This window comes from Amblyomma maculatum, chromosome 1, assembly GCF_055883805.1.
Source record: "Amblyomma maculatum isolate TAMU_Amacu chromosome 1, ASM5588380v1, whole genome shotgun sequence".
Taxonomy (NCBI): Eukaryota; Metazoa; Arthropoda; class Arachnida; order Ixodida; family Ixodidae; genus Amblyomma; species Amblyomma maculatum.
The window spans coordinates 98816293-98888381 of record NC_139344.1 but is presented as its reverse complement, the minus strand read 5'-3'; the positions used below and the strand labels follow the sequence as shown (position 1 = coordinate 98888381).

Below are 72089 nucleotides of genomic sequence, written 5' to 3'. Positions count from 1 at the left end.
AAAGGTCGTTCTCTGGTCTATGTGAAGCCACTGGAAGAAAAAAAAAGAAGTTTGGAGACGTAATAGAATCTTCAATAACCGCCATTTTATTTTATTAAAAAAAGGGTTCCTAATTACCGCTGTTTACGTTCACGCAAATTCCTTAAATAATATGCAGTTTTGCTAGAGGCGTTAGGCGAGTTAGATTCACTGATACATTTTGCATATGCGGAAGATCACCTAAAACCGAAGTTCTGCGGAAAAACTTAGTAGTTCGTGCGATTAGTCATGCCAAAAATGATTCCTCTCATTGAAGCCGCATATGCAGGATTGGTAGGTGGTGTACCTAGCAGTTGTCATATATTTACTTATAACGCTTATCAACGGCTCTAGAATCAGTGCTGTCAACATCTGCCCTTCTGGGGTTACATTCGCGCGGCTTCTATTCGTTTTTTTTTATACGTGTGAATGAGTTTATGTCTACAATTTCCATCCGGAGCTGTATACTTTCCCAATACATCAGTAAGTTAATATCGCTAGCTGTCATTAAAGAGTGCCCTGCTCCTTCTTTTAGTTACCTTCTTATTTTCCACTTGACTGGGAGCGTTGCATGATTGGACGATCACAAGAGGAAAAGCGAAGGCCAGTTGGTCGTCGCAGAAAAGAATGAATGAGTGTGGACAGCGATAAAGCATGCTTACTCGAATAGCATTTGGAAATCACGCCTCTGGGCGCTGCTGGTTTAAACTTCGACAAATTGAATCGCATTGGAAATGTCAGTAAAACGGCCCACAGTGAGCGAACCCTGGAGGGTAAAACTTCTTACCAATGATGTGGAGCTCCACGTCATAGCTCCTGCGGGCTCCGTGCTTGTACTCGACGTTGCAGACATAGAGGCCGTGATCCTCGTAGCGCAGGTTCGAGATGGACAGGAGCGCGGGCCTGCGCACCGCCGAGAAGTGCGCGCGGCCCCGCAGGGGCTCCGCCACTGAGTGGCGCGCCTGCATCAAGTTGCCCCTTCGTCCGGGCGGCGGGTCCAGCGTGTACAGCGGCGTGATGGGGTCGTCGGCGCGGTGCCACCAGACTTTGACCGCTGGGTCCGAGCGCGGCCCGAGATCGCAGGGAAGGTCAGCGCTTGCGCCGTCCGTCAGCACCACCGTCACTGCGAAACCAGCGGGAGCGCAACTGTGAGCGTTACGAAGATATCATCGGTGTTGTTGCTATGGTAGAGTAATACACTCTGAAGGGCTAGTTGATTCACACTAATTGAACGGGTAAAATTGCGCCAAAAAGACGAGACGTAAGACGGGACGCCTTGTTTGTGCCTGTGTGTTTCTTACGTCCCGTCTTTTTCGCGCAGTTTTACCCGTTGTTGTGACCGGAGTTCCGGCCGAGGTATGCGCAGACTCTAGGAGCTGACAATGGAGGCGCACTTTTTGTGACCGGAGTTCCGGCCGACTCCAGCAGCTGACAATGGAGGCGTACTTAGCGGACGCCGGCGAGCGACCGCGAACAAAAGCAGCGAAGCGGCGGCGACGGCAGGTGTTTCCGGCTGCGACGACCAACCCTTCCCGCCCCCCCTCCTTGAGGATAGAGACCAGCTGCCCTTCGAGCCTCAATCCCCGTGGCGCAACGACGGCGACAACAGGGCAGCTATTCTTGTGCTCAATGGGCACGAGGCGCGTCGCCGAGCAGCATTGACCCCGCTCGCCGAATTCTCGAGGCAAGCAGGTGACCCCCTTGGAATTTCGCGGGGTGAATGACCACCGTCAAACGGCGACTTCTCGGACCATTTTGCCCTGGTACCGAAACTCCATCGTCCGCACAAAATCGTCATCGACATCAGAAGATTGCCCTCGTCACCGGAAGATGTGCAAGGAGGTTCACCCTCGGCAGTGGGCGGCAGCTCGAGTGATCCCTTGCCCCCACTGATTAGATAGCATCGATGAACTTTGTTGTCCCAGCTAGGGAACTGGGGATACCAAACCATATTTACCCGACGGATTTTGTTTGGACAGATAGCTCCGTTTTCCTCTCATGACTTGTACCCTCTTCAGTATGTAGAAAGTGTATATAAACGTTACTTTTTGCCTCTCCTCCCTGGCTGTCTTCCGCCTCGATGCATCGTGGCCTCCTGAGGCCGCTGCGGTGAAGCTCGTCCCCTGAACCCGACACACTTCACCGTTCAATTGCTATGGTAGAGACAGGACAATGGGTCATAAAGCTAGAGTAGTGTTCTAACCGCGTCTCTAGAGCCATGAGGATGTGCGTAACAAATGACCGCTCATTCAAACTGCCTGGCAAAGATTTACAGCATTTTATTTTCATTTTGATTTTTTTTTATTTTCAGCTAAATGACATGGGGAGCTAATAAACAAATACTTTTCTGAACACAAGACAGTTGGTACATGAAATGAGAAACCCTAAGTATCCAGGCGACAACCAGGGCTGGAGCTCAATAAATTATCCAAGCATTCATACTTGAAGACAGCTGAGCGAGAAGAACTTGTTCAAAAAAAAAAAAAAAGTGCATCTTCGCAAATATTCCCACTACTATCGCCGACAATACTAGTAACAGAAGATAACGGCGGCTGTAAGGAGGGGGCCACGATACTATGCTCCATGCACATGGGTGGTGCTGCAGTGGCATTGCACGTTGAACAAAAGCAGACAGCATGCGCCACCGCTTTCCTTCAGTATCCAGGAATGGATGAACTTGTATACGTATGCTTCAATTATCAAAGTTAACGAGAATTAGGCGGAGTAGGTTTTGTTAGAGTCGCCAGCTTCGCACAGAAAAATCGGAAATGCGGCTGTTCTCCAATTGTGCTTCGGTCAGGTCCTGCTGCGTCGAATAACTAGATGTTTACGCTCAAGTAACCGAAACCAACCTGAGAGGGACTCTTAAACTTGAACAACTAGTAAAAATTAATACTTTAAGCACGCCTCCAAGCGGTCTACCGACTACAGAAATATGTTTGTTTAGTAACTGCCTACTGCAGGATACCTGAGCACGCAAATCTTGATTATGATCTAGCTGCTTTGCTTTTCGCCGCCGAGGTTTTGGTTGCTTATATTTCCTGAGCGGGGGACAAGAATTAGGGCATCGCTCGAGCATAAAATTGGGTCTTCAGGCAGAAAGGTTAGAGAATCATCAGGAGTCAACCTATATAAATATATACTCGTGCAGTAGCCTTCGTTGGGTGGCGTTAGTGAAGTGATGTTAATTAAAAGCGTTCCTCCAGCGTTGGTCCTTTTTTTTTTTTTTTTCGAGGAGCATACGCCTCCTGTAAAGACCACGAAAGAAAAGGTCCAATGTGCGTATCAGATTAAGGAATAAACGCTTGTTCCACGATGGAACAAGGCAAACTCTGCTGCGAGTAAAGCAGCATAAATGAAAGTGCACGCACACAGAAGATAGCTACACACCAAGGTTCCACACACACACAAGTTTGAATTACGAAGGCCCTTCTATTACGAGAGTCGCACCGGCTTGCCATGGAATGTAAGTATAGTTTTATGCTGTCGCTGCTATTATAAGGCGGAGCGTGAAGTCTGATCATTGTACTAAAGGAGCTGACTCGTTCCCCCATCTGTCTCATTGCTATACGGAAGACGGGGAAGGGAGAAAAAAAAAAAAACGGCCGGTGCAACCTGGGTGAAAACTAAAAACCCAAGTGACAACAACGCTCAACTCAGAGTTGCCAAGAACAAAACAGATGTGGAGGAGGGGGGAGATAGGAAAGCGGGGAAGGAGAAAAAAAAAAGATTTTTATACAAGATAAAGACAAGCGAAGCTCCTTCCATCCGAAGTTGAAGGGGCTCGAAACGGTTTCGCACAAATTCGACCGCAGCGCCCGCTTGTTGTTGCCGATTTTTCGCCCTGCCCTGCCGCCTGTGCGGGTTCCTGCCGGTGGTGCAAAGTTTCCGCTTGGCGAAGGAAGGAGACGAAAAACAGAATGAAAGAAAAAAAAATCGGGAAATATGAAGCAAAGACAAAGTGACAGAGGAAAAGCAGCCAAAATCACTGCTTCAATCCCTGCGAAATCCCGACGACAGGGCACTGCTTCCTTTTCTCGTTTTCGGGCATCAGGGCTGTGCGGTGACTACCTTCTCTCGCGCTCCAGATTTTATTCTCCCTTTTCGGCATTTTGATTTATTTGCCTTCATGTCTGGCTTGACCAACTTGATTTCCTTTGCCTCCTTTCTCTCTCTTTTTTTTTTTCTAAGCGTGTGTGCGTACGTATGAGTGTGTGTGTTTCACACTCATCATTTTGTGCTGTTTACAGTTTCTTTATCTCCTGAAAAACAGCTCTCATTCTTTCCTTGCCCTGAGGCCTTCTATCTCCCTCACCCCTTTTTATTTTCATTTATATTCTAGATTGAGCTTGTTCCGATTCTTCCTATTTTCTCATCATTTTTTTTTTCTACGTAGGGCGGTTCTTTCCCTATCCCGCTAATCTCTAGTTGCTGCGAAGCATTTCTACTTTGTTCTCATTCAAGCCGTGTACTTTCTGTAAAGTTCGGGCCGACATCGCTTTGTAAGTCCCAATCGATTCACACGGTGCTGTACAGAACAGAGGTCCTCCCAAAGTTTGCGCCAACGGCCTTGTATTACTTAGGACGATATTAACAAATATATGGACCTAAGAGCACAAATAACACGGGTCGAGAAAACATGCATAGCAGGTTCCTTTTCGGTAGCAGAGGACGGTAGCGAGGGTTAGCTTCGCGTAGTTCTCTGTCCAGTTCTTCAGCTGCTTGGTAGTTGCGAGAGCATGCCATCCTGGTTTCTAAATATGTGCGAAATTTTGAATGCATATAGATTAACGACCACTTTGCTTAAATTGCTTAATGTACAAATGTACCCCCTTTTATCAACAACCGCTAGAGGCCATATGGGGGCACGTATTTAACGATATTACAAACTTGGGCTTGTTTCTTCGTGCCCAAATGATTCAGTAGGAGAGCGAGAGAGGTTACTCAGTGTAAGCATGCAAAACGAGGCAAGATGCTGCAGATGCTGTTAAGCTCTTTATTTTTAAATTACATGTACGTCACTTGACTCACAGTTCGAAACGCTAGAAACCAGCCAACGCATTTCCAATAGCCGCTGCTATAATTTATTTTTATTTTTTGAGCCAATCTTTGCAGTGGCCTAAACTACATCAGGAAGAGCTCCCACGTGTACGTGTTCGGAATGTTAGCAGATTTAGTAACCTTCAGAGCTGCAAGCTCCAGCTGACAGTTCGTTGTGTCCGAAATTTTATGCAGCATTTGTATTGCAATAATTAGCGCACTCGAGTTGTCAAGTAGACTTTTTTGTTATCAAGTACAATGGTCAAAGTACAGACCTGTTTACACGTCGAAAACTATAAAAGCCAGCTCGTGGGATGGTTTGTTTATTTCGTATTTGTGACTATCTGTCAAACGCACGCTTGAGGGCGGAGAAGTGGGGGAGAGAGAGAGAGGTGGGGACAGCTCGAGTCCTCGCGTGCGGGCTTGCTTCCAATGGCTGGCGTGATACGCCTGGCGTGCCCAGAACTGTACGGGAAGAAAGTACATGCAGCAGTCAGCCTTAAGCAAAGACGTGACGCCTTCCGCACGCTCAAACAATGGTGGCGTGCGCAGGCCCGCCCGCGAGGAACAGCGCAGCTTGTTCGGGGGAGAAGTGAATGCGGTGGGGAGAGCTCGGTCGACTAACCCATTATTTCTGCGCATTACGCTGTGCCTGTTTACACCGCGAGTTTGCTGGTGGTGGCCCCTATTTTATTCATTGCCGTTTTTATTCTCCCACGATCGGCGCAACTGCTGAATTATTTCCTTCCTTGCAAGGCCAAATGCATGCTTCCTGCACTTGGTTTTTGATATTTGATGTATAGATGTGTAAAAATATTGCGCAGCTTTTCGTCTTCTCAGCAGTCTTCTCTTTGCAGTTCATGTAAGCCTTTATATCAACCGATCGGCTGGGTTATTGCCGTTTATACTTGCGATTGGACATCCCGTTTTTAGTGGTTCTTTATTTTTTTGTCTTATGTAGTCAGGTTCCCCGTATTGTACTGCGTTATTAACTATGTATATTCATCGCCAGCATCTATGTATAGGACGAAACGGGTTTTGCAAACAAGTAACCTGGCAAAAATGCACTATAAATATAACTCAGACTAACTCGTGTCGTTGTGGCCATCATCCACTGATGGCTGAACGGATGAAAGCCCGTGGCACACAAGTCCCCAGATGCATAAAGTTTCCTAATAGGGAAATGTTTATTGATCTTCGATAGGGTAGAGGCGGATATTGCAATACGGCATTAACAGACGCATTGAAGATTAAAAGATCATCTTAAGCTATACTTCGGAAAAGAAAAGCACTCAAAACAGTGCTGAACAGTATAAGTTGTGCAAGAAAGACATTTTCAGGATGATCCTTCAAAACCTATCATCTGTTACAGCACTCTTCGAAGGGTACGTAAGCTCAGTTTTCAACTTTACTATGAGTGTAAAATATGTAAATATAATTTCTATTAGACCAGATATAGCCTATCCCTTGAGTGGAATAAGAAAATGATAACGTAAAAAACACAGCATCGCAATCTCATCCAACCTCGAAGTCGTCCCCAGCTCAACATGGTCACGCATTTATCCTGGAATTACTAAATTTCGAGAGCTTTCTGATGCTTGCGCAACCGTTCTTTCAGGTATATCCTTGTCTACCGAGCGTCGCATTCAACCGTTGCCATCGTCCTTTCAAAAGCAACGTAACCCACGTCCACGCAGGATTGAAACACAATGGTTCTCCGACCCACGTGCGACTATTTCGGTTTATTTGTTTTTATTTTTTATTTAGATTCGCTTTGGAGATCAGTGAAGAAAGCCTGGCTGGTGTGTATGTGGCGGGGGGGGGGGGGGGGGGGGGGGCAGGGACACTGCGACTAAGCCAACAATATCAGCAACCGTGACAAGAATTCGACTGATCCGGTATGCTTAAAAAAAAAAAAAAAAAAAAAAAAAGAACTATTTTTTCCCTTTTTCTTTTCTGCCAGTCAGAATTGCGTCTGATTTTTAAGATCAGGACGAGAATGTAATAACTGCGGGAGGAGCTCGTCTGGGAATTTGCCGAAGGGAATATCCAATTTGCCATTCTGAGCAGCCGTGGCAATGACTTCTCCGGAAGGAGGAGATTTCAAAAGACTCACTTCTCATATACCTTGGTCTCCGGGTACATGAGGGAGCGGCAGAAAAAGGAACACTATTGCAAGTTGTGGAAAGATGCTTGAATAGTATCTTCAGGCGGTCGCCTGGAGAAGGCGAGGGCTTTTTGAACATATGCTAACTTGAGTAACCCGTTAGAAAAAAAATGACTGAACTTTCAAACCACAGGGAAGAGACCAAAAATTTCAGAAGAAATTTGCAGTGTTTTCAATAAACCTCACATGGCGCTACTTGAAACTTTTGTACCCCGTGCCGATGGTCAGTAGCGGAGCGGCATCGCTATAGACATGGGCAGCCCAAATCGAGAGCTTGAGGAGTGTATTCAGAGCGCCGGATATGTTTTTGCTCTTATGATAGCATAACGGCCCTACTTCTGCTCATTCTTTTTTGTTTTTGTTTTTCGGGGGGGGGGGGGGGGGTGTAGAGTTAATTGCTAATTTTTGATAATTGTCCAGCTGCAATGGTTCAGCGGTCAGGGCGCTTTACTATAGAGCCGGATGAGCTATGTTTAATTCAATGCCGAATCGAACTACCGATTTCGAACTCACAATTTATACGTATTCTTACGACGTAAGTTTGATTCCAAGGGAGGAAAGGGGGGGGGGGGGGGGGGTAAGGTATCATTGTAGCTGGGAGGTTCTGGATTTCCGCGCTGGCTGAAAACACAAACCCAAGCTTGGACGGGTCGGAAACTCTCAGTGTTTGCTCGGCCACAAGTCTGCAATATCTTCCTGTTTTACAAAGTTTAAGCCTATACATTTACTTCCTGCATTGTTTATTTTATTGAGAAAACACTGCAGGCCCCTACATTAGGCCCAAGCACGAGGAGCAGAAACATATCCGTACATCAGATGCAAGATTATTAAAACGTGGAAATGCGAAATACGTTTTTTTACTTCGGCAACGTGATTACAGGACCTCCTCGTTCATTGAAACCAAGCAGTGCGGCCACGGTTGTTCTTTTTATCTAAGACTCAGTTTAACCTTATACGCGTCTTATCTGAGGCGCATATCCATCCTGAAGGCAGTTCAACCTTTATTCGTAATAAGCGAGCGTTCGTTATAACTGCTGTCTTTATAAGTCGGCTCGGCAAGCTACGTAGTTCTGCCTCTCCCGCGAGCTGCGGTGAAACTAAAAGAGAGCTCGAGCCACGCGACAAAATAAACTTTGCACTTTATCATTATGCGAAATTAGACTCATCTGAGGAACCTTGACCTCCTGGAGCCAGATCTCAGGTATGAGAGACTTGGATAACCCATGAGTCATTTGCATTCACTGGGATGGAAAGTTTTTTTTTTTTTTTTTGCATTTCGTTACATCGAAATTCGGCCGCCATTTGTAGGAACCAAACAAAGAAACTAAATATCAGCAGTGTAACGTCGCAACCTCTGAGTCACAGCGGACAGAGTGCGCGAGTCTATTTATCTCGCAGGAGCTAAACTTCAGGAGTGCTGTATTCTGAGTACAGAAGAACACAAAAAATAAGACGCATCATATTGAAAGGCTGATAGTTTACAATGTCCTCAGTGCTGCTCCGCTTTTTCGCGTCTTTTAGAGTTCCCTCGTTGCAGGATTTCTTTAACTGGAATCGCAACTGCTGAAATGACTCGGACGAGAACAACCAGCTCTATTTGCATATTTATTACGTATCGCGACAAAAAAGAGAAGCTTGCCCCTAAGACTAGCTTAAGGTAGGACGGAGTGGTTTGTTTGGCCTATTGCGTTTACACCCGTAAACAGTGCTAGCTAACTTTTGGCATAATTGGTCGGAATTCAGACAGGCGTGTGCAAGGAGACAGGACGTGATGAAAAGGAATAAAGAAACACAGTGGGACAAGGTATTCGTCTTCTTTTGCAGCCGTTGTGTTTTAATGTAGCACTAATTCGAGACGAAGACAGCAGGTAAAAAGCGTATTCCAGGTGAGCCGAAAGTCCTGATCATCTCTTCGCTCGAAGTACGGTGTTCGCTTCCGTGTGGCACGAAAATGCGGCAGGAAATCAGCAGCAGTATTGGTGACATGTATCATGCGTGCAGTCTCGAGCACCTCGATTTCAGAAGGAATCCACGGAAAAATGCAAGCACAGGTTCCCATGGCATCAAACCTGAGAGCAGGGTATTTGCAGAAGCTCTGGAAACGTGTGCACATCGCGGATGCATTGGTGCTTACTGATGCGCATCCGATAAAAACTTGAGCGCATTCCCTTTTTCCGCTCGATATATCAGTCTAGATTCTGGAACTACTGCTCAGCTTCGTATACCAGTCAGCTGGAGGTCACAAATTGAGAAACGGCCTTTGGTTCCATTCCCACAAGATCTTATTTATTTATTTATTTATTTATTTATTTATTTATTTATTTATTTATTTATTTATTTATTTATTTATTTATTTATTTATTTATTTATTTATTTATTTATTTATTTATTTGATACTGCTGGCCCCACTTTGAGGTCATAAAAGGACTGGGTTTACATGAGCAGAGGAAAAAAAAAACACAGAAGTAGCTTTTTCGCTTTTCGAAGAAGAGACGAAGAAACCACCGAGCCCGAAAGACAAAGAAGAGCCATTGGCGAATACGCATGCAGAAAAGAGGGGAGAAGAAGAAAAATAACGTTAGCTCCCGCACTCCTCGGCTGTCTTACCCACTTTACCTAGGATTGAGCTCGAAGGACGAAGGTCACGCAATGCTCTCGCAGGCCTAGCGTGTCAAGCGCTACTGCCTACAGTTGCACAGTTTGGCTCGTTAGTTCTCTCCTGCACAAAAAAAAAAATGAATAAAAAGGGCAATTGCGGTCGCAGCGCTCAGGTTCCGACTGCTTCCGCGTTCGTGCCAGCACGGAAACGTCCATCCTCCAAGGACGTAATTAATTAAAGCAGCAGCAGCAGCGTGCCTATATTACTTCCATGTTTGGATCGTCAACACACGGAGGTAATCAGATGTACGTCCTTCTACTTTGTCGTACCTAGCAGTTTGCATTTGCTGGCGCTATATATTTCTTTTCCTGCTCTGGATGCATGGGTGCATACGCCTGAGCTGTCATCGTTTTCCCCAGCGAAGCTTCTCAGCACGCTCGGAAAATAACTATAAGCGCCCATTGCGTACACAGAACCCATTTCTGCTCTGATCACCGTGCTCTATGCCAATAACAGCTGATGTAATTTACTCGATTCTTTCTTTTTTGTTTTCAAGCGGATTTGCCCGAGCCAAATCACAACTCACAATATAAACATGGTGTTAAAGTAAGATGGCTTGCTCTTCGGCTAGGTGGTTATATTCGCAATGGTTCGCTGTGATGTTCAGGTAAACTTCTCTTCCATGCTATATATTAATGTGCAAGCTAGGTTATTCAATTGGCAGCTTGCTTTCCAGCTCTTAAGACCCCAGTGCATTCGCCATGGCCTGGTCATCTTCACACTGACCAAGACGTTCAAATACAGACCTGTTTTTTCTTGTATTTGTATTACCAAAAACACACAAAAAAATAAATAATAAGAAAATACGCAGTAAACGCAACGAATTGAGGGGTCTGATGGTAGGGAGTTGGTTGATGCGCGGGCACTTAATAGAACCGATTCAGTGAGATGGCGTCTACTTTAGATTTTTTTTTTTTTACTATCACCTTTTTAATCCTTGCATTGTACCTAAGATTGAATGAAGATAATTTAAAGCTATAACGGCGGGTCACTGCCAAATTCAGGCGTGGAATTCAGGCCGCATAAGTTTAGAGCGCTAGCGCCATGCACACAGCTTCTTTGCAGAACGAAAGCCGCACCATAAAAAATACAAAAAGCAGGCGCTAGGCGCATTCAGTATAAACCAAAAATAGTGACACTTATTTCGGCATTCGTGATTCCTTTTCAGTGCCTTACACGGAGGTAATGAAGTCCACGCGCTTAGTTTTAATTTATTAAGAGCGACGAGGGGGGCCTGTCTAGAACTCCCCAAACAAGGAAGCGCTTGGAAGCTGAGCTACGTTTTTGTTTATATTTAACAGAGGACAAAGTAATGGACGGCCACTATGAATTACAGTCTCTGCTGAAAATAGAATAAAAAGACGTCCCCCCCCCCCCCTCCCCCAATGTTTTCACTGTAAATCTTTGGCTCTCGACGGGTTTATAACGGCGTAAGTAGCGCAGAGAGAATAGTTGCGCCGTTTTTTTTTTTTTTATACAAAACAATTTTACTTTCTAACATTTGTGTTTTGATATATGTCGCGCAATAAAGCCGAATAACAGAGCCGCCAAGCTTCATGTATCACTGTGTACACATCTCCCTTGGTGTGAGGTCACTTTGCGAAGAAAGTCATTACGTGTCGGCACTCGAGGCAGCAGACAAGCGATTATACACCACCTTATGGTACTCTGGCTAGATTTGCTTTCGGCTGTAGTCTACTGCTCGCACCAGTATAATAATGCACCTTTTATACGGCGATTCATTTTCGGTCATTCCAAAAAAACTATTTTCAAGCAAAAAAAACTTGCTTTTTAAAAGCCTCCACATTTTACCATGGGGCGCAAAATCGGGCTAGAAAACCACCTGTTGTACGCCGGCCGGCACATAGTGCACGTGCGCATGGGTGTCTCCTTACTGGCGGCTTATACTAAGAATGAAGACAAAATCCACAGGCCACAGCACAGTGGAAATGTCATCCTGATGCATTTTTTTTTTCTGCTTCATATTTCCCGCCGTTCCTTGCAAGGAAATCATATCTCATCCAGGCGCTGAGTCCGATGTGACGCTTGTAATTCACGGGGCTCTCTCGCTGTATATAGGCCAGGCGAAAATACATCCTCCCATCTAAATGGCACGGGGCCAGAAATACATTGACCAGCGTGGGAAGGGGAAGCCGTAAATGGACCATCGCCGATAAGATCAAGAAGCACGATGTGCATGTGAAGCTGTTCCAGGCGTCCAAGTACATGACTACGCAAGACAAAAAAAAAATCATATATAAGTACAGAGGCGGCGAAGAAGCGCCGAAACACAAGAGAAGCCCGGGACGTGACAAATTGTGCAGCGAGTGGAACAGCACTATAGACAGTGCTGTGCCCCCCTTGCCCCCCCACTCTCCCTAGCGGGCCTTCTATCTCTTCTATTTTATTTTTTTTTCCCTGTTTTCTTTGGGCGCCGTGACACTCAGGTTCGCGTGGAACAACCCGAGAAGCGGCCAATGGCGCCTGCTCTGGGTCCTCCCCCACCTTGTGCTGGGCGCCGCGGGAAAAGCGTGTCTGACTGCACCAATGGGCGGGTCGCCAACGTGCAGTCTTCACGTAGATGATGGCCCGGCACGCGAGAGCATTGAAAGGCGTTTCCTTTGAGTCGGATTGATTTGCTTGCGCCCTTTCGTCAGGTTGCGCTGCTCGCTATGCCGTCATTCGCGCGACCTCCCCCTCTCGCGAACCCTTTCATCTGCCGCAGCATCGCGGCTTCTCTCATCGCTGCTGTCTTCCTTTCGTTTGATGCATCCTCTCGACGGGGTTTACTTAATGACTTGCCGACGCGCCGCGATATGCTGAAGCTCTCGCGCTTTAGAGAATTACCAGCCTCGGCTAAAATGGCCTCAAATAGGCAGCTATCCGTACCGTTTTGCGTGAAAAAAAAATGAAAAAGAAAGAAAAGTTCGCCGAAGAAGCTAAATTTTGAAGGCTGCCTGCCGTGACGACAAATTCGCTCGAATTCGCTCAAATGGCAGGGAAATGTTAGAAGCGATTAACTGTGTCCCCTTTCTTGTGAATGTCTTGTTAGCGCTTCGTCATTTTTTTTTTTTGAAAAATGTTGCACCAACTAGCCCAGCAAAAAGTTCTTCTTGAAAACATTATAATTGACCAGATGAACGACTTCCAATCCACATATACTAAAAATAAAAAAATAAAAGGTTAGATTTGGTTTTAGGTGGTTTAATATCCCAAACCGACAGGTGTTATGAGAGACGCCATATAGTGAAAGGCTCCGCGAGTTTCGACCAACTGGAGCCATTTAACGGGTAGTGACATTCCGCTGCACAGGGTAGCCTCGTGTTTCACCTCCGCCCAAACATAGCCACAGGCAGCAGAAACAAACCCGGATTCACGGGACCAGTAGTCGAGTGCCATAACCAATAAGCCACTGCCAGCTGATAAAAAAAAAAGAAGAAAAAAACAACAATAAAATATTTTTTGGTGAAATGCTTGCGCGCTCTTCCTTCCGGGTGTATCTTCGAAGCTGGGGTAACTGAACACTGTTGCAACATTATGATTGCGAACAGAAACATAATATTCTGGAACAATATATATATATATATATATATATATATGTATATATATATATATATATATATATATATATATATATATATATATATATATATATATATATATATATATATATATATATATATATATATATATATATATATTTATATATATATATATATATATATATATATATATATATATATATATATATATATATATATATATATATATATATGTATATGAAATTTGCGCCTATGTTTAAATGATTAGCTCTGCCATAGTTCCCAGAAATTACATGCAGAAGCAGCAGAGTTGACGCTCAGAGGGCGTCAAGAGACAAGGACATCAACGCAGGGGCGTCTTCTTCGGACCGGGAATTTCGTCGCACCGTCAGTGGGCTTGGCAGCACTGGTTCAACGACAATGACCAACCCTATTCTGTTCTTCGCCCAGGTGCTGTTGATTTGGTCTGCTCTAGGCCAGGCCAGCAACGAACTCACGGTGAAGCAAGACTTCCTTGCTTGTAACAAGCCCGACAACTGTGTTCATCGTGAGCTTTTTCCCGCCGAATCGCCAGCGGTTGACGAACTCCCCTGGACAGCGCAAGGGACAAGGACATCAACGCAGGGGGCGTCTCCTTCGGACCAGGAATGTCGTCGCACCGTCAGTGGGCTTGGCAGCACTGGTTCAACGACAATGACCAACCCTATTCTGTTCTTCGCCCAGGTGCTGTTGATTTGGTCTGCTCTAGGCCAGGCCAGCAACGAACTCACGGTGAAGCAAGACTTCCTTGCTTGTAACAAGCCCGACAACTGTGTTCATCGTGAGCTTTTTCCCGCCGAATCGCCAGCGGTTGACGAACTCCCCTGGACAGCGCAAGGGACAAGGACATCAACGCAGGGGGCGTCTCCTTCGGACCAGGAATGTCGTCGCACCGTCAGTGGGCTTGGCAGCACTGGTTCAACGACAATGACCAACCCTATTCTGTTCTTCGCCCAGGTTGGTGAAAAGCGTTCTGTAGCTTCTATAAGAGACGACTGTCGTGGTCTGCTAGTGCTGCCGAGCACACAGGCACTTTGTGTTCTTATTGCTGACATTTGGAATACAATGGCACTGCTGTGGTTGTGTAGCGGAGACATTGAAAACGCAGAAAGAAATGTTTGAGCAGTTACTTGAAGGCCAAACTGCCTTGCGAAGTGACATGGATCATTTAAAAGAGCAGGTAAACAGGATGGAAAAATTATTCAGCAGCATCCAACTGTCACTAATTCAGTTGGAAAAACGGCTTGGTGACACTACTCAGTTATCGGATACCAGTGAGCAATTTCAAACTAGCCTGCAGTCAATCGAAAAAGTCATGACCTTTCAATCTAGGAAACTGACAGATTTAGAAGACCATAGTCGGCGATCGAATCTAGTCATTTATAGTATTGCTGAAAGCCCTGATGAGACGGTACAATCATTAAAAAAAACTTGATAAAGAAGTCTTCAGTGATAAACTTAATGTCAAAGTCGAGTCTATTGGGCGCATTCACAGGCTTGGAAAGCAAACCGGGAAAAGACCAGTCATCATATATCTCCAGAATTTCGCTGAAAAGAAAGCAATACAAGAAAACGTAGCGAAACTTAAAGGGTCTGGTATCTTCATTCAAAATGACTATTCCCATTCAACTCTTAAGAAACGCAAACTGCTATGGGAAAGTGCAAAGGCAGAAAGGGATGCTAAAAAGGTTTTTCTAGTGAATGATAGGCTAAAGATCGAAAAAGATGTTTTCGTGTGGGATGAAACACAAAACAGGCGCGTTCAGATTACGATTAGTCATGTTACGGAATCTCAAGCTGTAGAATGCGCGGAATCTGAGGCATGACGTCACTATGAAGTTCATAAGAAACATGTACGTCTGCTGAACATAAATGCTTGTAGCGTCACAAATAAAACAGGCTCCCTTGAAATAGCATTACTTCAACACGACCCTCACATCACCATAATAAATGAAACATGGCTTCGCAATGAAATAAGCGATGACAAAAGTTTTCCACCCTCATATCAGGTATTTCGAAATGACAGGTCATCTAGGGGTGGTGGTGTGGCTGTGCTGATTAAGAATCAAATAGATGCTTTGATGCTAGACTTTGTTGACGATCTTAAATGTTTGTGTATATAAGACTGACATGCTGGGGTTATAGTTTTGTTGTTTACGCTGTCTACAGGCCTCCGGATTCGCCACCTAGCTGTTTAGGGAAACTGCAAGTGCATATGTCACAATTTCAAAAGAGCAGAGTCCTTCTAATTGGGAATTTTAATTTATCTGGGATTAATTGGGAGCTACTTCAAACATGTTCGCATCACAACCGAAGTGTCGATGTCATGTTTGATATAATGCTAGCGCATGATTTGATTCAAGTGGTGGATAAGCCAACACGTGTACATGGTTCGAGCAGACCTGTTTTAGATTTAGTATTCGTAAAACGTGATATCACTGAATATTCCGTGCATGTTGAGCAGGGGCTCTCTGATCATTACCTTGTGGGTGTTTCCTTTTCTCTTTCAGCACATAAGAAATACCAAAATTCCTCTCTTGAATCATTTAAAGATTACTCCCGTGCCAATGACGCCTGCATTGTAGAACATATTGAAAGCTGTCTACCTGAATTCGATGACACAGACGTCTGCGTCCTGTGGGATCGATTTAAGCGCATGTGCCACTACTGCATTTAGAACCTTTGTGCCGAGCAAAAGAAAGAAAGTTAACAGACACCCTGGATAACACGCGATATCATACACCAGAAGCGCAAAATAAAACGTTTAAAGAAATAACGATCGCAACCTGGCGTGATCAAAAAATTACAGGAGACTCTCTCGCAATCAGTCCGTGTTTCTAAAAATTACTATTTCACGACGTCTTTGCCGAACTTTATAAAGAACGCACCTGAAAAGTTCTGGAATTATATAAGCGGAAAAATACTGTTTTATCTAAGATATATCGGTCAACAGTTCCATATTTACAGAGCAGAGAGCCATTGCGCAGCTTTTTAACACCTACTTTCAAAGCGTATTTTCAAAGTCAAGCTCATGTACCCCTTCAGCCACCCAGTTTTACGACACAGAAGTAAATTTTGTTTCTTACGCTGGTGTATTTTCTCTGCTTCTGAACTTGAAAACCAAAAAAACATGTGTGCCCGACAACATTCCAAACACCTTCCTACGGCGATATGGAGAACCATTGGCAAAGTTCTTGTGTGTACTTTTTAAAACATCCTTGCAAATTGGGAAGTTGCCAGATGACTGGAAGACCACCCGAGTCGTCCCTGTACCCAAGAAAGGTGATCGTTTGCTCTTGGCTAACTACCGCCCTATTTCCCTAATTTCTTCGTGTTGTAAATTAATTGAGCACGTTGTTGCAATCGCATAAATGAATTCTTAAATCTGCACTCTGTCCTATCTAAATTTCAGCATTGTTTTCGTAAATGTTACTCGACAGTAACCCAAATAATAGCAAGAGTTCACTCGCTTGCATTTGCCCTAGACAGTAATGGTCAATTTGATCTAATATTCCTAAATTTCAGCAAAGCATTTGACAAAGTCCCTCATGACAAATTAATCTTAAAACTTAAAGCAATTGGCCTTCCTGACATGTTGGTTACTTGGATTTCAGACTATTTAACAAACCGCAAACAGTATGTGTCAGTTAACGGAGAGGAATCGGACGGTCTTGCAGTCACTTCTGGAGTGCCACAAGGGAGTGTACTCGGGCCTTTATTATTTTTTATTTACATTAATGATATTGTTGAAACAGTTGTTCCTGGCGTGGAGATTCGTTTGTTTGCAGATAACTGTGTGCTGTACCGGAATATTAGATGTTATAATCACCAAATTGATCTTGAGACTTCGCTAACTAACCTCCTTGCATGATGCCAGAAAGGGGGCATGGTCATAAATAAAGAAAAGACCAATTTCCTTCGCGTGACACGTAAAAAAATATATTTCTTCACAGGTATCACCTTGGGAAATCACCATTACATGAAGTATCCAGTTTTAAATACCTAGGTGTTACATTAACTAACAACCTGTCCTGGAATTCAAAGTTTCAGTGCATCACTGAGTGTTGCACTGAAAATTTATTTCGGGCTTTTTTGTCGGATGTGTGGCGTGGCGCCCAGTTCTCTTGCGTGTGTTTCCTTCATTACTTTGTTTTTGAGTGTTTTCATCACTTTGTTCATCGCGCAGTTGCCCCCTTTAGATGCATGTTTCTCATTCTGCATTATCACTTGTGTCGTGTTATTTTCTTCATTTTTATGTATTTTTATTGTACTACTGGCGTTTCCAGCAAGGTTATTTGTCATCCTCCCCCCCCCCCCCCCCCCCCTGCAATAATGCCTTCGGGCGCTGCAGGAACCTGTAATAAATGTAATAAAGAAATAAATGTTACGAATATCTGCTCATCCGCATTTCGCAAACTATGTTTTCTGCGAAACAAACTTTCGAAAGCTCCCGCTGCAGTTAAATTACTCGCCTATAATTCATTAATCAGGCCTAAGCTCGAGTATGCATGCGTAGTGTGCGATCCTTATACTAAATCCGATGTTAAAAAACTTGAAAAAATTCAAAGAAAAGCCATAAGATTTATGTATTCCAAGTTTTCGCCGTTTGATTCCCCATCTGCGCTAATGAATATTAACAATATCCAACCCCTTGAGGCAAGAAAAAAAAAAATATCCGTCGAGAGTTCCTTTCACTGCTCATAAATAACGAGCTGGCGCTTGATCCCGCACCCTACGTATCCTTTTTAACTACACGCCCTACACGTCATCATCATCCCAGTGCACTTACTCCATACGTTGCTCGAACTGACACATTTAAATTTTCCTTTTTCCCACGTACCATAGCAGAGTGGAATCTTCCGGCACAATGATTGACAGCGCATAGTCATGCTGCATGTTTTGTTTCATTTTGTTCATTTTGTTAATTTTTCTTCGTCTTTTTGTATTTGTAATATCTACTTGTGTATTTGTTCTGCTCGGATCTGTACAATGATCTGCAGTATGAAATAAAAATAAAATAAGAAAATGTCCCGAACTAAGAGACATGCTTGCTGTTGGAGTGCCGTGTTCCCTATCTTGCGCGAACTGTGCAGAAACCAAGAGAGGCTGGAAAAGACATGGTTAAATGAGCTTGATTCTTCGCTTCTATTCTCTAGCTTTCATCGTGTATTCTTTTGCGAGCACGTGTCTCGTTAATATTCCTCCGAGTGCAAATAAAATATTGCAGCGCAGTACCAAACATTTCTTGCTGAAGTGCAGTGCGCACTCCGCTTTTTATCTCTTGCCGGCTTGCCGCTTTTTATCTCTCGACCAGACAGCTTCTTAATCTTCTTTCTCTCTCGTCACCGCTCGTTGCCCTTCCCCATCACTTCTCCCTCCAAACACTGCAGAAGGGTGGCGGATCGGGCTAGTTAGTGCAAGTATCACATTTTTCAAAGTGATGAAAGAATACGCGGACGAAGCAAGAAGCTATCGTGAACAGATGACTAGTCAAAAGTAAAAGGCGATTGTTCTCCCTTACGTCGGCCGCGTTTCTCGCAACTAAACTAAGGCAGCGCAGAAAGCGGACGCGAGAGTCGTGTTCACGGCTCCTTATAAACAAGCTCAGAAAGCCCTACTCTTCGCTCGAACAAATAATCAAACACTAAACGGCGTATTGTCGACTGCGTAGATTGCATTGTTTACTGTATCCCTTTCTCTTATGGCACAAAGTATGTATGCCAAACGTGATGTGTCTCAACGACGGGCTACACCAGCACAACAATAATGTTAGAAATTCTTCCGGAAGCAACCGGGGCATTCACTGCAGTACGTGCGTCTTTTAATAAAAGAAAAATGGCGCACTTGTGTTCCACTGCTTAATTAGCGTCATATAATTGGAGCAGGTCGAGATCAACTTACCCGGAAGATTTTAAAGGCACTGAGAATAGCATCGCTGGGAAGTGCAAATGTGAGCTGACCTACTATATATATATATATATATATATATATATATATATAATTACAGAACACAAGAGGTCGAGAAAAATAATTAATTCGTCGCGACAGTACTTAAGTAGTCCGGTAAATTCTGTCTTCCGACGGTTTTTTTTAATTGAATATTTAAAGTGAATTAGTCTTTTTATGATGTTTTCATTTTCATGCAATTGTAACTAATAGATAGTCCTGCACTCTTTCAGAGATCAGTCATGAAATGCGATTACAGACACGAGTTTAAGCGGCACCTTTTCCAGGGCTTACTTTTCTCTATCCTGAGATTTCCTTATAAAGTGCCACACTTAGATGCATTTGTAGTCATTTATGTCAGAACGAGAAGGCTGATTTTGTTCTCTCTCTCTCTCTCTCTCTCTCTCTTAGGTTTACACGTCATATTACGGTGCCTCGTCTCGAGCGGCGCTTAGACGGTGTGGCTGCTTTTATTATCGGCGCGTTCATATTTCACAGTTGCATATTACACATCAGGCGACGCAAAGAGCCACACCACACCTTCTGCCCTCGCCGTACTCTTCTCTTCCACTTTCAGCCTTAAGCTCCCGCTTTTGAATCTTGCGCCGCCACCTTCCTCACTACAGCCGCACGCTCCTCCTCCACCGTATATTAAGGCGAAAGCCTTTAATGGCTCATACTGTCCTGGACAAAGTGTGTCCCGCTTTTGCAGCGGCTGTCGCGTGGCATTCCTTGGCGCGCGTTCAAGTGTGGGATTGCAGATGGCAGAAACGTTAGACAAGATAAGACTTTTGGAGGAAAGGCGCAGTATCTGTCCCACTTTCTCCGAGAAGTCTGCGTTTGGGCGGTACGCCATCGCTCCTGTCGCGTGGCATTCCTTGGCGCGTTCAAGTGTGGGATTGCAGATGGCAGAAATGTTAAACAAGATAATACTTGGAGGAAAGGCGCAGTATCTGTCACACTTTCTCCGAGAAGTGTGCGTTTGGGTGGTACGCCACCGCTCCTGTCGCGTGGCATTCCTTGGCGCGCGTTCAAGTGTGGGATTGCAGATGACAGAAACGTTAGACAAGATAAGACTTTTGGAGGAAAGGCGCAGTATCTGTCACACTTTCACCGAGAAGTGTGCGTTTGGATGGTACGCCATCGCTCCTGTCGCGTGGCATTCCTTGGCGCGCGTTCAAGTGTGGGATTGCAGATGGCAGAAACGTTAGACAAGATAAGACTTTTGGAGGAAAGGCGCAGTAGCTGTCACACTTTCTCCGAGAAGTGTGCGTTTGGGTGGTACGCCATCGCTCCTGTCGCGTGGCATTCCTTGGCGTGCGTTCAAGTGTGGGTTTGCAGATGGCAGAAACGTTAGACAAAATAAGACTTTTGGAGGAAAGGCGCAGTATCTGTCACACTTTCTCCGAGAAGTGTGCGTTTGGGTGGTACGCCATCGCTCCTGTCGCGTGGCATTCCTTGGCGCGCGTTCAAGTGTGGGATTGCAGATGACAGAAACGTTAGACAAGATAAGACTTTTGGAGGAAAGGCGCAGTATCTGTCACACTTTCTCCGAGAAGTGTGCGTTTGGGTGGCACGCCATCGCTCCTGTCGCGTGGCATTCCTTGGCGCGCGTTCAAGTGTGGGTTTGCAGATGGCAGAAACGTTAGACAAGATAAGACTTTTGGAGGAAAGGCGCAGTATCTGTCACACTTTCTCCGAGAAGTGTGCGTTTGTGTGGTACGCCATCGCTCCTGTCGCGTGGCATTCCTTGGCGCGCGTTCAAGTGTGGGTTTGCAGATGGCAGAAACGTTAGACAAGATAAGACTTTTGGAGGAAAGGCGCAGTATCTGTCACACTTTCTGCGAGAAGTGTGCGTTTGGGTGGTACGCCATCGCTCCTGTCGCGTGGCATTCCTTGGCGCGCGTTCAAGTGTGGGATTGCAGATGGCAAAAACGTTAGACAAGATAAGACTTTTGGAGGAAAGGCGCAGTATCTGTCCCACTTTCTCCGAGAAGTCTGCGTTTGGGCGGTACGCCATCGCTCCTGTCGCGTGGCATTCCTTGGCGCGTTCAAGTGTGGGATTGCAGATGGCAGAAATGTTAAACAAGATAATACTTGGAGGAAAGGCGCAGTATCTGTCACACTTTCTCCGAGAAGTGTGCGTTTGGGTGGTACGCCACCGCTCCTGTCGCGTGGCATTCCTTGGCGCGCGTTCAAGTGTGGGATTGCAGATGACAGAAACGTTAGACAAGATAAGACTTTTGGAGGAAAGGCGCAGTATCTGTCACACTTTCTCCGAGAAGTGTGTGTTTGGGTGGTACGTCATCGCTCCTGTCGCGTGGCATTCCTTGGCGCGCGTTCAAGTGTGGGATTGCAGATGGCAGGAACGCTAGACAAATGAGACCTCAGGCTTTCGCCTTTCACTACTTTAGTCGCTAAAGTCCCTTGTAATTTTTTTTTTCTTTCTGGCTGTGACTTCCTTGCGAGAGTCACAGAAGTCCTTCGTCGACTCCTTCACCTGCTTATTGAGTAACCTCGAAAGGAGAGAGGATACACCATGCGTTTCAGCCAACTTGAGCCAAGTGCTAAATAAATCCCTCCGCGGTGGCTAAGAGTCTAGAGCGCCCGACTGCTGAACCCAAGGATGAGAGACCCAATCCTCGCTTTTCGATGGAGGCGATAAGAAAGGCGTTCGTGTGCTGTGCGATATCAGTAAATTTTCCGGGGCCCTCCACTAAGGCGTCCCTCATAGCATGAGTCGCTTTAGGATGTTCAACCATATGAACCTAAATCAAACTAAGTGCTAAATAAGCTTCACATTTAAGAACGTTAAGAGGACTCTCAGGATCCTAATTTTGCCGTTCACCAAACTGTCCCAGACGTCAGCGTTCCTTATGACGATGAAAGGTTGCCCAGACCGAACAGAATTTCGTGCCCCTGGTTGGTCTGGGCCATATCTGGGGTGCTCTTAAGCTTCGCTTTTAAGTTTAGGGTGCGATGGCGTTGAGGGGGTGCTTACGGTCCCAGCGCTGCCACTCTCCAGACTGCCCGAAAGGTTTGTGTATGACCATAGCGGGTTGTGGAAGCACGAGCAGAGTCTTGCGCCCCATGTTGGTCAGGGCTAAATATGTAATATGGTGGCCTCCTGGGGTCACCTTATCACACCGGTAAGGCCGACGCTACCCAAACCAGCAACGAGCGCCTAAGAGCTGCGCTGCAAAGTGTATGTATCCTCAATATTGAGCATAATGCTTCCAATCGACAAGTTCAAATCTCCTTTTCGGGGTATGACAAGTTGTATGGACTGGTTCACTCAGTCAAAGCCAAAGGAAAAAGACAACCAATATGTGGAGGATGGAAAGTGTACGGCCATTGATTTGAGGTTGCGTACACAAAGCGCAGATAATTATAAAAGCAGAATATAATATTCAGCCTTCAGAATCCCACGGCTTTAGAGGCATCACCGCAATCAATATGCGTTTGATTCCTTAAAAGAAAATACCTTAGCGGTGCGGTGCGCTTGGGCACCCAAATATACAATCTGTGTCATTATTTTAGAGTTCTCAATATTCTGCGAATAGAAATCGTACAGCACTAATCCCGACCAAGATGAGAGGAGGGCTCATTTTATAGCGTAACACCAGCGTTGAGGAGCACACACATATACGCTGAATTGCAAATATCCCGTACTGAACATGGGAGTCGAAGAGGGCCGGCTGCAGGCGTCGGCCACCTGCCTGGCATGCACATTAACGAGTGTCATAGCAGCCGGCTTGGAGTTGCATGAACGCGACTCTTCTACCGTCCGAGGACATTACAGGGGACAAGTTTCTTTGTAACACGACAATGTGCCTAACGAGCAGCAAACGCTCGGCCAAATTTCTGGAGCGGAAACCTCACCCGCCTTATCGCACTCTTCTTTCTTTCCCGAGAACTTCGCTGAATTTCCTTTGCCGCTTGCTTCCGCATCAGGCGCTGGGCTGTGCACTGAATTAGTTGGACGGCGAGCGGGCAGGCGAAAAAGCATATGGCTTGACTTCATTACCTGTATTCTTTATAAAAACGCACCGCTCACAGAAGCCGCGATCGCGATGGCGCTCGGCAGGCCGCTCCGGGAGCGTAGAGAAAGGCCACCAGCGACGCGCCGAGATGTACGTTTCTGTGATTCTCGTTTTCGCTTAATAGCCTTAAAAATCCGCCGTTTATCTCAAACCGACGGTCCCAGATTCTGCGCTTCTTTTTTCTCTCCTCCTGATTCGCGGAAGGATGCGGAGGAGAGAGAAGAGCTTTGCATAGCCATTATGCGCGCCGAAGAAGAGCAGATCGGGGAGCAACAGCGCTCCCTTTCTTGCCTCTTCTCGACCGTCTGACCGTGGCACGCCTCGGCGCCGGAGTGCGGGGGTACCCCGACAAGTTCTTTCTAAACGCGCAATCTCGCATCGCAGCGCATATTTAAACAAGATTAGGAACGCTCACAGCGGGCTTCTAATTAAGATGTTCCGAGGTGGACTTGCAAATGCATAATCTCGCTCCTCGCAGAACAAAGCAAAAGGCCGGGAACAACGGCCACGGAGAGATGGGAAAAAGTTCCTCTCTCCGCTTATCCTACACCTTCCAAAGTCCACCCGCTCTGCTTCCTCCGCTTTTTTCTTTCTACGCTATCTCTCTTCCTCCTGGCTCACTCTACAGATTTTCTGCGCACAGTCATCGGCTCTTTTCCGAGTTCTTTACAATCTCGCCCTTCGCCAATCACCATTTGCCGCAAGGCCAGCGAATAGTAGTCGAGCGCGGCCGCTCGGCCGCAGTACGCTTCCCCTATACGAGCGCACGTTCGCAGTGAGGGCGGAAAATTTAATTAGGAGAGCTTGTTCTCGAAGCAAGAAAAAAAATATATAAGAGAGAGAGAGAGCACGTCTTCATTTCATGCCATTCGCAGCACAGCTTTCTATGCGTGATAATTCTCATGCGGACTGCTCTACACTTTAATTCAATGGCGTCTATTCGCCGCGCTCCTGACGATATGCTTCTCAGCTCATTTCGGAACAATCATAGTTGATATTATCATACGAAAAGCAAACGGCCGGAACGGGCTTCTTTTGCTGCGCGTCGTTGCGTTAGGGAAAGGGCAGGGACATGCCGCGCGTCGTTCGTGCACGTTTACGGATTCGCGAGACCAGCGAATAAACGGCACCCCATGCACATCGAGAGGGCCGAAGCGCGTGCAGCTTTACGAGCAGCGCGCGGGTTGTTGTACGGTGGTGCCGGCGCTTTTCCGCTTGCCACCGAATTTCGGGTGCGAGGCTCGATCTGGATGCAAGCGAGCGAGAAAGTAACAAAATAGAGGTCGCCTCAATTAACGAGAGCTTATGCGCTCCAGATGGTCGCAACTCGCTACACTCAGCAAGCCAGATAGAGAGAGAAAGAAAGAGGACGGGCGAGGGGCAAATAATGTGCGGCACAACGATGTGCTTATCGCGTTTACGTCTTCTTCCCTGTCGTCCTCCTCCTTAAGCTCTGGGGCTTTCACCGCAACGAACTTTGAGCGGTACGCGCGCGCGTCCTCGCGAAGAAGACACGAGTCGGTTCTTCCCAGAAGGCACAGCGTATGCGTGAGCTCGAGCCGTTAAGGATGAAATTGGTAAAGCTTGAACGCTGCCCAAATTCGAAAGAGCATTCAGGAAATGACTTGTTTAACAATGCAGCGCGTATTCCCCTGCTTTCAGAAAAGACAAGGCATTACGGATTGCGAATAGTCTCTGAGCGCTTTAGGAACGTAACCCTAGCGTGAGAACGCCCGCGTATTTCAATACTCGCTGTAAAACCATGTTTTCGTTTCTAGCAACGACATTTTCTACCTATTTCTACTATACAGAACGCAATTTGATCCTCAAAGTCCGCGCAGAACACACACACGAACCGAAGCATGCGTACACGTGTGTGCGTAATTATTTGTTTATTATTTTATACTTTTTCCTCTCTTTTACCTGAGTGCTTAGGTGTTCCTGTATGCGTATACGCATTAAGAGCGCCCCCGAATTTATTTTCCAACGGTTTCGCCTCACTGCTTCACTGGTGTAATAACAGTTGTTAATTGCTGAAATTACGCCTCTGTGGTGTAGAAGTGTACAATTTTGAGCGTCGCATTTATTATTCAAAAATGCGTTTTTATATATAGGCTGGTAGACAATTTCTAAGTCGTTCTATCTTTCTTGTCAACGGGGTCTGATGGCCAAGTTTATTCTCCCGTGGTCCTTGAAATAATCGCCCATCAATGTTATTTCAGGCTGACTTGAAGGAGAACCACTAATTCATTGTTATTCCTTCATTCAGAAAGTGAATACTACTTCCCACCCCATTCTACAAGCCTTGGATAACCTAAATCTTCTTTAATGATTTCGATTGAATACCTGATGGCGATATCTAATTCCGTAGACACGTGACCTTTACGTTATGAACGCATGTGTAATTGTTTGTTTATTTATTCAAAATACCTTACAGACCCCAATTAGGAGCATTAAAAAGCGGAGGGAGGCGCGGACAAATGGTAAATGTTTACATATATATACAGAATAGAAATAAAAATGAGTATAAGACGCCAACGAAAGACAGAGGAAATGAAATAAAATGGCAGCCCAAAAACCATCCAAGATTACAGTGTGTAATACGAAAACTTAACATGAGAGAATACAGCACAGAAACAAAAAAGTAGTCATGAAATGCAACCTAAAATTATGTTATAAAACACAGCGGAGAAGTGTAAATCAAAATGGCAAACTGCGGAAGGATCAGAAAGGGGGAAAAAAACTGCGTGAGAATTGATAACCGCGTGTAATTTTGATAATTTTGTCATGATAACTAATGGCTGAACAACGAGTTGCGAAATGTGTCGCGGTTAGCTGTTATAACAGCGTTTATTCGCGGGACCCGTCCAGGATGTTTTCTGGGCAAATAAAGAAATGAATGAATAAAGCTAGGAAGATCATTCCAGAGTAATACGGCCCGCGGTTGTGCAGATGAATTGAATGCCCGGGTAGTATACCACTGACTAATGTGAAACTAAGTAGGTTATGTAACTGTCGAGATGTTTGTGAAGGAGCAATAAATGGAATGGGACCCGAGATGGTAGTGTGCACATATCTATGAAGTAAGCAAAGAGATACTGAACGGCGAATACATAATTTTTCAAAGGTAAGGTCACTTTTTATTTGTGTTATGCTTGCGCTGCGGTCATAGTTTCTTGATATTGCCAGGGGGCGCTCGCAGCGAAAGACGTTGAAGTGGCGCTCGGAGAAAAAGGACGAAGTGAATCGGCTCCGGACTAGAAGGACGTACCTAAAGCTTGGACCTTATAATTCCACCTGCACCGGCTCTGATAGCCTAGCCCTAGTCGCCAATATCGTGACAATATAAAACAATTGCGGCACGGTTCTGAATAGCTTAAATCATGTTAGTTTAGTACTGTTGATGAGTGTGCCAAACAGATGACGCAAACTCAAGTTGGGGACGTACAAGGCTTAGGTAGGCGAATCTGTGGATGTTAGAAGATGATTTTCGTAGATTTCGACGCAAATATCCTAGCGTTTTAGAAGACTAAGCGCAGACGCCTGTGATATGAGAAGACCAGTTGAGGTTTGCGGCAAGATGAACGCCAAGGTATTTGTATGGTAAGGCATGTTAGATAAACCTAGTTATAATGTCCCCTATGTAGTAGTGACCCCGCAAGGGTGGAAGAACGGACTAGTTGGTAAATCATCTTGGAAAGCAAACTAGCGCCCTTCAAAACAAAGACACAGGAAGAGAACGACAACACAGCGCTGTGTTGTCGTTCTCTTCCTGTGTCTTTGTTTTGAAGTGCGCTAGTTTGCTTTCCTAGTAGTGACCCCACCAGAGCACATTTATTGCATCGCTCTCCAACGTTTGATTTCCTAGCCACATCGCCAGGATGGCAGACACGGCTGCATTGGAGAGGCGCAGCCCTCGCGTCAGAGGCGATGTTCTTATCACTTCGCTTCATCGTGTCCCTCTCGGATCGCCCTTCTATCTTAAGCTGAATGACGTTCCATGCAGGATGACATATATTATTGCATGTGGATTCCTACTGGGACATAGATTAATGTTGGACTCTGTTCGAATGGCCGCCGTGCTGCATTAACAGAGCGGCTATTTTCCCCGAAAGTGTAAATTTCAAAGTGGAAAAAGGCAAAGGTAGAATACCGGAATCACCAACGCAAGCCGTCTCCACAAGAGAACTGCGGTGAAGTTACCTGCGTTTGTGCGTTGACGATCTTTGAGGCTTCACCAGATCGTCACCACTTACTTGTAGAGTGCTTCAGCGTACAAGTAGCACCAGTTCTCTGATTCGAGTGTGAAGAAAAAAAAATGTTCCTTTTATAGCCCTATTTTTGTAGACCAGCACATTTTTTCGCTGTCGACAAAACGTCAGGAGAGCCACAAAAGAGAACAAGAGAACAACACTAGAATCCACCAAGAGCCAAAATCTGATGGTTTTCCGCTGAAATGCGACCTGTGCAGTCGTAGTTAGACGCTGTGCACCGGAAAAGAATGCACTGCCCCCCCCCCCCCCCCCCCCCTTGGTAATTTAGAATGCGAACGGCGATTATGCGGCGCTTGTTGCTGTAACTGCGTTAGACGGAACAGCATTTGTGTTTCCGTGTGCGCTTTCTCCACTACTCTGCCGTGAAGGGTCCCGAAGGCAGGCCATTGCAACAGCTTGCAACGACCAACCTAATTTCGGATAAGTATATGCGCGCTTCCTACTGGTGTCGCTAGAAAGCTTCGAGCCCTAAGTGCAAGCAAATCGATACACTTGTTTAAACCAGATCGCAGTTGCTGGCGAAACTTGTGGCTTAGAAGTTCATGGATACCGTACTTGTGTTCGCGAAATAGCAATCTGGGCAAAATGCGCTAAAGCACGACTGAGTCCTTAGGTATCTTTAGGAACAGGGCTTTGTCTCTATATGAACAAATTTTAAAGAGTTGCTCAAAAGCAATTAATCAATGCTGACAAACATTAATTGTGTTTCTCTCTTCTATGTTACTATTTGGAGTCATGAGAAGTATTCCGCTGCTTATTTTTTGACATGCTTATGGATTGCTTTGAGTTTACGATGTACCGCATGTGCATCCAGTTCTTTTTTTGTTTTTGCTGTCTTACTGATGCTTTACATACTTTGTTTACTATATTGCTCTGTTAAGTTGAATTTATGTGCAGCGCAATAATGAAGTGTGATCGCGTTAGGCATTACCACCATTTGTCACAGTTTCCTGTTTGGTCTTTCAGAGAATACTTTATTTACTAACACAAAGAATAATAATTTTTTTATTAATTATGTTAATCGACCAACAGTTCCCTTCGGTGCTTCTTATGTTTGAGGGCGTCCCGCCAGTACAGCGCCTTTCTTTTGCCCTGTCAGAACCGGAAAATACAGCAGCAAGTCGACAACATCGATATAACCTCTCTATAAATTTCAGCGCGGGGTATTCTATAGCCCCTATATCGCATTCAGACACTCCTTCGCTTGCAAAGGCACTCATTACCAAATTGGAGACAATAAACGACAACACAGCAAAGCGATGTTTCATTCCCTTTTCTTCCCAGTTCTTCGGCGAGGCAAACGCAGCTGTTACAGCAAATACTCATCCCTAAGTATGAGGCAGTTAGCGCGGGACGTCCTGAATTGCCGGGCTTCGCATATCAGAATCCACCGTCACTCTCAGACTAAGTCCGAACAAACGAGGCACCTTTTTGCGGGCTTGATGCGAAGGACACGCGTGTCGTAAGTGCAGCGATCTTTGGCGAAATGCGAAGAGATAGGATCTAACTAGCGTGTTCCCTACGCCGTCGTCGGGGAGCTCATGCGCCGTCTGCTGGATAGAAGAAAAGGCGTTGAAAGTGTGCTCATGTTGAGTGTCCATGTGACTGCACGTTGACGACCTACACATTGCCCGGCTGCTACCACCACCGTAACATGTCGCCCATCGCTCGCTGCGGCTGCTGCCACCAGCGGCGTCGCTTAATCCAACCCCGGCAGCGCAGACGTCACGCTTTCGCAACGCCGCAGATTTACGGCTCCGCTGCTGACGGAGCAAATTGCGTTACCTAAGCTTGTCTCAGGGACGAACACCTGATTAGCGGTCACATGGGGCAAAAGCGCGCGCCTTGTTCTTCTTTGGTCGCCGTGTCCGCGGTGCCCTCGCCCTCTCCGGTTCCCGCTGGGGATGTTGAACTCCCGCAAGATTTCCATTCTCAGCCCTTCACCGCCGACGCGTCGATTCATCGAGGGCGCTGCGCGCGTCATGAGCGCCGGTGCGTACGCGGCTGAACGCCGGCCGCCAACACAAAGACGTCCCTAATGAAGCGGGAACCGAAGCCAAGCGGCGTGCCGCTGCGTCAGGCACCTCGACCAGGCCGGCCCGGGAAGCGACGAGGAAAAAAAAAGAAAGAAACCTAGTCATCTCCCGATGGCATTCCTAAAAAGGCTTCGTTAGCACAGAATTCTGATCAATTGAAGGTGACTGCCCCCATTTTCGTGAACGCGAGTTCATATCCTACGTCCATAAAAGAGACATAGCGCGTGCACGAGATGGCAGGAAGTGGGCTTCGTCCAGCTATTTAAAAACAGAACCACCATGCAAAAAGCAAGCAAAGCCAAATGGGGTTGTCTAGGCAGAAAGCCTAGTTGGCTAGCCTGTCCGCGGGAAGCAGTATGAAGGTAGCGAAACGTGAAAAGGAGGAGTAGAAAAGCCATACGTGTCGTCTCTGTTAGCACGCGAACGCAAAACATAAAAAGAAAAAAAGTGCACTGAAGGTTTTCTTTTAGAAGCCGGCGAAGCCACCTCGCCTTGAAATTGCGAATACTGAGGTAGCCTCTCGGGGCAGCTACGGTAGTCTTTCAGCTGTGCCACGTCGACAAGAATTGTGTTCGGGAAGACGCTCTCAACCGTATGTAACAGGACAATGTTCGCTCGTAGCGGCACAAAGATTGGGCGTTACGTGGAGAAGAAAGGATGGATAAAGATAACAGATGGCGGCTTGTCTTTCCAAAACACCAGATTCTAGCTACATTCTATACGGATCGATTGTCTATTTACACTATAAAACTCAACTGTCCTTCTGGCATTGGCCACTTTCAGAGACATATCCGCTGCTTGAAAGCATCCCTGAGAGGCGATCTGACCATTGACTGGTTGACGACTGGCCCTCATCATTAGCTGCGTACCAATATTTCTTTTTGTTTTAATGAAATGCTTCATCACCGTCGATGTGGCTACCCACCATAGGCTGTAAGTCTTATGATTGGCACTTTGCTGCTTTGGTCTGTATTAAGCTGCCGCAACGTTGACTTCCCTTCAAATGCAAAGGCTAATAACACCTTATCGAGCATGGCCCCATGGTACTGCGTGATGGTGTATGAAGCGTCCTGGCAGTGTACGTTCTTAGCAAAGAAATAAAAAGCAGAGTCCGCTCTTCGGTGAGCACATTAATCTGATGGGTACAGATAGCTAATTTCTAATGGCACTGCTGTGACTCGATAGACAGAAGAATGGTTGGATGGTTGGTTTGTTGGGTTTACCGTCCCAAAGCGACTCAGGCTAGGAGAGACGCCGTAGTGGAGGACTCCGGAAATTTCGACCACCATCGCACAGCACACGGGCTCCTTGCTTTTTGCCTCCACCGAAAAGCGGTTGCCGAGGCCGGGATTCGATCCCGCGTCCTTGGGAACAGTAGTCGAGCGCCGTAACCACTGCGCTACCCCGGCGGGTAGACAGAAGAAAGTATTATGATTACATTATAATTACGTACATGAAGATTAGTTGCTCGAATTATTTATCGCAATTGCAGCTGCTTTCTACTGCGTAAGGCTGTTTGCGTGCATGCATTAAAGGGCGCATTTGGAGTCACAGAGCACTGCCAATATTCGACCGCAGCAAGGCTAGCGGTAAGTTGCTGCCCTAAATAAAAAACTGATGCGTGAAACTCGGAGTATGATTTCGAATCACCTTGAGTAGTGAGGCTCCTAATTTAGGAGCCGGTGCATGACGATGGGCTATTTGTTCTCCCGTGGATAATCTCTATGTAAGGACAGTGGGCTCTTCATCTGGATTAGATATGACAGTGCGTCTTCGCTAATCACGTTATTAGAAAAGGCACACGGAATTCTTGCGTAGGCAGTCCCAGAGTTTTTCATTCATAGGTAAAAATACCAATGCAGAGAAAGTGTGCCTTTGGGAATATCCTCGATGTTCGCGATAGTTTGCTACTAGTGCAAAGACACAGCATGTACAGTAGCGGGTGAAAAAGATTAGCACACCTTACGGATCACCGGATCGCCGGAATGACAACTCGTGGCGCTGCGATTGACGAAGAGGCTGATAACGAGAGTGCCAAGCCGTTCCCATTCCTCAGTATTAGGGGGCTTCAGCGAACTGTATGAAGGGGGGGGGGGGAAATAACATAACATAAACAAAAAATGACCCATCCTTGGTCATGACGACTAAGATAAGAAGAGATTCCATTCGCACAGTGAGGGCGGCACTTCGACGCTGGGACGGTGGCTTGTTTGATAAAGATTTCTTCCTGTCGCCTGCCCCCTGTTAGAGGTGGGAATCGGGTGCCGCTGGACGGATCCTCCGCCGCATCGAAGCCCGCTCCACCTAGGAGGAAGAAGTGCCGCTGAGCGAAAGAGTTGGGAGTAGAAGGACGAAGACTTGTTTATTTACATTATTACGAGGAGTAGAGAAGAACTGACGATGCCCGAACACACACTCAATTTTATAGCGTTCGTGTTTCCCCAGGTTCCCTAGGTGAAGGGTGGGCTCGTCGTTGAGGGAGTGTCGTTATAACTTTAATGTCACTTACAATAATACACTTTCACTCTCGTAGACACGCCCCCTCGAAAGTTTTGGCTTGATGGTGAGGAGGAAGCCGTTGTGGCGGTGTAGACGGCAGCACACGAGGAGCTCTGGTGTCTGCCGGCGTCTCATCGTCTGGGACACACCTACGTCGATCGGTGTCTGCATGCCGGCGTCTCATGGTCTGGGACACACCTGCGTCGAACGGGCCGCCGCGCGCCGTCAGCAAGAAGAAGTGGGGAAGCGCAGCCAGCGACGACTCCTTCTGTCACTCCGTTGGAATTCTCAGAAGAGATGTCCGCGTGGCCACTTTGAGGGTACCGACCTATGCGGGAGACACCGGTAGCATTGGAACCTTTTTGTTCCAGTTGCCCCATAGTTGACCGCTGTCGCTGACCGTTGGAACAACCCCGCGTTCCTTTCCGGCTTTCTTTTGTGATGGCCACTTCAATTAGCGTCTCGCCGTCGCCGTTCCTGACCGTTCACCTCTTTCGGTCGGGACTTCTTGCCTTGATGGAAAAAAGCGGCAGCTCCGCGCCAACCCGTTGTCGCCATCCCTAACACCCCCCCCCCCCCCCCTTCCGCTGCAGAAATGAGAACGGCCCGATAAGCATGCCAGGGAACCACAGTGCCGCGTGGTGAGGTATCACATTGCTGCGCGCTTGTGTTTTGTGCTAATATTTTATGCTCGTGACTGCACAGTGCAAATTCACAAGAGTGCGTTCAATATTCGCGACACTGCGTGAATGATGATCCGTGGCCGGATATGAATGTCTGCAGTTTAGCCAGACATTAAGGCGGTCAGATATAGGGCGCAACCTAAATATAGTTCAAAGACGCCACAACCTGCATGGTGCTTTTTTTTTTTTCTGCGAGAAAGCTTTTGCTTGCAGGTGACGTGTATAGTAAGTGTAACATACTTTTTGGGGAACAAGCCGCACCCATAGATGGCCTTGAGAAATTTGCAAGACTCACCACGTACGCTTATGTACGAGCATTGCAGTACTACTGCATGCGTATGAGGGAGTACTTTGTATAAAATTTCGAGAACTGGGGCTCCAGAGCAATAGCTCGACGGAACTTAGTTCTTTTATCTTCTCCAAACGGGGTTTGGCCTGCCACACACCGGCGTCGTTTAGCCCATGCGTAGGGAGTTGGAACCCGCATTGACCTTGTTGCTGAGCGTGGGCTTATAACATGCCGCATAGATTGTCCTTGCTCTGTTAATGTAGACAAGCTCGTCATTTTGGTGTGTCCGTTGAGCGCAGAGCGAAACGCGACCTACAGCCCTCTCTTGGCAGCAAATCGTTTGGTGTTCGCGGTTCGGAGCAGGTGTTGTTTGCTACTATAAGAGACGCACGCCAGTATTAATGCGAACAGTCCTCTCAAAGAATAACACGAGTGCGGCTTGTTCTTATCGCTGGGAGCTGGAACTAGAACCGCCCAAGGGCAGCTCTGAAAGCGCAGAGCAAATAGGCGGTGGTGTAGATTCGCTATTCAGTAGCCCACAGGTGGTCTTCAAACAACTGCGGCTTGGCGGTGGAATCGATAAATTAGGTGTACAGAAAGCTAACCGTCCTCACGTTCTCCTTGAGCTGTTATCGTTAGACAAAGCGAGAAAGACTCGAGTTTCGATTGAATTTCACAACGCGTTGGGCGAAAAGGGAAGGTAGCCAACCTCGCTGGTAAGAAATTTTCTAAGTTCTGTTTCTTTAAATCGTAATTGTTCTCAAGCGCTGTTTTAAAACTTTAAGTGAGTACGCAAGGTAGATACCTTAATTACATACCTAGAGTTTGAAAACAGCGCGTGTGTGATCCAGTTGCGTTGCAAGCAGTTTTACGTGAACTCCATCTCAGCCACGCCTCCAGATCGGATTCGTTTGAACGCGAAAAAAGTTGGGTCTCTGCACCCGGAAATTATTTGCACAGAACCACAACCAGAGAATAATGTAATCAAGTCGTTTTATTAAATGGGGCGCTTTATGGAGTGTCGAAGAAGACGACGATTGTGGTAGTAGTATTGCAAAAAGAATGACTTAATGTGCACACATAAGAACGAGAAAAATTTTGGGGATAATAAAACTTTCTTTTTGGAGATAAGTCAACAGCCTTACTTCCTTATGGCAGCGGCTCCTTTTGGGGATCCTTACTCGCTTAAACTGGGCCCTCACCGAAGTAAACTCGTAAAGCGCTCCCAAGCTAAGGAGGAGAAGGAAGAGGTTTTAGGCGCGGGTTGGGGAGGTGTTCTCCTCCTCGCTGTGGGTTCCTCTTCTAAGCCCGACGAAAGGCGGCTGACCGACGATCTCGTTCGTCGACCTCTTCAGCCCGCTCTGCGACTGGGAGTTGAACCTCTAGGCCGGAACTGAGCAACGCGGCCTCCGACTGCGATTTGGTACTTAACTGCAGGATTGTCTTGATTACAAGAGTATAAGACGTAGGGTATGTCTGTCCTTTGGTGCTCGCAAAGAGAACAGATGGGACACTCAAGGTTCCCAAGCATAAGCAGTAATAATTTAAGTTGTAGGTCTCAATTTCTCGCAGTTTAGTCTTTTGGTGCATAAAAGGGAGATGGCGCTTACCCCCTCCATTATTACCTCCTGACCTCACACATATTGATTAACATACAGTCGTAAGCTACCACATTCTACTAAAGACCACAGGCACGACATCCACACTTTGATCGCGACACATGGACGCGCCTGTGTGCTCCTGTGCTGCCTACTGTGTCTTTGTTCCCTACACTGCTGTAACCGCAGCACAATGAGGAGATCGTTGACATCGTGGAGCCAAGTCTTTGAAATCATAAAAAAGAACATGCATTTCATCTGCCTCGAAAATGTTATTCAATAAAGTTTCACACACCGACGCTGACTGTCCAGGCTTCGCTTCAAACTGAAAAGATATTTCTGCCATGGACATTAAATTGCCGGCTGTGTAGTACGTCAGAGATTCTTCATTCATGTTTTACTCTGTGCCGTGGTGCTATGTTCTTCTGGGACATCATCATCAGCCTGATTATACCCACTGCAGGGCGAAGACCTCTCCCATATTTCTCCACTTAACCCGGTTCTGTGCTAGCTGCATCCACTTGACCCCTACGAACTTCTTCATCTCATCCACCCACCTAACTTTCTGCCGCCCCCTGCTACGCTTTCCTTCCCTTGAAATCCAGTTTGTTACCCTCAGCGACCATCGGTTATCATATTACACCGAAAATTTAAGAACGATATTGAAAGAAACCATAAAGTCTTAGATATTAGCCGGTTGATAAAAACTGTTGTGCCTCGTGAATTTATGCTGATGAAAGTATTCAGTCTGTGAAAGAGCCATATGATGGACTGAGATGCTGAATGGCAAAGGATGTCGAAATCAGGTTCTGAGAGCACTGCGCTTTGCCAACCGAAGTATATTGTTACGTATATGCCCTGCGCGCTGCTGGATGTTGAAGAAGAGGACGATAAACAGTAGTGACGCGAAAGAAAGACGAAGCTGAAGAAACCGTTGGGACTTGCCTGAACATTTGCTGTGTTCTCCTCTACTGTGCTGTGAACGCTTGCCCATCACCTGCTGTGGTTTCCTGTGCTAGCCTTCTGCCCCGTATCAATATGCTGCGATAAAAGAACGCCCTGACTAGCTGCGCTATCTCGACGCGTGTTTGCACCTTCCAGCCTTTTGGTATTTTTGATGATGTGCAGTACGGAGGTATAGCCGGCTTATATTGTGCAAAGAGGGGCCTTGAGGTAAGGTTATGTAAAAGATTTTCATTTCAGGCTTAATGTTCATGTATTAAATGGGTCAAAAGTATGTAAATGGTATAGGCGTAGCTTCGGAGTTGAGGTGCAAAAGCCCCGGTTTCGATTGATGTCATCGCACCTCCGTGTATATAGGTATATATAGCGCAGTGCAATTCATTAATATATATATATATATATTAATGAATTGCATGCGCTATATATATATATATATATATATATATATATATATATATATATATATATATTATGTGGTGTGGTGGTGGTAACAGGTTCCACCACATAATTATATATATATAATTATGTGGTGGAACCTGTTACGCCGTCCCATGATCTACGCCGGCGCGGACGCGAGATTGTTCACGTCCAGCGCCTCAAACCCTATTACGACCCTGCCGTCTTGTTCACGCCGTAAGTCGCCAGGATGTCTCCTCTTCGTCCCGCGGGTAATTGTGAAGAGGAAGAAGTGCACAAGAAACATGCCAGTCAGTGGCATCGTGATCGCTGCGCGTGCTGGATCTGCCTGTGTTCGCTGCCGCTGTGTTCGAAGCTGATCTGCTCAGTCCTGCTGATCAAGTCCTGTTGATCCGCTGAATAAACCCCCCATTCTTACATTTGTTGGAGGTGCCGGTCAAGATCTATCCTCTCGCCCTGGAACTCCGCAGCCGTACATTACCACCTCCTGCGATGCCTGAGGACGTCAACCACCAAGCCGTACAAGTTGGCTCGGCCATCATCTGTCCCGGCTCCCTCCGCCAGCGAGACCCAGCCATCTTCAGCGGCACTGACGACCACGATGTCGAGGACTGGCTCACATCCTATGAACGAGTGAGCGTTTACAACAAATGGGACGCGGAAACAAAGTTAAGCAACGTCATTTTCTATCTCACCGGCGTAGCAAACCTATGGTTTCGAAACCATGAAGCGGACATTCCATCATGGTCCGCGTTTAAAGCCAGCTTCTCTGAAGTCTTCGGCCGACCAGCTGTGAGGAAACTCCGCGCTGAACAGCGCTTGCGTACGCGGTCTCAGCAAGTTGGCGAAAATTTCACGAGCTATATCGAGGACGTCGTCGACCTGTGCAAGCGCGTTAACCCACACATGTCAGAGGCCGAAAAGATCAAGCACATTCTGCAAGGCATCGATGACGATGCCTTTCAGATGCTGTCGGTTCGAGATATCCGCACCGTCGCACAAGTGGTCACACTGTGTCAAAGTTATGATGAACTGCGGAAACAAAGGGCCATAACTCGCGCGAACACCATGCACTCTGAGTCCCTTGCTGGCCTGACAGATGCATGTGAACATTCTGCGCTCCTACCACAAATTAAGAGCTTCATTCGGGAAGAAGTTGCTCGACAGCTCTCCCTTATATCATGCCATCAAGAACCTTCCTCACACCTAGCTCCGAGTTTGCGCCACATTATTCAAGAACAGGTAGCTGAATCTCTTCCTCCAGCCCCTCAACCCATGCCTGTTACAGCGCCGTTAACATATGCGGCTGTTGCGGCCCGACAGCCACCTGCATATGCTCCACCGCCACCAGCCTACGTTCAGCCGCCTCCTGCGCCTGCGCGAGAACCTGCGCAGTTTATGCGACCGGCTCCAAGACCACGTAATCCCTGGCGCACGACGGATAACCGGCCAATCTGTTACACTTGCGGGCTTGCTGGACACATTTCTCGTTACTGCCGCAACCGTCTCCCGGTGTCGGCACCACCTACTCATGGTTCTGCATACTGGTCTCCGACGCCTCAGTATTCCGCGCCTACTGAGCCTCCAGCTCGCCCTCAGTTCTCCCCAGACCGCTCAGCCATGTCCGACCGCCGTTCACCGTCGCCGCGACGCCGCTCTATCTCTCCGATGCGACGTCGACAGAACGCTTCACATGAGGAAAACTAGAGGCCGCAGTTCCTGAGGCGAGAACTGCCACCCAGTCGAACTTCCCAAGTCCTCATCTGTCGCCGACAAACCTAATTGAAGTTTTCGTCGAGGGTGTTGCTGTCATGGCTCTAATTGACACTGGTGCTGCGATTTCGGTAATGGACGCAAAACTGTGTCGCACTTTAAAGAAAGTGAAGACGCCAATTGCGGGACTTTCGTTGCGAACGGCCAGCGCTCAGCATATCAAGCCTTTAGCAGCGTGCACCGCTCGAGTAGTTATCCAAAATTCCCTTTATACGATTGAGTTCGTCGTGCTGCCAAGTTGCTCGCACGCTGTAATTTTAGGCTGGGATTTCCTGTCGCGTCATGCTGCTATTATTGATTGTGCTCGAGCTGAAGTGGGGTTCTCGACTATGCCCGATGCCTTACCAGACGCTGATCAGTCAAATTCCGGTGCTAAAGCCCTCGTCGCCGAAGATATCGGCCTTCCTCCCTGCTCTTCAGTGCTTGTTCGTGTCGCTTGTGCATCTATTAGCGATGACACCGTTCTCTTCACACCAGCCCATACTTTCCTGCGCCGCAAGTGCCTTCCATTGCCCTACGCAGTGCTCGCTATTTCCGCTGGCTTTTCCATGTTATGGGTCTCTAACCCATTTAACTCCCCTACTGCTTTGCGCCATGGCGAATGTCTCGGAAGTATCCAGCCAATCGCATCTCTTCTGATCTCTGAGGAACCTGACGACTCGCCGCACTGTGCCGTGACTGCGCTCAGCCCCCCTTCAATTGCGCCCGCTCCCCCCTCTACAGACTTGTTCCTCCGTTCCATCCATGCCGATCTTCCTCCAGAGCAGCGCACTCAGCTTTTGAACCTACTACATCACTTGCGCTCCTCCTTCGACTCTCATCAAAGTTCTTTGGGTCAAACTTCTACAGTCACTCATCGCATCGACACCGGCACTCACGCACCACTACGACAGCGTCCCTATCGTGTGTCTGCAACCGAACGCCAGGCTATAGAAGAGCAAGTCGACCTAATGATCCAGAATGGCGTGATTCAGCCCTCAAGCAGCCCTTGGGCCTCACCTGTTGTCCTTGTAAAAAAGAAAGATGGTTCTATCCGCTTCTGTGTCGATTATCGCCGCCTTAATAAGATCACGCGAAAGGACGTCTATCCTCTCCCACGCATCGACGACGCTCTCGATTGTTTGCAAGGCGCCGAACTCTTTTCTTCCCTAGATTTACGTTCCGGGTACTGGCAAGTCCCCATGGAAGCGGCTGATCGCCCCAAAACTGCCTTTGTAACTCCCGACGGCTTGTACGAATTCACAGTTATGCCGTTTGGCCTTTGTAATGCTCCGGCAACATTTGAGCGGATGATGGACACCATTTTGCGTGGCCTAAAGTGGAAGACATGCCTCTGCTACCTCGATGACATTGTCGTCTTTTCTCGTGACTTTGACACACACCTCTACCGTCTGAAGCACGTTTTGACCTGCCTATCTGATGCCGGACTGCAGTTGAATTTGACAAAATGTCGTTTTGCCGCCCGCCAGCTCAACATTCTCGGCCACGTTGTTTCCAAAGAAGGTGTATCTCCAGACCCTGCCAAACTTCGTGCCGTAAGAGCCTTTCCCAAACCGACTTCCATCAAAGATCTACGTAGCTTCCTCGGGCTGTGCTCTTACTTTCGCCGCTTTATTAAGAATTTTGCTTCCATTGCTGCTCCCTTGACAGAACTTCTGTCTGGCAGTTCCGACCTTTCGTCGTGGTCACCAGCGTGCGACGATGCCTTCAATGCTTTACGACATATCCTCACGGCACCGCCTGTCCTACGTCATTTCGACCCCACAGCGCCTACTGAGGTCCACACAGACGCCAGTGGTATTGGTCTCGGCGCTGTGCTCGCTCAGCGCAAAGCAGGTTATACTGAATACGTGGTCGCCTATGCTAGCCGTACACTCCCGAAGGCTGAATCCAATTACTCTGTCACTGAAAAAGAATGCTTAGCGATTATTTGGGCTCTTACTAAATTCCGCCCTTACCTCTATGGTCGCCCTTTTGACGTAGTGACGGACCACCATGCGCTTTGCTGGCTTTCCTCACTGAAAGACCCGTCCGGCAGACTGGCAAGATGGGCTCTTCGCCTTCAGGAATATGATGTCCGCGTTGTTTACCGCTCTGGCCGCAAACATCACGATGCCGATGCACTTTCCCGCTGCCCCCTTACAGCTGAGGTCGCGAGCCTTTCCCCCTCCGACGATTCCCCGCCATCGCTTCACATCAATGACATGCCGTCAGCGCAGCGGCAAGATCCTTGGATAAACTCTATCCTCGATTTTATCTCCAATCCTACAGCTGCTTCTCCATCGCGTGCTCTCCGCCGCCATGCTTCCCACTTCGCCATTCGTGATAACCTCCTCTACCGCCGCAACTCCTGTGCAGATGGCCGCAAGTGGTTGCTAGTTATTCCCCGGCAGCTACGTTCGCAAATTTGTGACTATTTCCACGCTGACCCACAATCCGGTCACGCGGGCGTCTTCAAGACATACACTCGTCTCCGGCTGCGTTACTACTGGCGGGGTATGTACACCTTTGTACTCAAGTACGTTCGCTCATGCCTCACCTGTCAACGTCGCAAGCCATCTCCTCAACGTTCTGCTGGAGAGTTGCTGCCGTTACCCAGCCCACCACGTCCTTTCGACCGCGTCGGCATTGATTTGTACGGGCCGCTTCCCTACACTGCGGCCGGCAACCGCTGGGCTATCGTAGCCGTTGATCATCTGACGAGGTATGCAGAAACCGCCGCACTCCCATCTGCCACAGCGTCAGAAGTAGCTTCCTTCATTTTGCAGCGATTTGTTCTTCGCCATGGCGCACCTCGAGAGCTGCTCAGCGACAGAGGACGCGTTTTCTTTAGTGATGTTGTAAAAGCCTTGCTCACCAAGTGCAACATAATTCATAGAACCACCTCCGCCTATCATCCCCAGACTAATGGCCTCACTGAGCGTTTTAATCGTACCCTTGGCGACATGCTCTCTATGTACGTCTCCTCCAACCACTCAAACTGGGACCTCGTCCTTCCGTATGTCACGTACGCATACAATACCGCAACGCAGTCTACTACTGGCTTCTCTCCTTTTTTTCTTCTCTACGGCCGTCACCCCTCTGCAACAATCGACACCATACTCCCGTATCAGCCAGACATATCAGAGTATACACCTGCGTCTCAAGCAGCCCAGCATGCGGAAGACTGTCGACAAATCGCCCGCGCATTCACGGCTAACACCCAGTACCGCCATAAATCCAACCATGACAGCCAACACTCGACACCGCACTTCTCGTCTGGCGCTTTTGTATGGCTATGGATACCTTCCAATGCCCCTGGACTGTCTTCAAAATTTCTTGCTAAATATCATGGCCCATACCGTGTTCTGGAGCGCACCTCTCCGGTTAATTATGTGGTGGAACCTGTTACGCCGTCCCATGATCTACGCCGGCGCGGACGCGAGATTGTTCACGTCCAGCGCCTCAAACCCTATTACGACCCTGCCGTCTTGTTCACGCCGTAAGTCGCCAGGATGTCTCCTCTTCGTCCCGCGGGTAATTGTGAAGAGGAAGAAGTGCACAAGAAACATGCCAGTCAGTGGCATCGTGATCGCTGCGCGTGCTGGATCTGCCTGTGTTCGCTGCCGCTTTGTTCGAAGCTGATCTGCTCAGTCCTGCTGATCAAGTCCTGTTGATCCGCTGAATAAACCCCCCATTCTTACAATATATATATAGTACAGTGCAATTCATCTCATTTTCAATTTCGGCGCTCCATGTACAATCAATCCTTTCGTCCAATCTTGGTTTTTGCGGAACGTCGGCGCCTGTCCTCAGCTGAACGGGATCCATGACAGCCTGAAAATGGCACGAGAGAAGCCACCTAGTGGTGGAGTGCATCCGAAATTCACCATGCTTCGGTTCAGAATGCAGCTATATTTACATCCATCCAAGCGCAGCCATACGACTACAATGGATAGCTATACAGCTTTCTCAGAAACTTCGTAATTGAAGAAAAATTCGTCCTGGTACGGGTATCGAACCCGGGACCACCATCTTTCCGGGGCTGCTCGCTTTACCATCTCGCTCTCGCCCTGCCATCTGGCCTCGCCCTACCATCTGGTCTGCTGACCATCCTGGTTAGCTCAGTTGATAGAGCGACAGCCCTGGAAAGGCATCCCCGGATCAGGACGAATATTTCTTCAAATACGAAGTTTCTGAGAAAGTTGTATAGCTTTCCTTTGTAGCCGTATGGCTGCGCTTTGGTGGATGTCATTGACTAATTACTCCCTTATTGTAAATCGATCCACCTTGGGGGATTTCCTCAAGTAATTGACCAATTCAGCTACAGCGGCACGAAATGGAAAAATCCTCGTACAAAGTTAAACAGCTTTCAAAGTTGAAAAAATATCAAGAATTTGACTACCACTAAAATAAAATCCCCTTAAGCTCATTTTATAATCTGTTTGATACGATGTGAAACTCTACAGTTTAAGCTTAAGCGTTCAAAATTGTGCAAGAAAGAGACAAATGTCGAGGGTGATTATAGATAGCGTGGCATCTGAATTACGGAAGGAACATGCGATCGGTGGCAGTCACGTAGTCAGTATTCTCTGGATTGTCGTACAACAGTCCACGGACGTGCCTAAATATATTACCCGCTGCGGTAATCTATTCGGCATGGTGGGGAGCAGAACTATTGGCGTGAAATTGCCGAATGTCTCAGTGGGAGATCTGTGCTCATGCATCGATACGATATTGTGATCAACATAATCGCTGTCACTTCAAGGTTAGAACCATTATTTTGTTCCGTCCTTCTCCAACTTGTCCAGCACCCTTCGGCAAGGCGAGCAAAAGACAAGGACGATCGTCTGAAAGCTCATTTCGTACTCTAAGCTAAATGGAGCCGCAGGTGGCAGCGCCTTCGCGATTCTAGCCTGTATAGGTAGCAGCCTGCGGTGGTTGCAGTTTGTGGTAGTTGGCTTGCAGTGGCTGCCTTGAATATCCGCTAGCGATAAGCATTCGCTGCGAGGAGTGCTTTTTTTGTGTGGTGCTTAAAAATACTCTACATATACGTGAGCAAACAAAAAGGCTGAGAATTATACGGTTCATTCCGGAAGAAACCGAATTATATTACGTGAACTGGGTACCAACACGCAGAATTTCCCTTCCTCTCAAAAAAAAAAAAAAAAAAAAGATGTAATAATCTGTCGTGAAATGCACCCATATTTACACTTGATGAGTTTTCACCCTTCTTGCACATACACGAACTGTGCCCGATTCATGCTATACGATTCAAGCTATGCTACTACTTTCTGAGCCCGATTTTAGTGAAAACTGAAGCAGCGCGAATTTTATTACGAAAGGAAGAGAATAGATAGGCTGCGCATAGAGAATAAATGATGGAATAGTTGGTAGTCGAACGTGTCGCTTGGCTCATATGGGGGTTTAACGTCCCAAAGGGGACTCAGGCTTTGAGAGACGCCGTAGTGGAAGGCTCCGGAAATTTTGACCACCTGGGGTTCCCTAACGTCCACTGACATCGCACAGCACACTGGCGCCTTGATTTTCGCTTCTATCGAAAAGCGGCCATCGTGGCCGGGATTCAATCTAGAATCCTTCCGCGCCGCAGTCGAGCGCCTTAACTACTGCCTTACCGTGGCAGGGCGGAGTAAAAGAATGTGCAATGCACTGTGAAACAGTTGCCCCGTACAAGTACTCCGAAAGGAGCATGTGTTGGTTAGAAAACAGTCAGGAAACAAAACTGTCATTGGCTTTTCTTCTATTTATTTTTTTATCTTCTTCTGGAGTGTAAACCAACATATCAATAGCTTGTGCGAAATTACTTCACCGCAGCGGAAGATTTTCAAAGGCGCTCCACCCTAACGACCCCATTTATCTACGATCACCAGGCCTTTTTTCAAGTTGATCACGTAACTACCCTCGGGCACATGGCGGTGCCAATTGTGGTTGAAGTTTCTGCGGAGAACATTCGACGGTAAAGCAAGATTTGACATGAGTAGGTGGGGAAAATGTTTAACGTCGGATTTAATGTCCGACAGAATAGGAAGAAAGATTGCTTTATTATTGGGGCATTATGTTTTATGAAGTGACACCTGGAGTTAGGAGCTAGGAGTGATGTCGTCGTGGAGACTTCCGAATTTATTTAACCACCTCGTGTTATCTGACGTGCACTAACATCGCACTGCGCGCTGGCGTTTTTGTACTTCGCCTCCCTTGAAATGAGGCCACCACGGCGGGGATTCAATCTCTCGGCCTTGGGATCAGGAGTCGAACGCCGAAGCCATCGAGCGAATATTCATGGCCGGCATAAAATAAATTAAAGTAGCAAAAAAAGAAACAAACTAGGAGGCAGCCATGACAACTAATGCGCCGTCGCAAATGCTACTGAGAACAATCACTCGAGACAATGATTTTGAGCTTTTTGTTGGAGCTAATATCAAGAAATTATGAAAGGTGAGGTCACGCTGGCTGTTTAAAATAACTCTTCCCGTGACTACCCTCATTATCCCGCACTTCAGTGTCTCTCGACTTGCTCAACTATACTTTCATTTTCAGTCTCATTTTACTTGCGTGCAAGCCGCTTTCCATGTGCGGCAACATTTAACTTCTGATCACCTCACAAGTTCAGCACAATTCATCGCTGGTATTGTAGTTAGGCAACACCACGTCAACAGCGCAAAGTTACAAGAAAAAATTGCCGACAATTACGTTACTTCCTAATGCGAAATTTGAGCGCAACTCATCAGCTGTATCAGCTTTTCGATACATTGAGGTATGCGTTTCGGCTCGGGCAGTGCACATATCGATATCCGCCGCCACTATCCGGCTCTCTGATTGCCACCGCACAAGAGTGGCATTGGAAGAGGAGCGAAGAGAGAAATTAAGTTATCGGGAGGTCGCGAGAAGCAGCGCATGGGCCCATAAGAACATTGCGCAGCGAAGAGATAGCAGCGACTGACTACTAAAGAGATTAATGCCGCTAGCGAGTTAAGTCAACGTGACTCTGCGTTTCGGCTTGGCATGCACGCATCGTGATCCGCTGATGCAGAGTCGGTGCTTCGGCAACTGGAGAACATCGTCCCCGCCACACAGGAAGAGGCCACGGGGGGTACACACAGCAGCGAACGGTGGCGGCAGCAGCACGCGGAGCAATCGGTGAACAGGCGCGGTCGCCGTCACGGAGGAAGAGAGAAAGAGCGGCGGAGGGTACACACAGCGACGAACGGTGGCGGCAGAAGCGCGCGCTGCCCCGGCTGCGCAGCTGGTTACGAGGAACAACGCCGACGGAGACGCCGATGCGCAGCGCAGAAACGGGTGCCAAAGAGCTGCGCTCTAAAAATAGACGAGACATAAGGATAAACTGTAGGCTGTGCTAATTTGTGAAGAATTGCATTTAAAGGAAATAGGGAAAATAGGTCTTCAGAGGTTATCACTGCACTGCGCCTCTATTTCGCCTTGTCGCCCTAAGAAGCTGACGGCTGTTGATTTCTTCTTGATCACTGCATCCCCCTTTTTTTTATATATATATATAAAACTGGGAAAAAAACCTGGCGCAAAAAATTCACACACACAAAAGAGAGAGACAAGGGGACAACGGACTCTCTCTTTTGTGTGTGCGAATTTTTTGCGCCAGGGTTTTTTCCCAGTTTTAAAAGATCGTAGACCAACTAGCCCGGCAACATGCTTTATTGAGCTGCATCCCTTTTGTCTAGATATTTCAAATGTCGCTTTCTTGTGCAAATGTGAAACGTCCTAAGTAATTAGAGGTGGTATAGTTTAGCAACTTGCTTCCATGGTCCATTCTCTCCTCTTTTCGCATATTACCCGATGTTAACGGCTTTCAACATGTATCAACTCGCTATGTTGGAATCATTGCTCTTGATGCACTGTTGGGGCGCTGCATGGGTGGACTTCACGTTTTATATGAATTTCATTTTCATGAATTAACTGTGAACGAGCTATAGGCTTAGCCGTTTTACACCTAGTCTGCCATGCTTATGCGTATTTTGCTTGTAAGGTGCAGTAAAACTAAAATATAGAGATTGTAGTTGAAAAGATGGTTTCTGGACAACGCTGAACACCTCGTGACCAAGACGGTTAGTAACAGCGGTAAAGTTTCTGCCGTTAAATTAAACGGAAGCCGTAGGCAGAGAGCCATTCAAATACGACATTCATTTCGCCTGGAGTGCACTGTGAGTTAATGACTTAACAAAGAAAGCTTAGCGTGTTCAAGGATGAAAGTAGATGCAACTCTCATGTCTTAAGTGCTTTCCACACGCTCAGTGATCCCCAATGTTATAGAGCTTGCGATGCCTGTTGCAACAGCATATCATAAGCTCTTTTGCAGAATATTGTAGCTATAGCAGTAAGTGTCACATAAACCGCATTCTCATCCATCGCCAGTTTCCCTTGTACTCGCTGTCTCTCACGTGGAATACTGCAGCGCTATATGCGATCATTGCAACTTCCCAAGCTCTTGAAGCATAGTGACAGCGACGAGAAATATTCTGCCATGGTACAATGGCAATCATAAAAATAAACCACATGGAGCACAAGAGACAGGGTTCGTTCGATACAAGACACCATTGATGCGAGGCAAATAAGCGCCTCTAGCAGCCCGGAGCCCCGTTTACAGCCCTAGAATATGAACGCACTTATTTTTCAGTTATTTTCCTTCAGCGAGTCTGTAAATTCCGCTATAAACTTTTTAAAGAAAAATAAAACAAATAATCGAAGCATGCATCAAGTGCGCCCAAGGGAAGCGGGGTCCGGAGATGTGACGACCCAATCAGGTGATCGCCTAGGGGAGCATCCGGTTACTCATTAGGGACGCTGCAAACCGATGCCAAAATTTGCTTGAGACTGTAGTCACACTTCAAAACCGCGATGAACTTTATCTTCTGTGCGCCCTGAAAGCGGCTGCAGGCGGCGTCAAGGCTGTACCTGTCTTCGGCGGCAGAATTACCTCTGCCGCCGATCGGATGAAACGCCAGCGTCAAGGAAACATGATCACAGCGCCGACATTGCTTTTTATTCAAACCTCGGCGACCGGGCGCGGTATGTGTATGGACGGAGCTATAATGAGTCCCCTCGTTACCGGAAAACGCTCAATAAAATTTTACCTATAATGGGGAAGATCTCCACACATATTTCGTCCGGGGGCTGAATAAGGAGGAAAAAAAAAAAGCTAGCCTTAATTAATGGCAGCCCTGATTCTTTTTCTGTATTTTCTGGCACAAAATACCTTCAAGCGTCACCGTCGATGACTGAATTAGGCAGAAAAACGCGCAGGTTTTTTATTGATGGCACTTCGGAACCCCAAAAGGTAAAAAAAAAAAAAAAAAGAAAGAAAGTTTGAAAAGGAAGATCTTGTTATGAGAATCCTCCAGACATTTTCCAGGTTTTAATGGCTGTTCAAGTCATCTATCTTTACAGTCGTGTGGATCAATGCAGATACGTTTCAGAAGGCACGTAAGCCTCTGCCGTGAATCAAGTGCCTATAGATAAGTGTCTTGACGTGAATTAGAGCAAAGCAGCACTTGTCTATTGCGTGCCACTTCTGTTTAAATGTATTTCTTGGTAGTACAGTGCAATAAAATGTTTTGGTTCTCTTTTTGAGAAATATTTGCTCGCTATTAAATAAAATTAACAATTTTAAACATCTGGACATTCGATGAACAATAGGAGACAACAATTTAAATAATCATGATCTGAATGTAAACCTTCTTAACGGTACTAGCGACTATATATGTGCGTCAATTTCGGCACCACCTGTATAAATGGCCAGTAATCCAGCTCTTACAAGCTCGAAATGTTCGAAGGAGGCTTTTTCATTGCATACTTTGACCCTCACCGCTTTGGGCAGAGCGTACATAAAGCGCCTAAACTACATTTATACTTCAAAACTGTCGCTATGCTTTTTTTCCGGTGGCGCTAAGTTTTGTTTCACACGTGGAACAAATAAAAAAAAAACGTTCAACGTGAAGCGGCATTTACAAACTGGTGACTCGCGGGTCTCTTGAGGGTTTTGCCGTTTCTTAGTTCATACGATTCGTACATCTCCGTCTGTTCAGCACGTTCCTTTTCGGCAAAAAAAAAAAAAAAAAAAAGAAAGAGGTTGAAGCTCGAGAGGTTTCAAACGCAAGCCGGCTACACCGCGCCCATGAGCTGCACTCACCAATATCTCAGATGCGCACAAAGATAATATACGAAGTTCGATCTCTGATGCGGTTTGTCAGACAGACTTTATCTACAGTAGCCGCGTCGGTCATTGCGTTCTTCACGCACTCTGAACAAAGAGAACCTTAAACGGAATATAATAATAATAATTGGTTCACAGGAAGGGAAAGGCGCAGTATTTGTTACACTTGCTCTGTGGACACCTGAACCACGCCGTATAGGAAGGAAGGAAGGAAGGAAGGTGGGATTGCAAGTGGAAAGAGAGAAAGGGGAGCCGTAGTGGAGGGCTACGGAGTAATTTCGACCACCTGGGGTCTTTAACGTGCGTTGACATCGCACAGCACACGGGTGCCACTTCGTCCGTGTGCTGTGCGATGTCAGCGCATATGGAGCTTAATCTGTGATGCGCGTGCGTCTTCCCGTGTTTATACATGAGCGTTGAGGTTTAGGTTGAGGTGGTACCCTGCTGCCAGTGGGACTAGCCTTTCAATCGCTTCAGACGTACCCTGTGCCATGTCTGGACGCGAATTTCATGGGAAGAAAAAGAAAGCCTGTTCAAATTCTTTGAATGGGCACTATAGAGCGCGGCAGTCACTGAGCTCGAATGCACTGGCAAGCACTTTTATTGTTTGCTGTATACGTTTTTAAAGTTTGAGGCCTTTCATACCGAACCGATGGAGGAATAAAGCTTAGCCACATATGCATTAAAAAAAGCAGCTTGATCTGATCTTATTATGCAGTCCGTGTCGCTATCTTACTGAAATCCATACTAATGTAAAACCATTGAACCTTTCTGAAGTTTGGCGAGTTATAAAATTCAGGAAGCACTCTCTGTCGTAGTACGTAGCATTCAATATCTAAGTGGCGCAGTAACACTTTTTGCTTTTCCAATATCGTCTTTATCTCGGGGAGCGACGTCAGCGCCCACACTAACCCAAAGCAACGCCAGCGCATCCACTCAAGAAAATGGTGGAAGAAGGGTTCATACTGACAACCGCGCCGGTCGTAACTCTGAGTAACGAGACAATGTAACTAGAGGCTCAAGTCAAGAGAAAACGAGGCAGTTGGTTCTTCAGGTGACAGAGAGAAATAGAAAAGAAAAATGTTTCGAGACATCATCACAAAACCCGAGCGTCATCAAAGCTTTTAATTAATTAATTAATTAATTAATGCACTCCGTGGGACCCACTAACAGCCAAGGGCCTTTTCATGAGGTGCACTACGACCATTACAAAGAACGCGGGTAAGAAAATAACAAGAATAGAAAATAGCAATGAAAACAACGGAAACAGGGACAATGACAGTGATGATAAAAAGTGTGAACGAATAGAGTGAGCAGAACACTTTTCACCACAGTCGTTATGAAATATATCAGGATCTCTACCGTTTTGGTGCAATGTAATCAAAAATGCGTACATCCTGTGTCAGCTCTTACTGAAGTTCGGAATTATGCAAGTGGTCATTGCATCGCTGCCATACTTTTCCAGCGCCAATCCAGGATTGATCGTGTTATCGCCTATGCTAGCCGTCTCCTGCCCCCTTCAGAGAAGAACTACTCCATTAGCGAAAGAGAGTGCTTTGCCCTTGAGCGTGGGCTGTTGGGAAATTTCGATCCTACCTATATGGCAGGCCATTCACCGCTGTCACCGATCATCACGCACTGTGCTGGATTTCTTCTCTGAAGAATCTTACTGGTACCCTCAGACGTTGGGCACTACGACTCCAAGATAAGACTACGCCGTGATCTACTACAAGTCCGGCCAGTTGCACAATGATGCCGACTGCTTCTCTCGTTGCCCAGACTGATACTCCCACGAGCGCATGTACCATTGCCCTGTTTTCTCTCTCTCCCTGTTTAGATTACAACTATAGGCGAAGAACGGCGTCGGGATGCAGAGCTCCTCACCATGATTGATCGCCAAACGTCCACCCAAACCGAACCTTCACTGAACTGCTTCGCTCTCGTTGACAGCATTTTATACCGTCGGAATCTTCAGCCTACTGGTCCTGACCTCCTCCTAGCCGTCCCCAAGCACTTACGAACAGTCGTTCTACCCCTGCTCGCACGTTCGACCGCATCCATCGTCAGTTCTTCTGGCCTGACCTCTGCCGCTCAGTGCGCCGTTACGTTAGTGCTTGCCATGAGTGTCAGCGTCGCAAGCGGCCTGTATCTGCTCCCACTGGCTTTCTTTAGCCCATCGACATCCCTCCGGAGCCGTTCTACCGTGTATGTTTGGACCTTCCCGGACCTTGTCCTGGGTTCACTTCTGACAATAGATGGGTTGCAGTAGCCACAGGTTACGTAACCCGGTACGCCATAACGCGCGCGCTCCCCTCGAATACTGCCGCTGATGTTGCCGACTTTCTTCTTCACGATCTCATTCTCCATCATGAATCTCCCCGCCAACTGCTCACTGAGTGGCCGCACCTTCCTTTCCGCAATTGTAGACGACATTCTTCGCGCGTGCTCAACTAAACACAAATTGACCACCACTTACCACCCACCAACTAACGGCCTCGCTGAGCGACTCAATCGCACTCTCACTGACAGGCTTGCCATGTACTTCTCCTCTGATCACCGTGACTGGGACGTCGTCCTCCCGTACGTTACATTTGCATATAACTCATCCCGTCACGACACTGCCGGCTATTTTCCATTTTACCTTTTGTACGGCCGTGAGCATCAACTGCCGCTTGATACAGTGTTTCGCACATCTGGTCCGCCACCTTCTGCATACGCCCGTGAAACCATTGCGCATGCCGACCATATACGCAAGTTGTCCGTTACCTCTTGCAAGCCTCTCAAGCGTCTCAGCAAGAGCAGCACAACAGCCGCCATCTCGACACCTGCTCACCTGGGTCCCTTGTGTTGCCCTGGGAGCCTCCTCGCCGTGTTGGGCTCATCAGAAAAGCTTCTCTCTCGCAATGTAGGCTCGTATTGTCTGGCGCTTAAACTCACAGCCGTCACCTATGATATTAAACCTGCCTTTTCTCAATGCACTTCCCGTACCGTGCAAACTGATATCATCCACGTCTCCCGACTTAAGCTCTCCAACCCGCCATGTTTTGACACTCGCTAAACAGCACCATGACGGTGCTTCTAAGTTCGGGGGCCGTGCTACGAGTCCAGTCAAAGAAGATGAGGCAGACAAAGTGGGTGTACGTATGATGCGTGCTCGGGGCCGGAATCCTTGACATTGTTGTGTGCTCGTAAACTGTAAGCGCAACAGAGACTGCTCAACTGGCAAGAAAGACAAGACAGGGCGCTTCCTATCTTTCTTGCCTGTTGTGTCGCCTCTGTTGAGCTTATAAGTTTACGAGGATGAACCAACTAGCCCGGCAACGTATATTACTATAATATCATTGGTCTGTTCTTTGACGTTCGGTGCGCCCTAGGTTTATGCAGTGCTGTGCATTGCTGTGACATGCTGTGAACGTTCTTGCCACGTAACAATATCATTCCCAGAATAGTGCTAAATTATAACGGTGACGCATCGAACGCAGGCCGTCGTAGCACGGACCACCCAGACACCCGAGACTTTCCATAACATGAGTGTGTAGCACAAAATAGAGAAAGACAAAGAAACGGTACACAACACAGCGCCTCTGTTGTGTGCCATATCTGTGTCTTTCGTCCTTTTGCGCTACACACTGTTTTCATAGATCCCCGCTACCGACTACCCCAAGTTTCCACACTTGTGAACCCGAGGATTGCTCAGATTAGTCAATATGCCCATGCAAACACTTGAACGAGAAGGCATATATATATATTGTTGTGACCGTGCATGGTTCGCGCTTGCGCGCACTATTGTGCGCCTGTGGGCATGGTATTGATATGTGCTGTTTGTGCAAGGGCTCTAAGTGAGCGAGTTCGCATGAATCTTTTTGTGTGAGCATGCTTTGCTTTGTCGTGACCCTACGACTGCCAAGTTGGCCCTGTCAAGGGAACGTCAAGAAAAATACAAAGAAACGTCGCCCTGTGAGAAATAGACGGAAGTGATTTTGTTCAACTGTTCAACTTTCCCGTCGAGAGGCGCTATTGCCAAGTGAGGAATGCCTATTGTCCAAAGGAGACGATCGGAGTGACACGTCCGCTGACGTACAGGAGAAGAAAGGAGCATGAGGATTATGGTCATTAGAGGATTTCCCGTGAATGCAGGAAAGAGTTGCAATTGCCGGAAAGGGACAATGCTGGGAGCAGTATTCTTGGCGCGCACGTACACTTGGGTTTCTGAGAAGGTAATCCACTTGCCGGAACCAACATAGCGGATCTTTGCAGAAGAATCGAAATTTAGCTCCTCGCCGTTCCCAAGCTCTACCCGACAACAAGTGACCATGCCAGACGAAACAATACTGGACCAGTCAGTGCATCAGGCCATCAGTGCAGTGATGTGTTCGATTGCTTGCCGATATCTGAGGGGTGTGCCCTGGAACTGATTGGTCAGCATGTTCAGAGAGGGGCTGGACATAGGGATTTAAGGAGGTTGCAGAGCACGAAATGACGCTCTGAGCCCTGGGTAAACGGCTCATCCAGACGCTTCTCGCTATGAACTCTTAACGCTTGCCATTTTGCTGATATACCCTTTTTTCATGTAAATAAGTGCCATTAAACCTGCTTGTATGTATTTTACCATCTTCGAGGATTCAATCCTTCATCAACCCGGAGTCTCTGCACGCTACCAAGAGAAGGCTGGGTCGACTTAGTCCCAGCGTCACGACAACTGGTGACCAGCGTTGGGATCTGAATCTACAAGCCACAGCATCTGGTGATTGGAGGTGGAACAGAATCTACAAGCCACAACATCTGGTGATCGGAGGTGGCGTCTGAAGCTACAAGCCACAAGTTCTGGTGATCGGAGGTGGCATCTCAAGCAACAAGCAGGAGAAACAATCGGCCAACAAGAGAGCAGCTCGGAACATAGATCGCATGTGTGGGTGAGTGCAATTGGCTTTTCTTCTGATGTGGACCAGGTTCTAGAACAGGGTTAGATTTTAGAACTGGTAAAGAGTGTTGAATCGCCTTTACGTTTGGTAGTTTGCACAGTTGTTTTGGAAGTAGCCGACACTCGGAGCGATCATGGACCTACAAAAGCTGCAGAAACCGGAACTGTTGAAAATGTGTGAGGAATCGGGAATTGATACAAGTGGTTTGGCACGAAAACCCTTGATTTTAAAGGAAATCACTAATTTGGGAACCGATGATGAGAAGCTCAGTGAAGCATGGAACCTCATCGGACAAAAAAAAAAAAGGAGGAGCAGCTCATACAGCAGAAAGAGCGGGAAAAAGAGGAAAATAGGCGTGAGCGTTAAATTGAGAGAGAAGCAAAAAGGCTGGAGCAAGAAAATGAGCTCCGGAAATTAGAAGTAGAGTTGAGCAAGAGGTCGGACAATTGTCCCCAGCTAGCGGTACCTCTTCTCAACAAGGAGGCAGATTTCAAGATGTCAAAGTACATGCAGCCATATGTGATATCAGGGGATATCGGTCTGTATCTGGCTAACTTTGAGCGAACCTGCGAATAACTGTCCTTCCAGCCAGACACTTGGTCTCAGAGATGATTGACGGTTCTGCCCTGCGAGGCAGCGGAGGTTGTCGAGCGGCTAAGCAAGGAGGACGCGGACAACTACGAGAAGGTCAAGGCTTGCCTTCTGAGAAAGTATGCGCATAGCGCCGAGGCGTTCAGACAACGTTTTCGGAACGCTACTAAGTCCAGATACGAGAGTTACTTTGAATTCCTGTACAATTTAAGAGTCAGTTTGGGCGAGTGGATAAAGAGCACTGATTCCTACAGTGATAGGGACGCTGTAGTCGAGCGAATTCTTTTGAAACAGTTTTATAACTGCCTCCCAGAAAAAGAAAGAAATTGGTTGCAGGACCGAGGCGACATTAGGTCGGCAACTGAAGCTGCCGAACTCATTGAGGGGTACGCTTCGCGCCGATAATTAAGCAACCCAGCAGTGGATAAGCCCCGCAATCCCAAGTTGAGTGTGAATAACCGTCAGGAAAGGCACTTTGCTAGAGTTGCAAACGAAGAAAGGAAGGCTTCTTCAGGCAAACTCCCTAGAAAGGACGGCAGTGAGAAAAGTGGGGAAGTGACCAACGCGCAGAACACAAAGAATAAGCTTGAGGCTAGGAAGCCGCTCACATGCTTTATGTGTAATGAGCAGGGTCACATTGCCGTCAACTGCCGGAAAGAAAAGAATGCTTTCTCGTGTTAGTAACTGCGATGAAAACATGAAGCTTTTGGAACCCTACATGCATGACCTAGTAGTCATCGGGAAGCCTTGCAAGGTACTGCGCGATTCGGCCGCAACGATGGATGTTGTCCATCCGGCGTATGTGTCGCCTTCCGACTATACAGGACAGTGTGCATGGATCCGCCAGGTAGTGGAGGAACAGAGTGTGTGCTTGCCAATCGCGAACGTGGTCATCGAGGGCCCTTTCGGCGAGTTAACAACCGAGGCTGCCGTTTCAGGAAAGCTTCCTAAGTGCTATCCGCATTTGTTTTCCAACAAATCGGACATGCTGCTGCGAAAGAGGGTCATCCTTTTCGGAGACAGAGTTGTGCAAGCCTTAACACGTTCAAAGGCGCGAGAACTAGCTACACTGCTCATTCCAGAAAATTCCACAGCGGAGGAAACGACAGTTAAAACAGCGGTCGATGCGTAACATAGCGGGTCAGAAAACTTTGAGAACGAGGCATCTCAGATAAGTCAACTTGAAAGTGAGCTTGATGAGACGCGGAATGAGGACGGTCTTGAGAGTAGCCTCTTGCCGCCAGTGTCTAGTAATCGCACGAGACTTCTAAGTGGATCCCGAGAGGACTTAGCTATGGAGCAAGCCACTGATCCCACGATACAGGAGAGAAGGGAGCGCCACCGCGCCACTAAGACAGCAAAGAATATTTATTTCGAGATGAGAAAGGGAGTGCTGTATCGCTTATTCAAGGATAAGCGCGGAGTAAAGCGGGACCAATTAGTCGTTCCCCAAAAGTACCGCGAAGACTTACTGCGACTTTCCCATGGCAGCTCGTGGTCATGTCACCTTGGAATAAGGAAAACAAAGCAGAGGCTGTTTCAAGAATACTATTGGCCTGGATGTTTTAAGGACACGGAAAATTTTGTACGGTCATGCGACACGTGCGAGCGGGTTGGAAAGGCGCAAGATAAGTGGAAAGCTCCAATGGTGTTAGTACCAATCATTACCGAGCCGTTTCACCGGTTAGTGATAGATGTAGTTGGGCCACTTCCAGTGACAGAGTCAGAGTACCGTTATTTCCTCCCTATGTAATGCCCGGCTACAAAGTTTCCAGAGGCTGTTCCGCTGCGCGAGGTGACGTCCGAGAGTGTAGTGGATTCGCTGCTGTCAGTGTTTCCACGGATTCCCTTCCGAGGTCCAAAGTGATCAGGGTAGCGTTTTCACAAGTGTCCTCACCACCTCATTTCTCGAGCGATGCGGCATTAAGGTAGTGCACAGCTCGATCCGCCATCCGCAGAGCAACAGCGTAGAAAGATGGCATTCTGTTCTCAAATGCGTCCTGAGGGGACTGTGCTATGAAAGCAAGCGCGAATGGCATACCTGCCTGCCTGCAGCACTTTTCACTTTGCGGTCAGTGCCGCACGAATCCACTGGATTTAGCCCAGCCGAGTTGGTGTACGGAAGGTCACTGCGCTCACCTTTGCGAATGGTGCGCGAAACCTGGGAGGGGCTCGGAGAAGACCCAACAGTAGTAGAATTCATTCTGAACCTCCTGTATCGCTTACATAACACTAAGGAACGCGTTGAGGCCAGCATGAAGTCATCCCAGGCTCGTTCCAAAGTGTACTATGATAAGTCAGCCCGTCAAAGGACGTTTCGTATCGGGAACCAGGTGACGTTGCTGAGAGGTTCAAGGCAGAATAAGCTCGAAGTACAGTGGGAAGGACCTGCTGAAGTCGTTGCAAAGCTTTCTGACACTAACTACGCAGTGAAAATCCCCGGTAGGCGTAAACAAGTGCTATCTTGCAGGAGCCAAATTCACCGTAGAGACGGACCATTGTCCCCTGGCTTGGCTGCAAACTGCGACATCGAAGAACAGTCGACTTCTGAGGTGGAGAGTGATTTTACAGCAGTATAATTTTGAAATAAGATACAAAAAAGGGAAGTTAAATGGGAATGCGGACGCGCTCAGCCGCTGTTTCAAAGCGGTCCGAGGGGCTCCTCACCATGTATCCAAATTGATACTCAGGTTCTTTTTTTTTTTCGTGCGCTTGTATATATGTGACTATGTAAAGCAGCACATTTGGTTTTCTAGGCATACGTGGGTCCTGAGCGTCTTGAGTGTGGGCTTTTCTCGGACAACGATGGCAGTTTTCTTTTGACCTGGTCTCTTCAGACGGGAGCCGAGTGCTTGCTTAGACGTGTGATTGAGTTTCAGAGACAGCTCAAGCAATTTGGCCTATGACAATCAAGACAACGCGACAGGCGACAGCGAGCTTCAAGCGTTCATGTGCAGGCCATTAAGTCGTTTCTTCATGCAGCAGCTGCGACTGCTGCCCTCCGTGACTCTTCTCGCGGGGGAGGAGGCTGTTGTGACCCTGCATGGTCCGCGCTTGCGCGCACTATTGTGCGCCTGTGGGCATGGTATTGATATGTGCTGTTTGTGCAAGGGCTCTAAGAGAGCGAGTTCACATGAATCTTTTTGTGTGAGCATGCTTTGCTTTGTCGTGACTTTACAACTGCCAAGTTGGCCCTGTCAAGGGAACGTCAAGAAAAATACAAGGAAACGTCGCCCTGTGAGAAATAGCCGGAAGTGCTTTTGTTCAACTGTTGACCCTTCCCGTCGAGAGGCGCTATTGTCAAGTGAGGAATGCCTATTGTCCAAAGGAGACGATCGGAGTGACACGTCCGCTGACGTACAGGAGAAGAAAGGAGCATGAGGATTATGGTCATTAGAGGATTTCCCGTGAATGCAGGAAAGAGTTGCAATTGCCGGAAAGGGACAATGCTGGGAGCAGTATTCGTGGCGCGCACGTACACTTGGGTTTCTGAAAAGGAAATCCACTTGCCGGAACCAACATAGCGGATCTTTGCAGAAGAATCGAAATTTACCTCCTCGCCGTTCCCAAGCTCTACCCGACAACAAATGATCACACCCGACGAAACAATACTGGACCAGTCAGTGCATCAGACCATCAGTGCAGTGATGTGTTCGATTGGTTGCCGATATCTGAGGGATTAGCCCTGGAACTGATTGGTCAGCATCTTCGGAGAGGGGCTGGACATAAGGGATTTAAGGTCGTTGCAGAGCATGAAATGACGCTCTGAGCCCTGGGTAAACGGCTCATCCAGACGCTTCTCGCTATGAACTCTTAACGCTTGCCATTTTGCTGATATACCCTTTTTTTCATGTAAATAAGTTTTCTCAAAGTGTCATTAAACCTGCTTGTATGTATTTTACCAACTTCGAAGATTCAATCCTTCATCAACCCGGAGTCTCTGCACGCTATCAAGTGAAGGCCGGGTCGACTTAGTTACAGCGTCACGACAATATATTGTCCTGCAAGTGCAGTCTATAGCCTTCGAGTCAGTCAGTCATAGAGCGCTCACTAGGAGGCGCCGGAATTGTGACATTCTTCACATATGGCATTCTTCACAAATCACTTTCGCGCATTTTCAGGGGCTTCTAAGAGGTGCGGCAGATTAAGTTTCATAGAACGGCGTCGTCTTGGGGGCCTTTACTTAAATACTAAGAGATAACCTCCGTGGTCATCAAATGAATTTCGACCATTGTCAGTATGCTGGCGAATTTAACGCATTGGCGTGTGCAACAAAGTGTTTTTTTTTATGCACGTGGAATCGGGCCTTGCTCATTTAGCTGGACGAAGCTGTGTGCAGTACCTCATGCCTAATGAGAGAATGCAGTAAAAGAAAATCAAGTGTTTATTAATACAATACAGCTTAAACAGTGCTGTTGGCAGTCACCTTGAGCTAGCAAGTATATGTTACCTCCTACTGGCTGGTTAATGAGAGGCACTAAATTAGCAGCAGCTGTTTAGAGGCGCTAAATTAAGAAAACAAAAATTATGCTACCGGAGAAGCGCAACATTTTTAAATAGAAAGGTTCAAAACATAAAAACGAGTCACAAAGCGTAGAGTTTTTCAGTTTAGCGTTATCTTAAACACTTTTCCTACCTAGTCAAGGGAGCCCACGAAGCACTGAAGGATAACACGATTACGGCCGCTTTTGCGCGCTGCTAAGCACTACGCTTGACCGAACATAGCTATGCCCATCAACGGCGGATAGTGGGGCGCTGCCAAGCGTGAGACGTTTGAAGCAAGCGCTTCTGCTTCGCATACTTCACATTTTACGTAGATGTTTACGTACAAGCTTTTTCTCTGTAAAGCGACCATACTGGAAACTGCCAAGTGTTTCACTTATTTTGAGCCGTTACAGCTCATTGACTGCAGCTACACACCTACGTCTAGCGGCTTAAGGCTGGTCACATTGGTCGGGCTTCTAGATAGGTCTGACCTGTGGATACAGACAATGCTTAAAGTCTGGCTCCATCGGAGGAGGGGTCTGTAGTGATTCGAGCACTGGTGGAAAGGGAATAAAGAGGGAAAAAGAAAAAGCGGCTGGCTGCCTGTTTTGCAAATTGTTTTTACAAAGGGGAGAAATGATTATTTTTCGCCATCTCTGGTTTTCGAAAACGTGTTACTGGCTCCTATTAATACTCATTGTGAAATTTATCAGAACGATAGAGAAGAATTCTGATTACACCCCTGACAAGAACAAAAAATGGTTGCCTACTTTGTATTCAAGCAGTCTTTATACTTTAAATATTACTAGGGGGCCTCAGATCCCCCGCGACCTCCCTGACTTTAAGCCCTGGATTCAGAGAATATTCATTCCAAGCTCCAGTGTAGGCATCGTAAAAAAAAAAAAAAAAAAAAAAAAAGAAGAAGAAGAAAATATGCATTTTGCACCGGCTGTATTTTCATCTGCCATCATTTTTTTTTTTTTTGTACCGTGCTACCAGAGTACTTAGAAAGCCGATTCAGTGTTGCCCAAGTGTAGTTTGACGCACACGGGTTTTCATGGCAGTAATGCTGCCATTTTAAGATATGCACTGGGGCCATAGTGCAGGCGTAGATATGAAAGAAAATTGTGTCTAACCACATTATTTCAACCAGTATTGATATGTGGCCGTGACTGGCGAACAGTCAACAACAGTCGGTAGGTAGGGATTAAATGGGCCGCAAAACCCCCGCAGCAGGATATAAGCATATTGCACTAGCACTCCATAACAAAAGCCATCTAATGTATTCGCTAAAGGCTTTACGCCCACTTCCGACCCCACTCCATCTTTCTTTTATCCCTTTTCTCACGCTTCTCAGAGGAGAGGAGAGGCAGCTTCGCTGTGACATGAAGTTATTGGCTAAGTGAACCTGCAGACAGTGTGGCCTCCAGCTGCTCACTCCGGGCGCGATTTCACTTGAATTGAGGTTTCCAGCTCATTAAAATTTTCTATGGAGTAAACTGTGAGCTTTTTCGTTCAATTGGGAGTAACAATACAGGTCAGTCCCCAGAAACGAACGGACGGAACAGACAGACAAATGGAATGAAATGCACTCTTCCTACAGTCCTCGTTCTTTTGCTGTTCTCTGCCGTTACTCGTAAATTTTGACGGCAAATTATGGCCCCTTTTTTGTAGTCCGCGAGATTGCGCAGTAAGTGAAGGCTGTTCATGTTCACGACCAAGTGCACCGCCGATATCAGTGCGGAGGCCCACAAAGAAAGGCTTAGTGGCATCGGAACGATCTGCAACTGAAAGTTCGATGCTATTCCAAATGTGCACGGGGTGAGTTAGGGGGTGCGCGTAGAAGACACACGTAATTTCATTTCGCTGTTCTAAGTAAACGGTGTCACGTTGTCTAGCAGCGAAGCTGTGCTGGGAAGTGGTGAGCGGCCGGTCGTCTCCGCGGCACCATGCACTCGATGCCGCCCGGAGCGATGCCACCGTTCTCGGCAAATAGACAAACACACCTGTGGCCAGGAAAGAAGATTATGTCTGTACGGCCCCGGGAGGCGCCGAGTAAACGATGCTACAACAACAGCAGCGGTGGCTGCGAAGCAGAGCGGTACCCATTACCCGTATACGGCTCGACCACTTCTTTTTAGCGTAGAATGACATCACAAGTGCGCTGGGCATGTTTATTAAGGCTTATCAAAGCTTGCCGTGGAAGCATACGGCGGTACAACAGCCACACTATGCATCACTACTAGGGATGCATTCGATAAATCTCGACTGGGCTACCGTTACCCCCTTTTCAGGCTACATTTAACTCATGTATTCGCAAGGCTTTATGGGTTTTAGCCGCCGTAGTGTAGTAGAAAGCTCGCCCAGTCCCTTATAGACGAGACAGCGGTTTGAGTTTCACCGCAAAAAAAAACAACAGAACTTTCTTTTTTGCGCTTGCAACTCTATTTGCTCTCCAGCTTCCTTCTGAGAAACACTTATATAGGAGGGATAATTTGTAGCAGGCTAACAGTATATATACAATAAGGATGGGTGGTCGTTGCAACGCAGTTAGTCCCTGAAATGAAGAAGAATTGCCTGCGGTGCACGCTGACGGTACGGCCCACGCCGTGGCAAGATCGTAGTGTGCAGATCAGCGTTGCGCACACGTCGAGCTAAAAGTGCCCATTAGTGAAACTTATTTTCCAACCACCAACAGAGCGCACAGCGGACAGGCCAAATCACCACTTGTGATTAGAACCCTGCATAATTAAGTTTGAGTACACGATCTACAACGTGCGTGTGCATGTGCAACAGCACCAGCACCTTATTTGTTGGCGTCCACTGCGGAACGAGAGAACCTGCCTTCGTAACTCCCAACTCAGTTGGGATTTTTATAGCCCGTCGGTGCCCTTCCCGCTACAAAGCCAAAAAGGAATAACCTCGTTTTTTCCTTTTAACGCATGGCGCTGTCGTTACTGAACAACTTCAACGTGTTCAGAGCGCCAGCTAAAGTGCTGAGAAGAAAAACGCCGTGATAACAAACAGCACATTTGCGCGCGGAGATAGACTTTACAAAATTAAGCGTCCCCCTCCCCCCTCCCCCCTTCCTCGGGACTGTTGTAGAACTTTGAGGCATAAAAAAAAAAAAAGAACTTACGAGAAAAAGGATGCACGCCTACAAACAGCGGTGGCCGCAACTTTGAAACGATTCTTTCCTTTCTTATTCCCTCACACAATCCTTTCTAAGCTTGCCCGCAGCGCAAGTAACTCCTTGACCCGGCGCTTGTTTCGCCTCTTCGTTTTTATTTTCGCGCGCACATGTTTTGTTTTTCTATTCGACGGCCTTTCTCCGGTGACTCTGTGCAGGGGCCCAATCCCAGGTCGGCAGTCAAGCCACGAATGTAACGAGATTGAACAAGATGGCTACGCGGCCGGACGGTGCAAGTAGACAAAATAGAGTATCAGAAAACGCATTGTCTTCCAGCGGCGTAGAGCTTAGGAAAGAGCCTCTGCGGTCGTAAACCTGGCTCCATTTTGTTGGGCACGGTGCAATCGACAACTTGCAGGGGCGAGTCCGTCTTTGGGACCAGGGGCGGTGGTATCACGCAAGGACCGTGGCTGGGTGGAAGGAAAAGGTATACCGGATTAAGTCTCCGGAGCGACGAGGCAGGCGTAAAACAGGCCCGTTTAATTGGCACGGGCCGGTCGATAGGGTGTCGGCGATCTAGAGTCGCGTGAGTTTCAATCAAGGAGAGAGGCGGGAAGGGGCCGCAATACTCGGCAAGATTGCACGCAGACTGCATGCTGCCTGAATGTGCGTGGATTTGCAAATGCGTACTGCAGGGACCTGGCTTTACGCCGAAGGATGTATTCTCCCTGCCTTTTCGTTTTCTTCCACTTCTGTCACTGACTCATGCAGAGCAAAGAAAACCATTCGGCTAGGATGCGAATGTTGCGTTAGGTTTCTGATTTTTGCTTAGTACCAATATTCTTTGACGTCAGTAGTGTCATCTTCTGGTATGACTGGCTGGATTGAGTAAAAGAATTCGTCACCAACAGTAATAAAATTCTTGGCTGGAAAGGTGACCGACTTATTGATATACTTTTATTTCGCGAATAAACCCTGGTGACACGTTTGTGTATATATATAAATAAATAAATATATATATATATATATATATATATATATATATATATATATATATATATATATACACACACACTCCCGTATACTCAGATCAGAGACAACGACTGCGCACGCTACTTTTTCCTGCTGCGTCCCTGAGCTCACATCATTCTTGCTGCTTTGCAAAAACACACAGCGGATCATTGCATTGTCATTAGTCTGTCTTGAGAGCGCCCTACAGGGAAGCAAACATTGTCGGTGAGTGGTGAGTTGCTTGCCTATTACCCAGCAATTTTTTAAAAGCTCCCTGTATGTATGTCGGGTCAAGCAGAACTCGGAAGTCAAAAGAATAAAGAAAGAGCGGTGACAAAGGTTCCCCTCCCTTATCTCAAAATAGCTCTCTGTGTTGTCGCACCAGCGGCATCGGAAATGCATACGCCCGAAGAAAAAAAAAAAACAGAGAGAAAGAGAGGGGGGAGGGGGGGGGGGGGAACGAGGAAGCCACGTTTCTATCGAGAGCAAAAAAAAAAAAAGAGAAAACGAACTTCAGCAGTGCGTCCCCTGTCAAGTGTCTCGTTCCCAATATCAGCCAGCATTGGCGTGACAGATGAGCCGGGTGAATATACGACATGATGAAGCGTGCAGCCTACCGTTGAACCTCGCCATTTCCGCTGCTATTTATGCCCAGATTAGAGCTTCAAGAGGCGAAGGTATTGATTAAAATTTTTGTGAAAGCGCTCGATAGTCGCGGTAGCGAGCACATCCGGGCTGACTCCCCGAGGTCGTTTCGGTTGTTTAGACGCTTTGTTTATAACCTGCTCTGCTGCAGTAAATTTGATACGGCGTTTCATTTTGTATGCAAGAAAGTAAACCATGAATATGCCGGATCAGATGGCAAATAATGCATAGTAATGAGGGGCGTATGCAACCGCCACCATTTCTAAAATGATCGGTCGACTTCGCACCAAGCTTGCGTTCAGCGCCCGAAGTTAATTTCTTCCCAAACAACAAGAATGGGACTTGATATTTTTTTTTCGGTGGTCTGATGTTTTGATCACTCCCCAATAAACTGCATTCTGTCACGTGTTAGGCATATATTGAAGCTTTCAAATTCAGACCCATGAAAATGTATCCTCTGGGGGGGGGGGGGGGGGGCTGTTCTTAGCTCTTTTCAACGGCATCATTCTTCTCTTTAATAATTTAATATCAGGTCATAGCAAAAAAAAAAAAAAGAAGAAGAAAGCAAATTTGTGCTAGCCGGGCCACGCGTTACCGAATTCTGGAGCACTTCAGCTGCGACCAACTGAAATCGGAAGGCAGAGGACATTTTATTGTTAGGCTGGGGCTGACCTAAAAGGGTACAAAATATTAAAGCCCCTCCCTGTACCGCTATGTAGAATGGGCTTAAACCTATATTGATATAGATAATAAGTCCTGGAGGACAAAATATTTTTACTTCATCCCAAAGCAAAATTAAAATCTAAAGGCAAAGACCAGGGCACAAAGCGACACCGCAGTGTACGGAAAGAGCGCGACGCCCGCCCGCCATTGTCCTAGCCCCGAAACAGTCTAGCACTGCAGACAGTCGTCCACTGATTTCATAGCTCCCACGAGCATATATGTCCTAGTGTTAATGACGCGCCAGCGCAGAAGCCCATACTACTTACAAACCGTGGGCTGCGCGGCTAGAAGTGGCGATTTTAAATCAAACGACGGTATGAGTTTGCGTCAGTTTGATTTAGCACACAAGAAATTAAAAAGAGAAACGGCGTTTAATGTTTTACGCCTTTCACTGCACTGCAGAAAATGTGGTTAGCGAGTGATAAATGCCTGCAAGCAACGCTACGGCCCTGCCATGCTGGTAAGAACAAGTTCCAGCAGATGGCACACCAAAGGTGTGAAGAATATTACTATGTTATATATTGCTAGCTCATTTCTCTACTTATCTAAAAAGAAAAAGAAAGCTGAAAAGGAGAAAGAAGGAAAGGAAGAGAATAACGAGCAGATGGACAAATAAAACAAGAACAAGACATAGAGGAGAAGAAGATGGAAGATCTTTATATATTGCGCTTATGTGAGCAGTTGTCCTCATTTTAGGGCCACATTGGCTCTTGCCATCGGTTCCTTCTGCCCTTGAAATAAAAAAAGAATAGTCCGGTAATTTGGTCAGATTTCACGCTAATATGCTACTAATATACGCAGAAGGAACGGCAGACAAAAGCTAGGCAAAAAAGGCACTGCCCTGTTATTGTATGATAAAGTTTTGTACGTTTGTTTTTTATGTTAAGTATAGTTCTACGGCATCGTTATAATATTGCTACCAGCCCATTAGCTTTACCTTGAGGAGTTTGTTAAAAAAATACGTATTGCGTATTGATCTATTGAACTTTTTAAACTATAGAAACAGGGCTTGTACAGTCGTCAACAAATGAAACACAGTAATCAAAATACGTGGTCATTGGCGATCTCTGAACCATAACTGAGGCTTCAAAACTTCAAGGGACGCTCGAAAATATGCGAGTGTTCCCAGCAGTCATATACCGCTGTTTCAAAACTTCCTCTCCAGGGAAAGAAGTTGCTCACTCAGCCCATCACGTTTCATTCTTTAACAAGTGCCCGTAGCAGTGCACTGACATGTCGTATATAATCGCTGTTACAAGAAGTGCATTGCGGAATTTATATTTTACCTAAAAAATTATTTGAGACAGGACGTGCATTTTTAGAGACTAAAATTAGTGACGACAAATGCTGATAAGATTTAACGACGCAATGGCAGCTTTTAGCCAAAGGGTGCTATGCCCGGGGTGCCCTTTTTTTTTTTTTCTTCTACAGAAGGGGATGGCACACACTCAATTTTGAAGCACTTTGTATCAGAGAGGCTGAGCAGCAGGCAAGCTCGTGCAAGCTGTTTACCGGCGGGTGCTCAGAAGCACATGGCATTGAATTCCGCACTTCCTGCATAAATCGACAGATGCTCGAAAGACTGGGGTCGCCGCAGCGGTCATGTTGTACAAAATTATTTTCATGTTAGAAACCTTCTCCGTAACACAAGCCGCTAACTATTATTCCGATACTTTGGTTCCGGATTTGCCCTTTCGGATGTAGAGCTCTCGGTGAACCCATTTCTATGGCGAAAATATTATTTCTGGAATAGTCATTCAAGTTTTGTTATTGAGACAATGTTTAGAAAGTAATTACTGTGTGCGCTACTAAAGGCCCTGCTGTCCTTCTTTTGTGTCACCAATAAAAAATTTGACGACACTTTGGCGACTTAAGTGATGAAAGGCGAAAGCCTGAGTTCTGCATTCTACTACGCGACTGTTGCGCTTGTAGCGACGAATGCTGCTACGAGTAAAGCGAGCGACTATTCTTTCACATTCTGCGAGTGCATTTATTCCGTGAATTCTGCTTGGCAGCGACGAGATCACGCTCCTTGTATCTTCGCAGTTGTTCCACGTTTACTGTTGTGTTGTTGATTTTACCGAGTACAGGACATCAATTATAATTATTTATTGATGTATTAATTACGCAAAAAGTGATGATTAGTAATTTTAATTAATTACGCATTGATTAGCAATTAGACAAGCATAGTTATTCGTAATTATTTATTAATTGCTCATTAACTAGTAATTGCTTCTTGATTGCCACATGGCCATATAAGGTACGCATTGGCGACTACTATGGTGGTGCTCTGTGATTGGTCGAGACCTCCATGACGTCATCCCGTCTCGACCAATCAGAGCCGCCGCAAAAGCGTGATACTTGCTGACAGCGATGAGGTAATAAAGGCTTTCGCCTTAAAAGATATTAAATGCGAACAGTAAGTTTCTGCCTTAAGCTCCGTAGGGACGGCCTTCTTGTGTTGAGCCTTTAGCAGTAGTAAGGTGAACTGGGAGGATCGACAGGAAAAAGAAAATGTTCTATCTCATTCTAACCTTACAAATTCGTAGTAGCAATATAGGAGATGAATAGTGTACACAAAGTGAAAGAACAGCCGCTAAGCTCGTCGTGTAATGCTTTAGTCGGACATTTAAGTGGTGATCATAAATATCTTGCTAAGTCAGTGGCAACCAGTTCAACTAATTGCTTTAACGTTTGTGTGCAGCCCATGCACACTCTTGGTTCTTGGGCTCCGCGGCTAATACTCCCTTCTTCGTCTCTTGAGCTTATTCTCCGCCGTAATTTTCCTATTTTTCGTACTAGGTGAGAGAGTAGTGCTGAAGAAAGAAGAAATACGATAACCAAAGCTCTAAGAAACTCGAGTTTTCAAGCTCAAGCTTAGAAGTACGTTTGCAAGAGTGAATTTCGCTCACTTCTACCCGTACATAAGTACGACCTTGCCTTAGTAGATGCAGATAAGATGAGGTGGATGAACTGAGTGCGCTCTGTTGGTATACAGCAAGATCTTTCCTCTTATTTTGCGGTCGCGCTTCACGCAAGACGGGCCAAGGCGTATTATAATGGGAAGAAAACGCCCCAGTCAAGGTTCTCTGCATGCGTTCAGCTTAACTAAACGAAACGTTGAAAATAATACTAATGGTCTTGTTGAGGCAACGATATTTACCCAGAGGAAGCTGCAACAAAATGGCAAAATATGCCCGAGTCTGCAGAGCACGGTATACAAAGAAACACTAAGAGGTACCAGAGACTTTGTGCATTCGGTAAAAGGAAAGACTCGCTAGATGAAGAATATAAAAGCTTTTTTGGATAGCGCTGTTTATTTAGGTAAAGCGAATAAGATATTCTGATGAAATATTAAAAAACACACGTTTGTTATCCAGGATCGTTTGCAAAAAAAAAAAGAAAACTGAAAAGAAAATTTGTTGAAAGTGATTGATTCAAACGGTCTCCTGCGTCCTCGAAGTTTTAATTGTGCGTTTCGCAGAACACGTGTCCAAAATGCCAAAGTTGGGATTCCAGACTCCGGCGCCGACATGGCAACAGGCTTGAGTAGATCAAGTCGCCACGGGGCGTAGCTTTCTTTATTCCTGGCCCCGAGGTCGCAACGCAGGCCGGCTACTATTACTCCTGATGGTACAGTCCGGCAAATGGGTCCCGAGCGCTCAGTCCCGCCTTCACTTTTTCCCTTGGCTTATTCTGGCTGCTATTTGTTTCTCTTTTCTATCCGCTTAGTTCTCTCTCAAATAGCAGTTGTTCCAATCGTGTCGACGATCCTGTGGATGTACTTCCCTTTCTCGTGAGTAAGACTTGGTGAAGAGGGGGCTTTGAAACAGCAGTCATTTCCTTAAGTACCACGCAAGGAGAGGAAGAGTCATTTCACCCGGATGCCTGCCGCCGCTTTGTGGACGAGAAGGCGCAGCTGTCGCGGCTGCCTTTCAGGGGGCAATCTTTGGCCCACTCTTGGGAGGCCTGCTGGAGGAGAGCGGTGCGACGGTGGCGAGGCCTGCCTCTGCTGTTCACTTTTACGACCACTAATTGAGGCTTGGAAACCACGGCACGTTTTGGCCCGTGTCGACTCTCCGGCGCTTCTGCGAAGCCCCTGCCGATGGCTGCGCGTCCATTTGACCCGGCGCTGGGGCCGCGCGCGCGTGCCCCAGGCATCTGCGCGGGCTCCGTATAGCACCGGGGCTCCCTAGCACCGGCGTCGTGATGCATGATATGGGGCGCCGCCACAACCGCCGCCATGCTTCTCGCGGAGGGGAAACAGGCTCGCAAGCGAGACGCGTCTCCAGATAAGGGGCCTAATCTACGAAATGAAAACTTGGCGATGCCTGTCACGCCGACCGTGAATACTGCCCGACGTCAGACGCTGACAAAACGAGACGGCAGAGGAAAGACAAAAAGAAAAGGAGGAAGGGGCGATAAAGTATGTTTATTCTCCTTCGCGCAGGATCGTTAATTTCACCGAGTAGCCGATATCGTTGTTTACGCTGTCAACGTCTTACGGGGAGGCATAGCGGTCGAAAAGAGAGGAAGAATATAACAGTAAAGTCGGAAAAGTAAGGGGAACCGCGCTGTGCCAAGTTCTTTCATCACTCGGGGCTCTATACCTTGCGTGCGACATGGTGGAGAGAGAACTGAAACAAGCCCTCGTAACTCATTAGGACTCTGGTGAAAAGAGTACGAAACTCACACCGCCTGGCAGACGACAAACGAATACACGCTTGCATATTATCGCGTTACGCACGACGAAATGTCAAGGCAGGTATTGCCTGTACCAACAATAAAATGGTTGTGCGTGAGACTGGTATTCTTACAGTGCATATATTAAACAGGCTCTTTTCTGAGCCGTAAGAAATGCCGTGAAGCAATTGAAAAGAACTGTTTGCAATTTTTTCCATAAGGCGCAGACCTTACCAAGATGCAAATAAAAACTAAAGAAAAAAAGAGCTTTATCTGATGCGGCAAAACTGCATTCAAATAAAGGGTGAGAGCGGAGGACTATAGTTAAGAGTGATTTGATTGTTCACAAAGTGTTTCTTTTTTTCTTCTTTTTTTGCATGTGTTAACTTCTTCCTTGAACTTACGCTCTGTCAGGTAGGCATAAAATGCAATAATTGCTTCTTTCTACTTGAAAGAATTGAAACGTTCCATTCTTCAGTTTCTTGGTAAAATGTCCACAGTGGATTGTTTGATTGTTTTCATTCCAATCTTGAACTGCGACGATTATTAATTTCATGAATAAATTATCAGTTCCTAATTATTGAGAATGTTTTGTAAATGCTTTCGCGTATATAGTTCATTACACTGTCGAGCCATATCGGCGCATATTTCTGCTTGACACCAATGCTGTTAGAAGATCGACTGCAGTACGTGAATAGTGCGCAGTCATGCTGTTATTGTACTGTTATTCATGCCATAATACAAAGCAAAGTAATCAGTATATTTACATCTTTTATTCGCGGCATAACTTTATGCACACGTGTTGTGTTAACATGACGGGACGCAGACAAACAGTGCACCAATGTATCTTATGTCGTTATTTTAAACTTTCAGTGAAGGAGAATAACTAACACCGCAGCGCCGTACTTCGCCGCACTGTAGGCAAGAGGTTAGTGTTTTTTCACCACCTCAAGAGCAAAGCTGCAATGCCTTAAATAAAGAAAATAACTGTACATGCAAGAAAAGCAGAACATCTAGCCACCAACACCTGCCCAACATAACTGGTCCCATGGGTTGCCCCACATTGTTGTGCCACAATAATTACCTGTTGACATGCGGCATACCAAGAAAGGCAAGCGATGAAAGTACGCCTAGAGCGACGCCCGAACGTTTACCAAACCAAACTCATCTCCTCTTATTTGGCAGCAACAGTGTCAGGGGCAATCGCGTGGCTTTAACAGTGTGTCCTGCGGTACGTTGGCCTACGATAGACCGGAACGCTCTGCCGTTATGACGAGAAATTTCAATTTCAAATATCCACGTCACCCTAACAGGCCTGATATAGCACCTGTCCACACCCAATTTGTGTGGGCGTAGTATGACTGAGTCATATTTTACTTAAAGCTTACCAATCGGAGACACTGTCACGTTTGGCATGCAAAGCTCGACTTGACATCGAAGACGCAATCTAAACGTGCAGTCGGCCGGCGCCAGTGCAGAGGGCACTGTCGCCAGCGTTGTAGGAATTTCGCATTTATCTTGGGACTAATAAGAATGAATAATTAGGGTATTCGCCTGCTGTCCAATGTGAATTAGTCGTCAATGCATAGTGATTAATGACTGCATATTGTGCGCCCAGCATGGCGGGAGGTTGTTTAGCTCTCGGTTGTATGTCTCCCTTCTGAGAAGAAATATTTTTTCACTATTCAATGAATTGGCTTAGGCCGTAAATTAAGATGCCAGCTTAGCTTTTACTGTTAAGAGCACTTAAATGCAACAAACATTAGTTCCGCGTTTTAAATTTAAATATTATGTATGTACTGTGTGTTCCTGCACAGAAGCGAATCCGTGCACGTTCAAGAAATTAGCCTCAGAAAATAAAAGTATAGAGTATAATACAGACTCTTCACAGCCAGCTTAAATGGGCTGATTACAGTCTATTACAGGTAAAATATATCAAGTTATCCCCCCCCCCCCCCCCCATGTCCCATTATACAAAATAATCCAGGCAAATAAAAAGTTCGTTTATGTACAGTACAAGTAAAACTATTATTATCTTTTTTTTTTTCAATCAATAGCACCACTACTGCTGCTGTCTATTAGTGTACACCTCCCATCCTCTGCTTCAATGATATTGTTTGCACGCTTCCTTGTCTTTCAGACTTACCAATGGGATTCCTGGCAGCGAGGCGCATCTTTGAAAATGAATGTCGTTACTGCCTGTAAAGGATACTTTGCTGCGCAAAGAGCCTTGATGCGCAGAAGCAGTGCAACAGGGGAACCGGATGGGCACGATGAATGTTGTTAATGGAGGCGGGTAACTTAATATTCCTTCTTGGGCATTCCCGACGGAGCGAAGAAATAAATGACAGAAAATATAGAGTATATCGCTTAGTGACGTCTCCAAAGAGTGAGGGAATAAGGGGGAAAGCAGTGCGCGAGAATTTAATGCCTAAAATAAGCGATGCTTTCGTGTTTTGGTGAAACGAATGACCCCGCCAGGTTTTATCTTGGCTATAACATGCTTGACGCTGCACTGTCCCATTTATTCGTGATTGATTTTGTCTCAACTGAAGTCCTGACATGTTCATAGCATATTTATGATCCAAGGCTCTTGTAGAACACCAAACTTCAGCTCAGCACAGTTAGGACGTAGGCCAGAAATGGAACCCTTCTAGCCTGCATGCTAAAGATTCTATTCTTGTGTTTATTGCCTATACTAATAAGGTTTTGTTTATATTTTATTCGCGCAGCCGTTTAAATTTTATTTCATTCCACCGAAATATGTGGTAGGTCGCTCCGACTACAAGATTAAGAATAGAGTTGTTTGCATCGCACGAAGACCTTATAAAGCCTGCTTCAAAACACAATTAGGGATTAATTCAGCACTGCCTTTTATTTTGTGCATACGTTCTCGCACTTCGCACTGATACGTGCACTTTTGTATATTGCGAAGCACCAACGCTTCTTAATGCCCTAGCTGACATTTCTGTTTATGAAATTTCAACCACAACGCTTGTTTTTTTTTTTTTGTTTTGTTTTTGTTTTTTTTTTGCAAACGGGGCACAGAGCGCCACAAAGTAGACGACGAGCTGGTCATGAGCCAGACTTGTTGAATTTCGCAAGAAGGTTAAAAGAATATTTTATCATTAAGAAGCACTCGTTACCTAATGGCATCGCTTCAGCAAAAATTATAACGAATTCCACTCATCGCCTACAGCAATCATCGCTTACGCGTGCACCTAATATCAAGTTTGTTATCTTCCTGTCTGTAAAGTTGAGCCATCCTGCGTGGAACACAGATATTATTATTTGCTTGTCATGCATGTTAATTTTGCAGTCCTCTTTCAGCTCCTTTTTCATTGGCTATGCCGGCTTTCACCGCAGCTCGCCGTATGGAAACCAATATGCTTTCTCCTTACGCAATGCCTCCGGGCCATTGAGGAAACGCTAAACGAAACGAGATGTCTGTGAAGTAAGAAATCTTCCTTTTTCCTTGAGGTAACTGTGAAAGAAAGGGCAGAATGCAGCGAGCATTAAGCAAAAGGATGATTTATGTGCCTACTTAATCTAACCTAGGGATGCTAATCCAGCTCCTTCGAGAGGCTTCTATTTTGGTCAGGCTACCAATTACAAATTTACTGGCACAAGTTGAGGCTGCCCCGCCGCGCTAGTGCTATGGTTAGTGCGATCGACTGCTGTGCCCAGGAATGCGGGATTGAATCCCGACTGCGCCAGTCGCTTTTCGATG

General features: G+C 46.6%; 1 protein-coding gene across 1 annotated transcript; it reads left to right on the top strand.

Moving 5' to 3' along the window:
- The first annotated feature begins 13810 nt into the window (after nt 1–13810).
- LOC146203288 (uncharacterized) lies at nt 13811–70650 on the top strand. The gene is made up of 3 exons (XM_084588652.1): nt 13811–14422; nt 69233–69287; nt 70500–70650. The coding sequence occupies exons 1-2, from the start codon at nt 13847–13849 to the stop codon at nt 69233–69235; spliced, it is 579 nt and encodes a 192-aa protein (XP_084444778.1). The 5' UTR covers nt 13811–13846; the 3' UTR covers nt 69236–69287; nt 70500–70650.
- Nucleotides 70651–72089: the final 1439 nt, after the last annotated feature.

Bases quoted from the DNA above. Each gene is read 5' to 3' on its own strand.
- LOC146203288 (XM_084588652.1), top strand. From the start codon at position 13,847: ATGACCAACCCTATTCTGTTCTTCGCCCAGGTGCTGTTGATTTGGTCT.